Source organism: Xyrauchen texanus, chromosome 18, assembly GCF_025860055.1.
Source record: "Xyrauchen texanus isolate HMW12.3.18 chromosome 18, RBS_HiC_50CHRs, whole genome shotgun sequence".
Taxonomy (NCBI): Eukaryota; Metazoa; Chordata; class Actinopteri; order Cypriniformes; family Catostomidae; genus Xyrauchen; species Xyrauchen texanus.
In genome coordinates this window covers 7,543,766-7,605,891 of record NC_068293.1, presented here as the reverse complement: position 1 = coordinate 7,605,891, position 62,126 = coordinate 7,543,766, and the positions used below count along the sequence as shown (strand labels likewise).

Here is a 62,126-nt window from a genome sequence, read left to right as displayed (position 1 = left end):
ATTCACCACAGGTGGACTCCAATCAAGTTGTAGAAACATCTCAAGGATGATCAGTGGAAACAGGATGCACCTGAGCTTTTGAGTGTCATGGCAAAGGCTGTGAATACTTATGTACATGTGATTTTTTTTTTCTTCTTTTTTTCTTTTTAGTAAATTTGCAAATATTTCAAACAACCTTCTTTCATGTTGTCATTATGGGGTATTGTTTGCAGATTTTTTAGGAAAATAATGAATTTAATCCATTTTGTAATAAGGTTGTAACATAACATAAAATGTGGAAAAGTGAAGCGCTGTGAATACTTTCCGGATGCACTGTAGACATACAGTTCTAGTGCTTAACACATGCAGAGAGCACTAGGTAGAACCAGGAAGTTATTTAATTAATCATGATCATTAAGTTGATTGCTGATGTCAAGATTTACAGTAGAGGTATATTTTGGAGGAATGTTTTGGTCTGTTCTCACCCAAAATCATGAAGACATTTGCTTCAGAACACATTTATTAAACTACTGGAGTCTTATGGTTACAATTAAGCTTTTTGTCTTTTTCAGAACATGAAACTCCTATTCACTTGCATTTTATGGGTGTATTCACATCATACATCCATCAAAATATAAGTCACATGACTTAAAAGCAGTAATGTTTAGATAGTTGGGCAAAGTTCTGATATTCTGATACTTCTACAAAGATTTTATGATGCTCAGTGTTATGTGTATTGTTTTTAATCTATCAATATTTTGCTTCACAGGTGCCAAAGGCTCCATCCAAGTCTTCTCTGTCTGGTTCTGCCAAAGTAAGTATTTTGTTTTCACCTTGCAAAAATACATTGTGCAGTTACATCAGTGTCATTGCTTTGTTAATTCTTAATAAAGTGTGTAAATGTTTGTAGGTAAGCTCTTCCTGTCTGTACACTATCCGTCTGTAATAACATTTAATTTTATTATTTTGTTGTCATTTTTACTTTTATTAGTGTTGCAGTGATGCTAATTATGTAAGTACTTTTTGCTGAGGATTTAGGTCTGTACATACAGATTTGTTATGCATTTCTGTGATGGATGAAATGGCTGAATAAAAACTTAAGTTGAGTTTTAAATAATTTATTTGAAAATAATGTATATTGTAAATCTCTTTTTATGTGATCACAACCACAGGTGGAGTTAGCACATGGCACAGGTATAACCATTCTAAAGCATCAATGGACTTGTTGGTACATGTTCTTTTAATGGCCTCCTTCCCACTGGAGATTCTGATCCACAGCAATTTGAAAGGTAAACAGTTTCGAAGGCCAGGTCATAGTTTAAAAGTTGCTAAATCTAGCAACAAAATTGTGAAGTTTGCATCAATGCTTAAGCCTGCTCTACGCAGCTGCTTGTTGCCGAAGGTTCGCACACAAATTATGTAATTGCAGTGTTGCTGGGTAAAAACTACAGAGTAGTTTAAAAAAAGGCTAATTCTACCTCTCCTTCATTATTTTCTTTAATGTCCAAAACATCCATCAAATCCAGCATACCTATAGTTATTTTTCTTCAGTTCCACTGTTAAGGTGAACAAAAATATTTGGAAATTTAAAACTAGTTTGAAGACAATGGTGCATGCCCTCTGTACCCTATACAAATGTTCATGTATCGTGTATTGTCTTTTGTTGGAGGAATGAGTAAAACTGAATGAGTAAAACTGACTGTGGTGCAGAGAGAAGGAATGCCCTTGACAAGGACACCATGGCAGCAATATATGGTAAGTCAATAGTTGCTGTGCGTCATACTGTTTGAGTAGGTACTACATTTGTATTTGAATTTACTTCACAACCATTAAAAATGTATGTTCTATATGAATTAAATTTTGACTTTTTATTTTTTTTTTTTTTTTAAATACTATGAATTCGGACATACTACCATGTTGGCATACTTTTTTTCGAATACTGTATAGTAGATAAGTATTTGATTTTGGATACAGAGTTGGCGAAAGGAAAATTTACTAGAAAAATTCAGTTAAAGGATTAATTCAACCAAAAAATTAAACAATTTCATAATTTACCCTCATGTTGTTCCAAACCTGTAAGACTTTAGTTCATCTTCAAAAACACAAATGAAGATTTTTTTTATTTTTTATGAATTAACTTTTTGAAGCGTTAAATTGGTAGTTAAATTGGCGTGGACTGTCAATGGAGGGACAGAAATCTCTCAAATTTCATTAAAATATCTTAATTTGTGTTTTGAAGATGAACGAAAGTTTTATGGGTTTGGAATAACACGAGGACGAGTAATTAATGACAGAATTTTCATTTTTGGGTGAACCATCCCTTTAAAAATATAGCTGTGATTTTTGTCTCTTACAGTGGCAGTGAAGAAGTTTCCCAATGTGTCCAGAGGAGCTTTGGGGTTTGCAGTGAATTCTAAGATGGGGAACTGAGATGGCTTGAAAAAAGTAAATTTTTAGAAATTTAAAGTATGTTCGTTGCTTGATTTTTATTCAAATGTGTTACATACATGTTCACATTTTAGACATCATATAAAGATTTTCTTCAAATCTTACATGTGTGTATTTTCTTGTATTGAAATATATGGAGGGCAAAATATATTTTTAAATGCCTTTAAAATATATTTAAAATATATTTTCAAAAATGCCCAAAAAATGTATTTGTAGATGTATTAAGACAAATATTTTAGCAAATATATTTTTTGTATATTTTGAAAAGACTCATTTGCCCAAAAGATAGTTTTGGGCAAATGAGGACAGAAATTAGATTGGTACTGCAAGTCCACCCATATAATATTAATAAAGATTAAAATTACCAACTGGTTACCAACACACAACTATTGATTCACGACGTTGCCACAACGTTGCTACGACAAACAGGCATCGTCACAAAGTTACGTTGTGGCGACGAATCCAGGAATTTCACTTTTCCGGTTGTCACGACGTAACCACTTACGTTGCCACGACGAAAGATTCGTAATGTGATTACGTTGCCGTTATGTAATGGTCACGTAATTTGGCTAGCTGGGAAAGCCAACACTGACCAGCTAAAACTAGCCTAACCAGCCTGACCAGCTAAGACCAGCCTGACCAGCTAAAACCAACACTGACCAGCTAAGACCAGCCTGACCAGCTAAGACCAGACCAGCTAAAACCAACACTGACCAGCTAAAACCAGCCTGACCAGCTAAGACCAGCCTGACCAACTAAGACCAGCCAAAACCAACACTGACCAGCCTGACCAGCTAAAAAAAATGTGTTCAAAACCCCTCTAAAACCAGCCTGATAAACCAGCTATGACCAGGCTGGGAGACCAGCCTGACCATCTTAGGCTGGTTTAAGCTGGATTTTTCAGCAGGGCATGCTCTGCTTCAGTATGTCACAGTACATGTTGGCATTCATGGTTCCCTCAATGAACTGTAGCTCCCCAGTGCCGGCAGCACTCATGCAGCCCCAGACCATGTTACTCCCACCACCATGCTTGACTGTAGGCAAGACACACTTGTCTTTGTACTCCTCACCTGGTTTCCGCCACACACGCTTGACACCATCAGAACCAAATAAGTTTATCTTGGTCTCATCAGACCATAGGGCATGGTTCCAGTAATCTATGTCCTTAGTCTGCTTGTCTTCAGCAAACTGTTTACGGGCTTTCTTGTGCATCATCTTTAGAAGAGGCTTCCTTCTGGGATGACAGCCATGCAGACCAATTTGATGCAGTGTGCGGTGTATGGTCTGAGCACTGACAGGCTGACCCCCCACCCCTTCAACCTCTGCAGCCAAGCTGGCAGCACTCATATGTCTATTTCCCAAAGACAACCTCTGGATATGATGCTGAGCACGTGCACTCAACTTCTTTGGTCGACCATGGCGAGGCCTGTCCTGTTAAATGTATGGTCTTGGCCACCATGCTGCAGCTCAGTGTCAGGGTCTTGGCAATCTTCTTATAGCCTAGGCCATCTTTATGTAGAGAAACAATTCTTTTTTTCTGATCCTCAGAGAGTTCTTTGCCATGAGATGCCATGTTGAACTTCCAGTGACCAGTAGGAGGGAGTGTGAGAGTGATGACACAAAATTTAACACACCTGCTCCCCATTCACACCTGAGACCTTGTAACACTAACGAGTCACATGACACCGGGGAGGGAAAATGGCTAATTGGGCCCAATTTGGACATTTTCACTTAGGGGTGTACTCACTTTTGTTGCCAGCGGTTTAGACATTAATGGCTGTGTGATGAGTTATTTTGAGGGGACAGAAAATGTACACTGTTGTACAAGCTGTACACTCACTACTTTACATTGTAGCAAAGTGTAATTTCTTCAGTGTTGTCACATGAAAAGATATAATCAAATATTTACAAATATATGAGGGGTGTACTCACTTTTGTGAGATACCGTATTGCTTCACATTTTGTTTCAAAGTAAGGCCCTATGAAATGTTTTATTTTTTCCCCCAAATCTTTATTTTTCCATTTAATTTTTTATTTATATTCCATCCTCTGAAGGTTAATTCAACTTCAACATAAAAATGGTGACTAATCAAATTAATTCATAAAAATGTAATTACATAAAACTAGAATATTTTTTGGTCAAAGAAAGTGCCACAGTAACGATCCTCACAGCATAATCTACAACACAACATTGGTCTTCAAAGGTCAAAGGCTGCACAACAGAGCATCACAATGTAAATGAAAACATTGAAAAAAACTTTTATTCAGTACAACACTCTTGCTTGTGAGATATTGCTTAAACATTGTTATTATAATAATTCTTATTGTGAATATACATTTAAATACATATAGTAAATATTCAATTTTACGATACAGTATTAACATATTTCTGTCACAAGTTGAATCAAGTTTTTATTTTGACATGAAGGCTTTTCAGTTTGTGTGAGTTTTTGATGGTTCTGGATAAGCAGTTGTTTACATGGCCCACTTTGATTATTAAAGCGCAAAATTATGCAGTTTAATTATATAAGTGGTCTGCAGGCACTATGCGCTTCATAGTGAATAAGCGCTCTGTTCTGTCATCAATTACAACATGCACAGCATGCATGACATTTTAAATGCAGTCTTTTTTATTTTAGTATTGACATGGTAATGAAATACTGGCACTTACAACATCCCTTCTGAACAATTTTTTGAAAAAAGACATCCGTGTTGGTCTTGATGCAAGTTAAACATGCATTGACATGCATCTTTTCAGTAAATCTGACAGAATCCAGATGATTTAGCCGTTTCTATCCAGCAATCTGGGTTTTATTCAGTGTAAATTAAATGAATTAATACCAGTAAATACAGTGACAGCCCATGCATTTAAGTCTATGTCTTCAGTGCTATTCATGACATTAAGAAAACACCATTTCACAATGAATAAGACACCCTATGACTATGTACTTCACACATTACGTCGCAGCCAACTAATAAAAACAATTGACATTTTTAAAACACATCCACACATGAAAGCCAGTACCTAAAACAATACTGAATGCTCAAGCAAGCCTAATTTTAACTGCAGCATGATTGTTGTGTAAAATGAACGTCTCTGGAACTGACATTTAAAAATCATATTTTTTCATAAGAATCTACCAAGGAGGTCTATAATACTAGGAAAAAGCCATCTAATAATATTTGCGATTTAAATTTTGCTTGCAATACATTTTGTTTCATCGGGGTACACGATTACTTTTCAAAACCTGAACCGACACTGAATGCACAAGTAACCTAATTTAAACTTAGAAAACTCCTGATGTTGCTATAACAATGCAAAAAGTACATACCAATTTACTTGAAATGAAAATCAGCCCTCCTTTCCTGTTTTTCTGTGATTATATAATCACAAGTTCATACAGAACATCTCGGGTTCTTAGCAGCAGTGATGCAGCCGACTCTGTCAGCTTGATTTCGTGCTTTTAGCTTTTGAATACGTACATTACATAAATGCGTGATTGCTTCACTCAAGGCTTGCTAGAAGGCCTCGACCAGGACTGATCCTAAAGACCACATCCACCAAGAACAAATAAATCAATCTGATTGGTTGTTGAATCTAACCATCTGACATTAGATGCCTATTTGTACTGCTGAGGGATACTGTAGAAATTCTGAAGGCCTAACAGGTTGGAGCAAAGACTCACATGTTGCTTCGACTAACAAGACCCGCTTCTGGCATGCAATTTGTGAAACATCCATTAAGGTTTTCTTGTAAGCATCAAGGAATAAATTCTGATTGGCTAAACTTTTAGTTTTTCCCTATTCGTTTGTACAGTAGATGAATTAGGAGTGGAAAGCGATTGCAAATCCATAGGCAAAAAGGTAAATGAGAATGAAAGGATGAAGTTTATTTTATTTATTAAGCGTTTTAGACCAGCAGAGAAGGCTTTGCTGGCACCAAGAATTTGCCACGGAGTAAATATAATCCCCAGCCTTATGGAAATTTGATTTTAAAATGATCAAATAGTTTTCAAGGCCCACTCCTGCTAACCATGTTATCATTTACAGCTGTTATCAAAGGAAAAGTCAATGTAGTAACAAAGAAATCACTTTATATATATATATATATATATATATATATATATATATATATATATATATATATATACATATACAGGTATATATATATATATAGAGAGAGAGAGAGAGAGAGAGAGAGAGAGAGAGCTGCAGCTCTGTTATGCAACACAAACTCAAAAGTCATAAGAAAGCTCTATGTGCACCTGCTGTTGAAGTCATGCAACTGCAATGTGCATGTCCCACAGATGCAGAATGTGTGAAATAGGCATTAGGTTGTGAGGGGCTAGTGATTAGGTTATCTAGGTGCTTGGACGTGTCAGCAGTGAGACCTGTGTCAGCGGCAGGCCACTGTTACTTAGAGAGCCATGATGCACTCTGGGATCACCATGTAAATGTTGCTTCAGGCGCCACCGTCTCCATCGTCTTTGAACTTCATACTGTACCTGTCAAAAGTAGACAATATTGACTAGATAGACAAATATTAGCAGTATATGCCTAGAGGTAGATGTGTCTAAATTTTGTATATACATATGATATATTTCTTCATCCTTATAAAGCCCAATCTGAGATTAATTTTTTATCAAGAAGATTCACTCACTCACCTCTCCATTCAAAAAACAGTACAGCAGTGCCACAATAAAGCCCTGCAAAGGTAAACACAATCTGAAGAAGAATCACATGTCAATTGTGCATGCTTTAATAAGTCCAGACAGGGCAGAAGTAATTACAACAATGTAAAATAAAAGTACTGTTAGTGATATTTCGGATGCCTTTGGTTCCAAACAAACTCAAATGCTTGGTTTGTGCAGAGGTTCATGTTAATGAGTCAGTTCAAATAAATGATTCACAGATTCACTTTAGTTTGGTAATTTCTCAGTTAACGTAAAAGTGTTTTATCAAGTATAAGTATTAAGTATAAATGTATATTATATATATACATTTATATAGTATTTAGTATGTACATTTGTTTTTATTTGTTCAGTGTAATGTTGCCAACCTATTTGTTTAACATCACTCATTGCTTATAATTTTTCAATTTGTACTTTCTAGAAGCCAGTACAGGCCAAGTTAGTCAAATTGCAAATAAAATGATAATTTGACTAGCAAACATTGGTAGCTTTATGGTACATGCTTTATATCTCATGTCTGATCTCGCCTAGGCAATGTAACTTGTTAGCAGGGTGAGAGTGTCAACATGCGCACAGACATTTGAAGGTAACTCTATTGTTCACCTTGAGTTTTGAGGTTTGTTATGCCACAGTCACACAAGAAAGCATGCCAAGTATGTACAACGGGACGCATCAGCCAAGCTTTTGCGTCCGAGTTTGTTTACTTGCTTGAGTATGTTTCTGGCCTTAGTTTGTACATTTTTCTTGACAGTGTGCATGTATTTGTCATCACCTGTGTGGATGCTAATGCAAGCTCTGTGACATTCCATATCTTGAAGGTTAGGACGCTCACTGTATCAGGGAAAAATGCGAAGAGGACATACTGCAGCCCAAACAGAGACACCAGCAGAAATGTAGATTTCGCCAGCTTCCTGCACACAGAGACACCATAAAAAAAAGAAAACAAAAACTCTAACGATATATAAATAGAACTGCAATAATAATGGCTGATACTAAACATTTGAAAGCCCACCAAGGCTATGCATTTTTCTTTTTCTGTCACGTTTCTAGTGGCACAAAAATTACACACTTCACCTTTACACAGACTTGTGCTGGTTACTCTCACCTGTGATGATTAATCACATTTCCACGCATGTCTGGAGCTTTCAATTTTCCAACTAATGTCCGAATAATACTTAGAAAAAACAGCATGTTTACCTGAAAAACAGTTCCCTTGAGATATTAAAAATACTACTGCATAATGTGTTGCATATTTTCAAAATATAATAAACATTTCAACAGTACTTTATTGAATATTAATTCTAAAAAGGTATGCAGAGCAAGATATATGTGAATATTTGAGTGTGTAAATCTGAGAGATTTGGCAACTAGTCTATAAGTGAAAAGTTAAAATGTGGGAGTGTAACTAAGGTTTGCTCACAGTGATAAAAATTATGACTGGAACTCGGAGTATCCACCATATCCAACCATGATCTCTTGTCTCCCAACATCTGAAAACACACACACGCACTTCTTTAAAAATGTTTTAAATAAAGCTAAATATTATTACTATAATCACTAAACTAGCATTCACAGAAAACTTTTCACAGTATTAGAATAATAAAAAAAAACATTATTTAATTTATGTATGGATTGTTTTTCCAAATGAGTTCATCCCAAAATGTCCCAAAAGGGAGGTTTTGTCTGATTTAGCTCAATTCTGGTTACAATATGTACCCAAACTATAGCTAAGTACACACACACACACACACACACACACACACACACACACCATACTTTGTGTTCTCACAACCACGGTAGTTTAAAATAGCCTTGCTTATACAATATAAAAACAATAAACAATCTTTTGTTGTTGGCCAGTGAAGGTTGGTGTAAACAGTCCAGCAAAGTCAGATGTGAAATATCTGCCCTCTCAAGAGCTCAGACTGAACTTAAAAAGAAACAAAACCAACTTAGTCCTCTACCAACTGAGCTGCAGTGTGTGTTCAAAATTTTACATGTGTGTGAACACACCCTTCATTCTGGTGCAGGTATTTGGCCAAACTCCAGCTAATGATAATGAGCAGTGGGACTCCTGTGGGAACAAAAATCAAGCATTACTACATGTATGTTCAGGCAGGTCATGCTAGTCAAGATTGCAATCATCTATCTGCAAATACAATTCAGACACATATTAGAGTGGCTATTTTTATGACCTCCATTCATTCATTCTTCCATTCATTCATTCATTCATGCCAGCTGCACTTAATACCCTTCTCCATTCCCAACTCCACGTCATTTATGACAGCTCTTTGCCTTTAGTTCTCTTAACCCTCCTGTTGTCTTAGTGTCATTTTTGTCCCAGGGACAGGTAAAGAATAAATTATAAATACTGCGTAGTTTTTGGTACCAGAACCGAATGTTGTGATTTTGTCAAGACCATCAAAACAAACAAAATAAAAATATATTTTTTAAGATAAATAATAATTTACTAGTGAAATAACCATATTTAAAAAAAATCTTATTTCCATTGTCTTAATGGGTAAATTTTGACCCTAATGGGAAAAAGCAGATGTGACCTTTCACCTTTGTACTTTTGGGATCTTATGCAGCTTTAAATGTTTTTTTTTTTTTTTACATCAAAGAATCATATTTGACCTAAACATATTTCAAATGTTCTCAAATTTAGCTCCTAGCCTCATACTGTTCTCTAGTTTCCCCACCTGTTTCACGCGCACACACACACAGTATTTTTAACAGTTTTGAGCAGATAATATGTAGTAAATACATTTACTAACATGATTTTATTATGAAAGTGTCCAGTGAGGCTAAAGACCCCCGATGTGAAAAGACCATTGAATTGAACTGCCATTATTTATTTACTCTATCGTGCGTGCGATCATCAATAACTCACGCAGATTAATGGTGTTGAGATGCCTTAATAATGATGACATAACGATAATGAATAAAATTATGAAACAGTAAAAAGGCTTATACATTTTTACATTGTTATTATTAACAATAATCAACATTACCCAAAATCAAACCTTTTTATGCTTCTTGTTTAAACATATTTTGCAGCTTTGAAGATTTATGACAAGAACATGTGAAATGTTCCATTTAAAATGATTCTGACAGTCAAACTAAAAATAAATTGCATAATGACTAAACATCAATAGGGATGTGCACTAAGGGATGTGTGTAACATTTGTTGGAGTTCGGTGTGTAAATTAGCCATTAAATGCCTTAGAATATACGGAAGCGTATTGCATTCACTTGAGAAAAAAAAATCTACTCTGTTTTTCTGAATTAACGACTTAATTATCTCAGAATTACGAGATAATTTTTCATGGAAAAAAGTTTTTGCGCTGTTTCTCTGAATTAACGAGTTAATTATCTCAGAATTATGAGATCATTTTTCATTAAAACAAATATTTTGTTCTGTTTTTCTGAATTATGAGATCCCTCAAAATCCTGCCAGGAGCTCTAATTTAGCTGGATTGCATGGAAGTAAACATGTCCCGCCTTTCAAGTTTAATCCGGTTTTATTTTACTTTGGGTCTGAGACAATTTATAGAGATATATTTTAAACTTGGCCTTCAATACAAAGACATTACTGTCTATGACATTTGTAATACTGTCATGGCTGAGACACGCTTTGATCTTCCAAAGGACACTAATCAAGCAATAGACTTGTACTTGCATTTAACACTAGAACTACCGGAATTCTAGAACTACTAGAATGGCCATAGTGGTCATTCTGACCGTTCATACTAGACTGGACCAAAATGTCATGTCATATTTACATTCGAAACTTCTATTGAGGTTTTAGAATGAAGCTTCTAATGTCTGTCGTCATATTTTATGGCGTCATCACCCTAAAAATGTATTGAATAAAATAGAATAATATGGATTAAATGGAGCCTAAGCTGAACGCAGATAGTCCTACATAATACGATCTTTTTTGTAATATATAATAGTGCTAGACTATATAAATACATAGGCCTATATATATTATATATTAGCTGCTAGACTGCCCCGGAAGGTGCGTGCCTCGCTTTGTGTACAGCAAGTTTTTTCCACCACAGTGAAAAGGGTTTTGAAAGTCTAAACGCCAACAAACATGGATTGAGGTGGAATATTTCGTTAGATAAAAACATGTTGTGAATTTTGGAAATTATTACATCTATCCTTTTTCAAAACATGTTGACTTTTGGACTTTACAACGCTCTGGAGTTATTGGAAATTGGAAACAATCCTATGCAGCCACCACTGGAATCAAAATCCATGAATAAATGAATCTGTTATATTAATAATAAACACCAGGACACGAAATTTTAATTCTAATGAATGTGAAAATTTATTAGTTCATCGACAATCACAGAACTTGCTATTGTAGCTAATTACAGATACAAATTTGATTATTTATATTAAATTATTCTCTTTGTAAAATAAAAACAAATCAATACAATAGCTTATAAAAACATCACCAAAGTGTATTTCAATGCATAGTAAAAACCTTAGACATGTATGAAACACATATAGGCCAAACCCAAAATGGCCAAAGCGGTTAATAAAGAATATGAACATTCGATAAACTGTGGGAAAACTTATTTAGAAAGCAAAATTTGTTTTACTGTGAGCAAAAATATCATGCTGTAAAACTATAATGAAAAGAGTATGCTGTAAAATCATTATGAATGAATTCTCCTAAAAGTGGGCTCACTTGAACAAAAAAGGGGGCCCCCTTTTAGGAGAATAATTTAATATAATCAAATTTGTATCTGTAATCAGCTACAATAGCAAGTTCTGTGGTTGTCGATGAACTAATACATTTTCACATTCATTAGAATTAAAATTTCGTGTCCTGGTGTTTATTATTAATATAACAGATTCATTTATTCATGGATTTTGATTCCAGTGGTGGCTGCATAGGATTGTTTCCAATTTCCAATAACTCCAGAGATAGAGATAATTAACTCGTTAATTCAGAAAAACAGAGCAAAAACTTTTTTCCATGAAAAATTATCTCGTAATTCTGAGATAATTAAGTTGTTAATTCAGAAAAACAGAGCAAAAACTTTATTTTCCATGAAAAATTATCTCGTAATTCTGAGATAATTAAGTCGTTAATTCAGAAAAACAGAGCAAAAACTTTATTTTCCATGAAAAATTATCTCGTAATTCTGAGATAATTAAGTCGTTAATTCAGAAAAACAGAGCAAAAACTTTTTTCCATGAAAAATTATCTCGTAATTCTGAGATAATTAAGTCGTTAATTCAGAAAAACAGAGTAGATTTTTTTTTCTCAAGTGAATGCAATACGCTTCCAATAAGCCTACAATTTGCATGAAATTAATCGTATAATGTAATCACGCCTGCTAAATCACACACATCTGAATGATCATTCGTGATGTTCATGTCTTGAGCTCAAAACGCACTTACAAACACCAAGTGTTTGAAATAACATCCAACTTGGATCTGATGTGGATTCCAATCACAGAATGAAGCAGAATTCATTATTGAGTTATATGTTATGCTCTTACGCATACTAATCACTTTCATACTAAATACACTTTATACTAAAACAAATACAAGAAACCACTTAGACAAATTTCTCATGTGCTGAGAATGTGCTAACATGCTAACCATAAAAATATAAATCATAAAAGTTTAAGAACCACTTCATGGTCAGAATGGCGACCTTTTGAATCACGCTTGCGCCAGAGAATTATTGCACCTCGACCTGTAATTGGCCAAAATGCTCCGTTCGACTTTTCCGAGACCCTCTACTCTTCCCTGTGGAACACGGAAGCTTGATCTCTGACCCACTTTCTGTAGATCTGAATTTCTGAATTTTAGAATATTGAATTTGGTGTTCTGAATTTCTTCTTCATCTTGAAAACGTGAAGCTGTATTTTTTAAAACGGGATATTTACAGTGTAAGAATTCAGAACCAAAAATTTGCTGTTTGAAAATACATATTTATAAAATTGTGCCATAAAAAAAAAAAAAAATTCAATTTGGTTAAATATGAAATGTCCAGGATTGGAGTTTAAAAAATTCAAATTCAAACCTATTTAAAATACAAAGTAATATTACATTTGGCAAAATCACACTTATAATTCAAATTCAAAAGTCTATAATTCAAATTTACACAATTCTAATTCAAATTGTTTTGGCATATTTCTGGCTCCATAAAAAAGAGGGTGCAGTTTCTTAAAACAATAGGAGAGTTTAAATTTGTCTTGTAAATCTGTACTCTTAGGAAATCCAGACTGGCAATCTATTGTAAGCACATCTTCAATGTGTTATTGTGCCTTGGTAAAATGTTTGAATTAATATCAAGTGTCGTTTATTTTACGTCATGCAAATTAATCGATTTGTACCATGCTGTAATGCATTCTGCTGGATCTGTTCAATTACCCTTGTGGGGTTTGATTCGCTGCTCTCACCACTGTGTCCATACATTACTACTTGTATGAGCAATACGTTTGGCCAAAAGAGAGTCATCCCACCCACACCAGCAGATTGCTTTGAATTGTCTATAAAAGTTATACATCTGATGGAAGTGGCCTTGAAATTAGCTTTAATTGTATATTTGAGACTGGTTGCAACAAACCCTTTAAAGCTGCACTACGGAATATTATTTGGTTAAAAAATTAACAAAATGCCATTATTGATTGTGTACATAAACAAACAGTGTTCAAAGCAATGTCCTTACCTTAACCCGAATCATTAACTGTCGGGTTCGATTTGGCATGGAATCAGAGGCTTATGTCATTCATCCTTATGTCATTACGTCATGTCCATAAACACAGAAAAGAAGTACTGGCTGTCATGAGTTCCTGCTGTTCAATTTAGTTCAGTCAGTCACACACACACATAGTTCAGGACAACATTGCTGCAGTCTGGATAAATGTTCAACTATCCATTTGGCAAACTTCTTTACTTGCCATAATGCTTGGATATGTTGTCTGGTAGAGCTGTTGAAGCTTATATTGCCTGTCATACTCATATAAATCGAACAATACTTGTGTGTTAACTGATCACGATGTATCTACATTGCCTGTTGAAATTACTGTAACAAGTTTACTAATATTCATGACCTCTGGGTGTTTTATAACTTTGCTTTAGTTTCCATGTTCCTTATGAGTGCTTCGTTTTTCTAATTTCATTTGCCCCAGTTGCAGTAATGCACAAGCTATCACTATTGTCCTTTAAGCAGATTATCTCTTTACAAGTCTGTTTTAAAGCCACTAGGTATAAGTTAATACAAGGTAGTTCCCCATGAAATGTACTGTATAATCATGTCAAGTTGTTTAAATCAACAGAACTTTCATTATATGTTTCTCTTTTGTAGGCTAACAAGAATTATTTTTTTAAATCTGTGTGAAATGTTAAATTTGAGCAAACTTAGTCTTACATAAGTGGATCCATATATTGGCTTGAAACAAGAACTTGAAATAAGTTCTCTATCCAGTTATGGTGTTGATTTCGATTAATCTCAAGTGTTTTTAATCTGTTCAACAAAAATATTTCTTCTGATTAGTTCATTGATACGTTCATTGTCCATTTTTGCAAATTATGCTTTAGCGCCAGTACATAGCACCAAATGACCGTCTTTTACATTTTGAACAAGGAAAAGGCAGTGTTATTCGTGATCGGAATGAGTCTAATTATCATGTATAAAAATGTGATTGAAAAAGAGACTTCAGCACTTTAAGCATCATAATCATTTCCCCACAAATGAAAACAAAGCATATCTATCATACCATTAACTGCTGAGCATTACTTTTTATCAAGCTATACAAAAAAAAGACAATACTAGTCTAAAAACAATTATTATGAGTTTCAATAAGGTCTGTATGCCACTGTAATAAATTGTTTATCACGCCATTTTATTCATAATACATCTGGCCCATTTTCATGTTGAATGAGATTGTTGAATTTAACAAATGACTTGCCTCCTCCTCTCATTTAGTTGTTCAGCAGAACTTCGTTAATGATGACTGATTCATGCATTTTGTTCGCGAACAAGTGTACTAGTAATTCAGTTCCTTCATGAACGACCGACACAAACTTCAGTGAAGAGGCGTATTCGTTCAGTGGTTGAAACCAATGATATGCTCCTTAACAGCCCGCACTTCAATGCTATTAGCTCACGCTATAGTCAGTCTTTCAGGCATGAAAAGCCACCAAAGCAGTCCAGTGTGGGCCGGTCAAAACTTGTGACAGGCATGGTTCCGCAGGCCAATCTAAACATTTTGGAGGGCTGTATTTTATAACTAAGTTTTCTTTACTTTACTTAAGGGGATTGATGCAAACGGCTGATGATATTTGCATGAGAACTGAAAAACTGATCGATAGCAATGGGTGGTCACACTAGAATTTGTGTTACATTTAATTTCCTGCATATGCATGCAATCAAGAGAGTGTGTAAATGCATAACATTATTTGTCAACATGGAGGAAACTCTAATTTAAGTTGTTTAGTTTAAAAGTTGAAAAGAATATAAATATCAAAGAGACCCTTTATAGTTTGCAATGTTGTGGGGAATTGAAGAAGAGGTTTTTTAACATCTGTCTGCTGCATTTGACACTGTATACCACCAGATTCTCTTGTCAACCCTCACGGCAATGGGCATCACCGGAACTGTTCTCCGCTGGTTTGAGTCTTATCTCACAGGTATTGTAGGTCCTTCAGGGTGTCTTGGAGGGAAGTTGTGTCTAAGTCTCCCCAACTAGCTACTGGGGTACCTCAGGGTTCAGTACTTGGGCCCCTCCTCTTCTCCATATACATGTCATCTCTGGGATCTGTCATTTGGGCACATGGTTTTTCCTATCATGGCCACACTGATGACACACAACTCTACCTCTCATTCCAATGTGATGATCCTATGGTAGCTGCATGGATCTCAGCATGCCTGTTAGGCATCTCGTGTTGGATGAAAGAACATCGCCTCCGACTCAACATCGATAAAACCGAGCTTCTTGTGATTCCAGCAAGCCCAGCAGTTCAGCACAATTTCACAATTCAGTCAACAATCACACCATCCAAGACAGCCACAAATCTTGGGGTTGTGTTTGACGATTGTTTAAACTTCACTGACCATATCGCAAGGACTGCTTGATCGAGCAGATTTGCTCTGTACAACATCAGGAAAATCTTTCCCTTCCTATCTGAGCATGTCACACTTCTCCTCGTACAGGTGCTTGTGCTATCCAGGCTGGACTACTGCAATGTTCTTCTGGCAGGCATTCCTGCATGTACAGTCAAACCTCTGCAATTGATCCAGAATGCAGCGGCGTGACTGGTCTTCAATGAGCACAAATAGTGCACATCACGCCTCTCTTCATCAAACTGCACTGGCTGCCAATAGTTGCTTGCTTTAAGTTCAAGGCATTGATGCTTGCTTCCAGATCATCCACCGGCTCTGCAGGTCTATGCGCCCTCCAGAAGTTTGCGTTCGGAGGGTGAACGGCGCCTCGTAGTGCCATCTCAAAGATGCAAAAAATCACTGTCCAGGACTTACACTTTAACTGTTCCTCGCTGGTGGAATGACCTGTCAAACTCCACCCGAGCAGATGGTTCTCTAACACCTGTCAAAAAAGCATCTAAAGACACTGCTCTTCTGTGAACACTTGACCCAACCCCTTTAGTGCACCATCTTCTTATTTATTTAATAAAATAAAAAAGATAAATAAAAATAAACTCTTCTCTAACTTCTCTACTTCTCTAAACAATTTTGAAATTTGTATTACAGCACTTGTGTTACTACTGCCTCCCTAGGTTGAATTGCTTCTGCTGTTATTCTCATTTGTAAGTCACTTTGGATAAAAGCATCTGCTACAATAATAAATGTAAAGGTAAAACTTTGTATACTTATGTATTATAATTCTTTATTTTTCACACGTTATGGAGCATATGTAGCCTATATTTCTTTGTGGGGGCAGAAATAATTTTGCATGCTTAAAATCTAGTGTGACCGCTCCAAAGCATGAGAAAGTTCAACCAAAGAAGTTTCATCCTTTCAGGTGCTCATACTTTACATCATCAAACAACAAAAATACAGTATATCCAGTAGAGAGAGAGGAACCTACCCCAGCCGAGCAGGATGTACCAGTGCAGGCGTTTCTTCTGTGAACGCAGTGAGAGGTTAATGAGGCAATGTAGATAATGACCCTCCACCAGCAGCCAGCTGTAATTTGCCAGGATGCAGTAATTAGACAGAAACAGCGCCACTTTGCAGCCAGGCTGAGAAAAACACCGGAAATACATCAGTTCAAAGAGGTTATCTGTGTGTTTATACTGTACAGTGGCTCCAATAAGTATTTCAACACTTAGAAATGTATGAACATAATTGCATAAGACAACAAAATACAGTATGTAACCAAGTGGCATTTGTCTTAAAGAAAGATAGCACAAGCACATTTTTCAAGCAAAACATTACTCAAAAATGTTTTAAGATATAAAACAAATATATATAAGAAATTATTTAGACACTTTCTGGTTATCATGTTCATTGTTAAAATGAAAAATCTCTCATTATTCACTAACCCTGATGCCATCTAAGATGTGCATGACTGTCTTTCTTTGGCAGAACGAAAATACAGATTTTTAGAGGAAGATAGAGCTCTATCAGGTCTTTATAATGCAAGTAAATGGGTGCCTGCACTTTGACAGTCCAAAAGTCACATTTAGGCAGCATAAAAGTAATCCATGCGACTTCAGTCAATCAATGTGTCAGAGTGCAACAAAAGGATCCAAATGCAAAAGGTAACTCAAATCAAAGTCTTTAATGGTCAACAACAAAGGAAGTCAAGAACTGGTGGCCACGCCCTCGAGGGCGAACATCAAGCAGCCTGCGAACTCTGAAAATGGAAGCCTCTTCGTCAAGAGGTGGAGGAGGAAGGGTGGGACGGGTGGGAGCGCGAATGATAGGCTTAATATGAGACACATGAAATACAGGGTGTACCCGGCGTAACTGATGAGATAATCTTAGCTTGACAGCTGCCGGACTAAGGACCTTCACAATAGCAAAGGGACCGACAAAACGGGGCATAAGCTTACGTGAGCCCTCGTGTATAGGTAGATCTTGAGTGGAAAGCCACACCTTCTGCCCACATACGTATCTAGGGGCTCTAACCCGACGACGATTCGCAGCTCTACAAGTTCGTGCTCTAGTGCGACATAAAGCCGATCTCACTCTCCTCCAAGTACGCTTGCACCTTTGAATATGGGCCTGTACGGAAGGCACGGAAGTCTCAGAGTCTTGTGATGTAAAAAGTGGAGGTTGGTAACCGAGACAGCTCTCAAATGGGGACAACCCAGTAGCGGACGACGGCAGAGAATTATGGGCGTATTCAGCCCAGGACAACTGATCGCACCAAGAGGCAGGGCGTCCGAGAATCTGATTTGTTCGTTCGGCCTGCCCATTAGTCTGAGGATGGAATCCTGATGACAGACTGGGGGATGCCCCAATCAGTCGGCAGAATTCCCTCCAGAACTGAGAAGCGATCTGAGGCCCTCTGTCAGAAACAATGTCCGAAGGAAGACCATGGATCTTAAATACGTGATCAACCATTACTTGGGCGGTCTCACAAGCGGACGTAGTTTAGGAAGAGGAATGAAATGAGCTGCTTTAGAAAAACGGTCGACCACAGTGAGAATAACCGTGTTGCCGGCGGATGACGGGAGACCGGTAACGAAATCTAAAGCAATGTGCGACCATGGGCGTGACGGAATGGGAAGTGGTCTGAGAAGGCCAGCAGGTGGAGAGTTGCCTGATTTTGTCTGGGCGCAGACAGGACACGACGCTACGAACCGACGAATGTCACGTTCTCTAGTGGGCCACCAAAATCTCTGGCGAATAGCGGCCAAGGTACCCCTAACACCGGGATGCGCGACTAATTTAGAGGCATGACCCCACTGGAGAACGGCTGAACGAGCGGTCTCGGGAACAAATAACGTACCCTCTGGGGCACGAGGCGGTCTGACAACGTGTGAAAGAGCCCTCTTTACGGCCTGTTCGACTCCCCAGACGACAGCTCCGACCACGCAGTGTTGGGGAACAATAACCTCCTTGGTCGAAGCCTCCACTGAAGAACCGAACTGCCGCGAGAGAGCATCGGGTTTAAGGTTCTTGGAACCTGGTCTAAACGAGATCGAGAAGTCAAAACGACCAAAAAATAACGCCCAGCGGGCCTGACGAGCGTTAAGTCTCCTGGCGGAACGGATGTATTCGAGGTTCCGGTGGTCAGTCCAAACAATAAATGGAACACTGGCTCCCTCCAACCAGTGCCGCCATTCCCCCAGAGCTAACCGAATCGCAAAAGCTCCCGATTACCCACGTCATAACTGCACTCAGCCGGCGAAAGACGATGGGAAAAGAAGGCGCACGGATGAACCTTGTCATCAAGAGAAGATCGCTGTGACAAAATAGCCCCCACCCCAACATCGGAGGCATCGACCTCGACTATAAATTGTCTCTCAGGATCCGGAGTGACTAAAATGGGCGCGGAGGTGAACAACCTCTTGAGTCGATCGAATGCATCTTGCGTCACCTCAGACCAAACGAAACGAGACTTGGTCGAGGTGAGAGCAGACAGAGGGGCCGCGACTTGACAAAAACTACGAATAAATCGTCTGTAAAAGTTAGCGAATCCCAAAAACCGCTGGAGAGCAACACGAGAATCCGGAATAGGCCAATCGAGAACCGCCCGCACCTTCTCGGGATCCATGCTGATACCCTCAGCAGAGACCACCGAACCCAGGAACGTGACCGATCGAGAAAGAAATTCACTGTAAAACAGTTAAAGGATGGGAAAGGAGGAGGCAAGAACCGGCTTGACGATATAAATCATAGTTTAATGGAAAACTTAAAAGACAACACAAACACACATGACGGACATGTCCGCTAACGATCTCTCTCTCCCGCACGGCCCTCTGCAGTCAGCCTTTAAACCTCACAGAGGCATAATTAGCCTAATACGGGACCGGATGTGTAGGATCATGACCCGGCCCCGCCCTCCGCCCTGCCACATTCACATTTCTCTGACTTGACAAAAAGGCAGTTCTCGAGTAGTCGTTGTAAGACTCGGCGAACATGTTGGATGTGTACTTCGAGAGAGGGTGAGAAAATGAGGATGTTGTCTAGATAAACGAACACAAAGACATTTAACATGTCTCGCAAGACGTCGTTGACTAACGCCTGGAATACAGTGGGAGCATTGACCAGCCCGAAAGGAAGAACGCGGTATTCAAAGTGACCAATAGGGGTGTTAAAAGCGGTCTTCCATTCGTCTCCCCGCTTAATAAGAACGAGATGGTATGCGTTACGTAGATCCAGCTTTGTGAAGACTTTTGCACCCTGCAAGATTTCGAAAGCCGACGACATAAGGGGCAAGGGGTAACGATTCTTGACCGTTATGTCGTTCAGCCCCCGATAATCAATGCAGGGACGTAACGAGCCATCCTTCTTCTTCACAAAGAAGAACCCAGCACCGGCAGGAGAGGAGGACGGGACAATAATCCCAGCGTCAAGTGACTCGGAGAGGTATCTTTCTAGAGCCTCCCGTTCGGGCGCAGAGAGAGAATATAATCTACCGCGGGGTGGCGTGGTGCCAGGAAGGAGATCAATGCTACAATCGTAAGGGCGGTGAGGCGGTAAGGAAACGGCCCGGGAGCGGCTGAAAACCGCTCGCAAATCGTGGTACACCTCCGGGACTCCTGAAACCTTAAACACAGCAACAGAAGAAACCACAGGAATAGCAGAAACTAAACAATTTACATGACATGAAAGACTCCAAGACAACATGGTATTCCTGACCCAGTCAATATGAGGGTTATGTTGGACTAGCCAGGGATGTCCTAACACAATGGGGGTATAGGAAGACTGAAAAATGAGAAAAGAAATAGTCTCTTGGTGGTTTCCAGAGATAACTAGACTCACCGGACAGGAGACACGGTGAATCTCAGACAAAATACTACCATCTAGGGCAAAGACAGTGGTACTATTGTTCAAGTCCACTAGAGGGATGTTATGTTCCCGAGCCCATTTCTCATCAATAAAATTCCCTTCAGCCCCTGAATCGATTAGTGCGGAACATGAAACAGTAGAACCAGCCCAACGAAGAACCGCGGGCAGGATGGTGCGGGACTTGGATGGAGAGGACGTCACAGTAGCGCTCGCCAGTACTCCTCGGTCTACTGGCGAGCTCTGGCTTTTAACGGACATGAAGCGGCAAAGTGGCCAGCCGCGCCGCAGTAAAGACACAGTCTGTTGGAGATGCGACGTTGTTTCTCTTCAGCCTGGAGGCTGAATGCTACCCAACTGCATGGGCTCAGGGTCTGGTCTGGAAGCAGCGGAAGTAGATGGCTCACTAGGTGTAGCGGAGATTGCTCGAACACGTCGCCGTTGCTCAAAGCACTTGTCAAGACGAATCGCCAGCTCTATCAGTTGGTCGAGCTGGTCAGGTGAACTCAGCGAGCATAAATCTCCTCCTTCAAATCAACATTCAGACCCTCCAGGAAACGAGCAACCAAGGCAGGCTCATTCCACTCGCATGTGGTGGACAGGGTGCGAAATTCAATGGCGAAATCGGCTGCAGTTCTTCTGCCCTGATGAATGGTGGTCAGAAGACGTGAAGCCTCGCGACCAAAAACAGACTGGTCGAAGACCTTAATCATCTCCTCCTTAAAGAGATCAAAACGACTGCAGTAGGGTGTCCCTGCTTCCCAAGCGGAGGTTCCCCACTCACGCGCACGCCCAATCAGTAACGAAATCACAAAGGCGATACGGGCGTAATCACTTGCGTAAGTCTGTGGTTGCAGGGAAAACACCACCTCACACTGAGTCAAAAAGGCTCGACACTCAGTCGACTCACCGGCATAACATGGGGGATTGTTCACACGATGTTCTGGAGGAGAAGGACGACTCTGAACTGCTGGTGACTCCTGGTGCACATGGAGAAGACGAGCAGATAAATCATTCACCTGTGCAACCAAACTCTCCACCGCATGTCTGGCAGCAGATAATTCCTCCTCGTGTCGACCCAGCATAGCTCCTTGAATCCTTACCGCAGAGAAAAACGATTCCTCCTCTGCTGGATCCATCCTTGGTCGGATTATTCTGTCAGAGTGCAACAAAAGGATCCAAATGCAAAAGGTAACTCAAATCAAAGTCTTTAATGGTCAACAACAAAGGAAGTCTGTAGTGGATAACACAGAACTGGAACTCAAATGATGCTCCCCAGGAAGACAGCTACACAGAGGATACTTGTCAGGAGTGGAAACGTGGAGCAGAAAGTTCACTCGAACAGAAGGTACTGGTCCTTGTAGAAAGTAGCTTGAGCAGAGTAAGCCTTGTAGAAACTCACCACAGCAGATAACAGGATACACTAAGACGAGCGCAGCTACACATGACAAGACGTGGTGAGTAACTGCTGACAGATGAGAGAGCATTACACAACGCGTAACACACACAATAATCCGACACATAACAGAGAGAGCAAACACCAGAAGTAGACAGAGTAATCAGACAAGACTAGAAACAGGTGTCACTGCAAATCAGCACGAGCGCTGATTGAGATGATCAACAGGTGATGCCAGAGTGCAAACATGTAAGTGTGTGTGTGCTGGTGTGTGAGTGAGAGAGAAACAACCCAGATCCTGACACAATGAATGTCTTCTGCATCAAATCAATAAGTTTGAGTAAAATCTAAATCATTATCAATAATGAATGAATTAAACGATATTAACTTTTAAAAGGCGCTTCCTGCCAGCAGTTGACGCATCACATACTGTAGCATGATGTAAGTGTGTTGGCGAGTTCACGTGAGAATTCGGAAGCAGCGCTTATTTACAACAGAAGAACGAACGTCAAGTGAGAGTTTGGCCATTTCAAACAGCATCAGAGTCTTGGATGGAAGCGCCAATTTGAAGTAAACAAAAAAAAAAAAACATTTTAATTATTGACTTTATTGACATTTATTAAATAAACCTATCAATTCACTTCAGATGATATTTACTGAATTATCTGGAGTTGTGTGGATTACTTTTATACTGCCTAAATGTGACTTTTGGACCATCAAAGTGCTGGCACCCATGTATTTGCATTATAAGGACCTGACAGAGCTCTATCTTCTTCTAAAAATTTTCATTTATGTTCAGCTGAAGAGAGATAGTCATACACATCTGGGATGGCATCAGGGTAAGTGAATAATGAGAGATTTTTCATTTTTGTGTGAACTATTCCTTTACTGTAAATGAAAAACCATTAAAAAATAAAAGCATCCCAAATAGGCTGATAAACCACAGCCGTGTAACTCCATGTAACAATACTAACATTCGCTGCCTCATGGAAATGTGAATCTGTCCAGGCACAACAAATATCAGGTATACGAATACTATATTCCAGGCAGAGACAGTTTGATTATTTTAGTTTGAGTTTGAGTAATTTTATAAATTGAAGATGTGCTATTTAAGATCATAGCTCACTGTGCACTATGTTCCCTGCATTTGTGAGTAGTGTTTGATGCATTTCTCTTGCAATAAACATTTTTTATTATGTTTTTTTTATTCCTGAGTCCAGACTCCCAACAAATAACTGCAGTGCCATTCTTGAACCACTTGCAGTAATCCGAAAATTAAGTGCACATCCCTAGTGTTTACATGTATGATCTTACACCTATTATGAATATTAAGCTGTTCACTTTTTTTAAACTGCTGTTCACTTTTTTATCTAACTCTGGTTCAGAGTAATTGAACAGGTACAGGATGTCCGGTTAGAACATTACGTCTCACACCAGGGAGTACTTGTGGATGATTTATTGTGCAAATTTCGTGTGTGGTTCTGTAAACATAAAACAATATACAAAATATAAATAAACATAAATGTACAATCACAGATCTATAAACAGTACTAGATCTATAAAGCAGTACTTGAATACTGGTTATAAGAATAAGTAGCATGGTAAAAAGGCATTCAAGAACTAGTCATAAAGCAAATAATGTATATACAAATACAAACTCTATAAAAATAATTATACTACCACACTGCATGCCTAGCGCACATAGTGCTAACAGCACATTCATCTAACTCTCCAGATAAACATGCCCGTACATGTTCCCTGAGACACATTCCAAGTCTACACAATATGATGCAGATATAACATTAAAATATAGCTGCAAGCAGCGATACCGGGGTCAAGCCAATTATTGGCATCATGAGAAGCAAAAGAATCTTTGTGACATGTTTTTGGTTAGAGTCCGATCAACAGTATATGATCCGATCATCAAAAAATTATAAAAAATAACTAAAAATAGCTACTTCTTAGAATTTGTGTCCAGTATGTGGTGCTGTTCTGAAACTGCTTAGGTAGTATCTGGGCATGATGGTTATCATGCAGGAAAGTGTTCAAGAATTAGAAGTCAAAATAGCCATTTTTTATCTCCTGACCAGTAGGAGGCAGTGTGCCAAAATGCTGCAGGTAACCTCAGGGTCTAATGGTGATGACACGTACCAAATTTCCAATCCCTCAAAGCGTTGTGGAGATACAGCATCAAGTTCAATTTTGACTTTGTCGAATTTGTTGAAGTGCCATTCGAAAACGGCATGGTTTATACAAATTCTGTGAATAACTTTTTATTGTGAGTGCCTCTAGATGATGCCGGCCATTTTTTGTGCAAATTGGATAAATAGTCTAGGAGGAGTTTGAAAAAGTATGTTTTCAAAACATTTATAAATGGCAGACAGGAAGTTTGCTCGATCATGACATATTTGGTATCATTGTTCTTGGCATGAACCAAAAAATAGGCAAAAGGAGTCAATAGCTATTAGCATTTTTAGAAATTGCATTATAATTTTTGACCACAAGGTGGCACTGTCCATAAACCTTTTGAGTCCCTTCAAAGCATGGTGCCAAAGACACATAACAAGTTTCATAACGATACGCCAAGTTATTTGTAAAATACAGCATTTCATGAATAAATAAAAAATGAAATACGTATACATTTTTCATATCATTGGACTTGCTATACCCCACTGAATCTAATGAGACCAATTTGATGATTTTATGACAAACTGTTCAGAATGTTGGGTGTAACTGGATCTGGGTCAGCGATGTCTGAAAATGTGTAGCCAATGGGCTTGGCATTAAGTATTACCTCTATTTCAATAAGAACAGTTTGCAATAATTGTAATCCGAGGGTCACTTGCAGGGATGTTTTCAAAGATCGAATTTACTGCTCCCAGCATCCACAAAAATGGGGTGCATTGGGTGGATTGAACGTGAACCTAATCTGCTGGATTGCAAGTTGAGCCTGGAGCTCAGGCTGAAGAGCTGCAAATGCATCACAAATTTCTCTATCCCCACCTTTGAAATTTGTTCCTTGATCTGATAAGATTTTAAAGGGTTTCTCTCACCAAGCAATGAAGCGACGAAGGGCCATCAGGAATGAATCACTGTCCATACTTGCGAGGAGACCAATATGAACTGCGCGGGTGGTCATACATTTGAAAATGATCCCCCATCTTTTCTCATTTCTGCATCCCACCTTTATGAAATAAGGGCCCAAACAATCTATCCCAGTTGAATAGAAAACTGGCTGGTGAATTCTCAACCTGGCAGATGAGAGGTCTGCCATTCTTGGGGGATGCGTTTTGGCCTACCATTTTTGGCATTCAGTGCATTGCCGTTGATGATGTCTGACTGCTGCTCATCGTCTTAATGCCCAATATTTCCTCCTGAGCTCTGCCAATACCCTCTCTGGTCCAGGGTGATGCAAATAATCATCATAGTCTTTGATGATCAGCTTGGTGAGTGGCTGATGTGGGTCAAGGACAATGGGATGAATGGTATCTTCTTCTAGTTCACTGATCTGTCAGAGATGACCACCAACATGTATGAGATTTGTACTGGTATCTTGTTCAGGGGCTAGGCACAGCAGTCGACTGTTGCTTGGCAGAGCTTTACCAGATTTCAAATGGAACACATCTTCAAGACATGACTGGTCTTGGATCTGACAGAGGGCTGTGGGCTCGGCTTCTTTATAATCCTCTGCAGTTGCAATGTATGGAGAGCTCCCGTTGGATGGTTGTATAAGGGCCTTTAGGTAGTCTGTGAAGGTATGAAATTGCTGAGGATCTGGCAGTGACAGAGCAGAGGTTAACAGTCCACAGAAGGTTGACATTTTAAGTTCACTGTCTTGATTTATGCGAGCTAATGGTGGCATCTCTGGCCAACTGTCTGTTGTTTGTCTGAGGAATGCTGGGCCTCGGTTCCATCTGCTCTCTCTGTTGAGATCAGAGGGAGACTTCCCTCTTGTAATGGGATCTGCAGGGTTGTAGCCTGACTTTACATAATGGCAGGTGTCAGATTCAGTTCAGAGTAAGTAATGTATCTCTGCCACTCTGGTACCCACAAACACCTTAAAGCGACAGGAATCTGAAAAAAGCCAGATCAGTACTGTAGTGGACTCAGGCCACAGAGTGACACAATTGAGTGGTAATGTTAGCTCTGCCTTCTGGACTTTAGCAAGTTGTGCCCTGTGAGTGCTGAACACAGCTCAAGACGAGGAATGCTCTGTTGTTTCTTGGGAGCAATATGGGACCTAGCTGTTACATACGCTGCCTCCACTTTACCTTGAGGGTTCTCGGTTATTAAGTAAGCCACAGATCCATAAGCTTTCTCTGAGGCATCACAAAAGATGTGAAGCTGCCTAATACAAGTGGAGCTGTCCAGTTCTTTGCTGCAATAACACCTGGGCAAAGTGATGTGCTGCAGGTCTTCCAACTCGCTCTCCCAGTGTTTCTAAGAGTCTAGTAGGTCTTCTGGCAGCCGTGGGTCATACCACTCCCTCCTTTTGTCCCACAACCTCTGTAATAATACCTTAGCTCAAGTGATGAATGGTACAATGTAGTCAAGCGGATCATATTGGCTAGCAAGTATTTCATAGATGCTTCGCATTGTGGGCACTTGACAGTCTGGTTTGCATCAATGTATGCGAGGGTGTCTGATTGACCATTCCAATGTAGGCCAAGAGTTGATTCCTGGGCCTCTTGGTGACATTCACAGAGCCAGAGGATGCTGCTCTGAGATTGAATATGAGCAGGCAGATGGCTGATAACTGAAGGGTAATTGCTAGCCTACTGTCATAGCTCAAAGCCACCAGATGCTAGAAGGCTGTGGAGTTTGTCAACATGATTCTTGGCCATGTCATGGGAAGCGAAGATCTAAAGACAATTGTCCACATAAAATGACCTCCACTGTCCTCTCCAGGCTGACTGTGATCTAGAACATGCTTCTGTAAAGCGAACAAGGCACAGCATGGACTGCATGTAGTCCCGAAAGGCAGTACCTGCCATTCGTAGACATTGGGAATTCTGTCTCTTTGCATACCTCTCCAGATGTATCTCAGCAGTGGTTTATCCTTTGGCAAGAGGCGTACCTGATGGAACATGCCACTGATGTCACTACTGAAATGCAAAAGAACTGCCAGGAGTGACGGACCAAGTGTTGCACCAGGTATTAGGAGCTCGTTCAGGTTGTTCCCTTGGTATGAGAATGAACATTTAAAGACCACCTTATTCTTCCCATTATGTTGCACTATATGGTGTGGGATATACCAGGCCTCCCTGGTACTGTCCACCTGCTCCTGGCTGAGCTTCAATACATAACCAGCTTGCACTAGCTTGGCCAGCTCCTCTTGGTATGCTGCAGCTAAATTAGGGTCTCTTTCCAGTTGTTTCTCAATTCCCCTCATCTGTGGTAAGACAGCTTCCTTAGGTGCATAGAGATGAGGCATGTTCCTGACATGAAGCAGAGGAGTAGCATACCACTGGACACAAACAATATCCACTCTCACATTGTTCTCCTGGAGGAGACAAATGGACTCTTTTTCTTGGCGTGACCTGGTGATCACCTTTTCACTCTGTCTAGGTAGAACATCCATTTGCCACAATCCCTCCACATTTGCATAAAGGTCATTGATGAGCCACAGTGAGGTGAAGAAGCATTGTTTAGGGGTAAGATGTCTGTTCAGATCTTGAGCTGGACCCCGCAGTGTCCATCCCAGATGTGTCCTCACTGCCGCCGACCCACCAGAGGGCCCAAGTCTGACTGGCTGTATGGGTGTAATGAGGTGGGGGCAATCAGAGCCAATGAGAAGCACAGGATGTACATTGTCCAGCTGTTGTAGATGTAGCCTGGCAAGATGCTTGAATTTCCTTTGCAGGACACTGACTGGGTGTGTATGTACTGCCAAACCAAGTGCCTTGGCTGTGAAAGCATTACGGATCTTGTAGGCTTTACTAGGATTACCAGTTGTGGACACAGTAAAGGTCACAGCTGCCACATGAATGACCTGGGTATCTTGTCTCACCATGCGAAGTACAAGGTCCTCTGGCTCTCCCACAAGTCTTAATTGCCAGAGGTTGGCGGGTGACATACAAAACTGCACTGGAAGAACTGCACTCAAATGGTGAGGTGGCTTGCCTTGGTCATTGATGTCATGCAGTACCAAAAGGTGCTTCTTGTTACACGTTGGGCAGAGAGCCTTCAGTGTGCAGTTGGCTGCTTGAGGTCCACCACCACAATGCCAGCATCGTTTTTTTGTCTGTATCCAGTCTGCCTTCTGGTCTTGCTTCTGGTCACTTCTTTACTCGTTTAGAAGTAAAGGGAGTAGAAGGGCTGTGACTTTTCAGTTCCAAGCAGAATAGTAGTCGGTTTACGAGGCTGCTTAGACCTTTTTCTCACCTCTCTGCTGCATACTGAGGATTTCTGCCTTGGGTGAAAAGAATACTAACTAATGTCTTCCTGTATTTGAAGCTTATATTCCAGCCAATCTGCAAAGTCCAGCAATATGGGAATAGTAACTTGCAGAGGGTGGGTGTACCACTTAAAACTAGACCTGAGGTCACGTGGCAGTTTACTCAGGAGTCGTGACACATGTGATCTACATTTCAGCTCTACACTACCTTTGTGGCCCAGCTGTTGCAACATACTGACAAGCGAGCGCACCTGCAGCCCAAACATCCTGAAGGCTTTTACATCTCCACTGCATATGTTAGGTCTATCCATCAGCTCAGCAATTTGTTGCAGGGCTAATTGGTGAGGTTGACCATACAATTTATAAGAGCTTTCACGTTGTTTGTGAAAGGAAACCTTGCATTGCTGTAAGAGTCTGCAATCAGGAGGGCCTTCTCCAGTTTCAGATGGTCTGTGAGGATTTGAAACTTGAAGTGTTCTGTGGCATCATCTGGCAGGATGTTCTCCAAAGCAATTCTCAGCCTTGACAACTCCCTAGGGTCAGGAGACGTAAATAAGGGGATGGTAGAGGCTGGACCTCTGTAGGTTTTCTCATGGGTAGATGAGGTCTAGATGTTCTAAACTGTATTCTGCATGGGCTGGCCTCCTCCAGTCCTGTGATGGGACTACAAACGGGGGAGAGTTGCCATACCTGATCTGAGGTGAGTCACTATACTTTGTTGTAAAGAGGGCTCTCTCATGTGAGGAGGAAGATATGTTCATGTTTCTCAGATCCTCGATCAGCTCTGGGCTTTCCTCTGGCACAGCTGGGCATAGCTGCCTCTTTGTGGCAGGTGGTGGCAGCCTGGAGTGTGGGGCTGGTTTTTGGGCGAAATGGCTGTGGAGTCTGAATGTGGACTGCTGGAGAGTGAGAGCATGGTGATAGCATCGGTGAAGTGACTGACTCAGATGGAGCTCTCCGCTCAGATTTCAGGCTTTGAAGCTCATGACAAAGTGCAGCATTCTGTTGACACATCTCATGGAATGCTGAGATGATCTCAGGGAGCTGGCTGGCTTGTCGCTGCAATGCAGCATTCTCCTCTCTCAGCTTTTCAGAAGTGCTGTCCAATTGGTCGGTCAATATCCATTCATGTGTAGTTCCTGTATGCGGTCGATTTCTGTCCAATCCAGATGGTCATAGATGCTGCCTTGTGTGTCTGGGCCACGATCACACTGACCCGGCTGGCGATGGAGGCGATTTTGGGATGGCAGGGAGCTTGGTTTCAAACTGCATGAACCAGAACGCGGCGGCTTGCGTCCGATCTTGGACTTGCAAGTTTTCAACCGGGCCTTGCACAAACTTCCGTTCAAAATGCTCATGCAAAGACACATTCTAACTTGCTACCAGTATCAAGATTGGTTCACAGTGGTAGACCTGAAGAACGCGTACATCCACATCTCTATCTTGCCTCGACACTGACCCTTCCTACAGTTCGCATTCGACAGCCAGGTGTACCAGTTTAAGGTCCTCCCCTTCAGCATGTCCCTGTCCCCTTGCGTCTTCGCAAAGGTCGCAGAGGCAGCCCTTGCCCTGCTAAGGGAAGTGGGCATCTGCATACTAAATTACCTCGATGACTGGCTCATCCTAGCCCACTCTCGAAAGTCACTGTGCGCCCACAGTGACCAGGTGCTCAGGCACCTCAGCCGTCTAGGGCTTCAGGTCAGCTGGGAAAAGAGCAAGCTCGCCCCGGTTCAGAGCATCTCTTTTCTCGGCATGGAGTTAGACTCGGTCTCAATGACAGTGTGCCTCACCAATGAGCATGCACAGTCTGTGCTGAAATGCCCCACCTTATTCAAGCCAGGCACAGCGGTTCCTCTAAAACAATTCCAGAGGCTCCTGGGGCATATGGCATCCTCCGCAGTGGTCACGCCACTGGGGTTGATGCATATGAGACAGTTTCAGCACTGGCTTCAACACAACATCAAAGTGAGCGACAGACGGGGAACGTCTAGGTTACTGTTGTAACCTCCATTCCCTGATGGAGGGAATGAGACGTTGTGTCCCCCTGGCCACGACGCTGAACCGTGCCACTGTAATGGCCAAACCTTATTCTCGGCTCCTTAGTGCAAAACCTGAATGAACAGATGTACGATTCCCTCCTTTTATACCCGTATGTCCGGGGGAGGGACATGCAAATTCTGTCTGCCAAATTCTCTTTGGCCTTTTCTCAAGTTCAGAGGTAACCGAGGCCTTCAAGAAAGTCCCCTAGTGTCGCTAATTCGACACAACGTCTCGTTCCCTCCATTAGGGAATGGAGGTTCCAACAGTAACCTAGACGTTCTTGTTCTTCACAGATGTTTTGTTTGTTGTATTCCCATGTCTCTAGTGTTTGTTTTGCATTTCTTTAATTAAATGCTGCATTTAGATCCTGTGCTCTCAAATCATCCCTCCACAACATTACAGTTGTGGTAAAGTCCTATACGGCTTAAGAATAAACCATTCAGCTCACACTGAATTTTGCCCATTACCCCAATTTTGCGTCACATGTAAACACCTTACTGTCTCATCTAATGTGTGCAAGTGTTGTGCACATGACTGTTTACAATTTGAATCAAAAGCAAAGAATAATCGGATTGTTTCAAATTACACATAAACAGTTTTCTTGCGTTGTCTGATTTTTGGTAGTTATCCGCATATTGTTGTGAATATAAAAAAGCTAATTGATACAAGTTTGTTAAAAGCAATTGCAAAACTGGCTCAGTAAAGGAAGTTCTGAGAAAAGGTCTAGCATCACTTGATTGCAAATGCCACATTATATTATATTTTATATGATATGTTAAAGAGTGACTTAGTTGTTCAAATATTTTTGATGGCCAATGTGTACAATATAGTGCATAAGGATAAGTGTGTCTATGTACAAGCAGTGTCGTTTCTCATGATTATTTTGACCCTGGTTTGGGAGCAGCTTACGATTTACCCCCTTCAGCTGGTGGTTCGGCTATGCCAAAAAATGGCCCTGTGTACATGTGCTGTGTTTTTTTATTGTGTGTAATATTGCAAGAGTGAGCATGAGAGTTTGAGGGTGTGTGCTTGTTTACCGGATGAGAGTTGCAGTGGTAGTACTCCTGTGAGTAATGCAGTGCAGCATCTCTAATGAAGATGAAAATGGCTCTTAGAATGAAGGACAAAAAAAGCTGCATGTGGATAAAATTACGAGTACAGTGGAGCTTCCTGGAGATGAAACAGAGAGATATATAGAGAGACAGGATGAGGTCTACAGTATATACCCAAAAAAACAATCAATCAATAAAAATGGCCTCGATTCAATTTGGTATGTGGAATTTTTCTAGTGAATGTCAAAACTGTAAACATTTGTATAATCACCAATCCAGCCTGTACAAACTAACTGCAACATGAGACTTGGAATAGAAATGGAAGAATTCTTTGGCTGATGTCACGAGTACAACAAAACTATGGTTTAGGCTAAGTGGTATGTAACTTTTACAACATTTATACACAAACTCAAAGCAATGTTTTAATTTTAAGTTCTTTTCAGATGATTTGTGCTTGTTATTTCTAACAGAATACGCACTGCAGAGGTTTTTTGAGGCTGAATTTTCTGACTTTTTGGTAGAGCTAGGCACTAAATAACAATTCAGTGAAAATTGGGGGGGGGGGGGGGTCATGTTTCAGGAAACTTTAACACACTATATGAGAGCCCAGGAATAGTGTCTCACCCAGGAAAGTTGTTTTAAGTCAAATCAATTCTTATTTTCTTCAGCAGTAGTTTTATAATTAGTCTTTAATTAAAATATATTAATAAATATTTAGTTTATTAATAGTCATATTTTTGTAACAAGTGAAAACAATAAAACTACACATACATTCAGGCAATTTTCAACTATATAATGAAAGTAGATTTTATCAGAAAATGTATTTTACAGAAATGTAATTTTGAGCCAGGTTGTCATATCTGTTTTATATATTGTAACTTTATACGTTTATTTATTTAAAATTTCTATTGTCATATACAATGGTTTAACATTTTTGCATGTTACCTTTTCCATTTTTGTTGCTTCATTCATTATTTTACCATCTACATATTGCTGAAATACTTTATAAATCATAATATAGCCTAAAAACACTCTAAATACAGATTTGTTGTGGAAAAAGTTTTTTTGGGGGTATTCTTCTCAAATCAGTGGCAATGAACAGCAGGTTCCCAGTAAGACAACCTCAAATATGTGACAACAGGTCCTGCTATAGATTTTGTGACATGCTCTTTTCACACAAGGCTATAATGTGTACAGGTGAAACTCGAAAAATTTGAATATCGTGCAAAAGTTCATTAATTTCAGTAATTCAACTTAAAAGGTGAAACTAATATATTATATAGACTCATTACAAGCAAAGTAAGATATTTCAAGCCTTTATTTGATATAATTTTGATGATTATGGCTTACAGCTTATGAAAACCCCAAATTCAGAATCTCAGAAAATTAGAATATTACATGAAATCAATAAAAAAAAAGGATTTTAAATACAGAAATGTCGGCCCTCTGAAAAGTATAATCATGCATATGTACTCAGTACTTGGTTTGGGCCCCTTTTGCATTAATTACTGCCTCAATGCGGCGTGGCATGGATGCTATCAGCCTGTGGCACTGCTGAGGTGTTATGGAAGACCAAGATGCTTCAATAGCGGCCTTCAGCTCTTCTGCATTGTTTGGTCTCATGTCTCTTATCTTTCTCTTGGCAATGCCCCATAAATTCTCTATGGGGTTCAGGTCAGGCGAGTTTGCTGGCCAATCAAGCACAGTAATAACATGGTCATTGAACCAGGTTTTGGTACTTTTGGCAGTGTGGGCAGGTGCCAAGTCCTGCTGGAAAATGAAGTCAGCATCTCCATAAAGCTTGTCTGCTGAAGGAAGCATGAAGTGCTCTAAAATGTCCCGGTAGATGGCTGCGTTGACTCTGGACTTAATAAAGCACAATGGACCAACACCAGCCAATGACATGGCTCCCCAAACCAACACAGACTGTGGAAACTTCACACTGGACTTCAAGCATCTTGGATTGTGTGCCTCTCCATTCTTCCTCCAGACTCTGGGACCTTGGTTTCCAAATGAGATGCAAAATTTGCTCTCATCAGAAAAGAGGACTTTGGACCACTGAGCAACAGACCAGTTCTTTTTTTCTTTAGCCCAGGTAAGATGTTTGACATTTGAAGCCCATGTCCAGGACCCGTCTGTGTGTGGTGGCTCTTGATGCAGTAACTCCAGCCTCAGTCCACTCCTTGTGAAGCTCCCCACACATTTGAATGGCCTTTTCCTGACAATCCTCTCCAGGCTACAGTCATCCCTGCTGCTTGTGCACCTTTTTCTTCCACACTTTTCCCTTCCACTTAACTTTCTATTAATGTGCTTTGATACAGCACTTTGAGAACATCCAACTTCTTTTGCAATTACCTTTTGAGGCTTTCCCTCCTTGTGGAGGGTGTCAATGATGGTTTTCTGCACAACTGTCAGGTCAGCAGTCTTCCCCATGATTGTGAATTCAACTGAACCAGACTGAGAGACCATTTAAAGGCTCAGGAACCCTTTGCAGGTGTTTAGCTGATTAGAGTGTGACACTTTGAGCCTACAATACTGAACCTTTTCACAATATTCTAATTTTCTGAGATTCTGAATTTGGGGTTTTCATAAGCTGTAAGCCATAATCATCAAAATTATATCAAATAAAGGCTTGAAATATCTTACTTTGCTTGTAATGAGTCTATATAATATATTAGTTTCACCTTTTAAGTTGAATTACTGAAATTAATGAACTTTTGCACGATATTCTAATTTTTCGAGTTTCACCTGTATCTGTATCTTTTCTTTTGGGCAATAATGATGAGAAAGTTTAACATATTTTTTATTAACCTCAAGTCATGTGTCTTTTCTGTGTTTATTTTATTTTTTTTAGATTTGTTTTTTGCTCAGTATTATTACACTCTATGCAAATTAAACACATGTGAACACACACACACACACACACACACACACACACACACACACACACACACACACACAGGTGATCTGTTACCTGAAAACACACAGCACCATGAAAGCAATGCTGAGTGAGACAAGGGAGATGGTGTATCCAACGGAATACATAATCCTCACATAAAAGAAATATTCGTGTGAGACAAGCACCTAGAAGAGAGAGGAATTGCCCATCTGATTTACACAAGTCATAGTTATTGTTATGCAGTTACTCTGTGCCCTGTATTTTATTACTAGTTTATGTCATTAGTTTGTTTATCTGTTGTCCCAATGGGACATTTAATGTTTGTTGATTTTTACAAAAGAATATAAAAATAGATATGAAACACTATTAATATTACCGCATCAGTGGGAAAATGAAAGCTGTCGTTGAGTGAATGGCCGCAGGCCAGCTCATAAGGGGGAAATGTTTCTGTCCAGCCATTCTCAGAGCAGTTTCTCATCACAACTCCTGTAGACGAGACATGAGAGAAAGAGTGAGCAACAAAATGAATGACCTGTACCACATTCTGATGCCCCACCTCAAACTTCTACACACCAATTAGAACAGTACAAGAAAATACAGTCTGATATTGTTTTGCAAAAGGCTCCCAGAATGCTAGGAAAGGCACTGAGGCTGATACCACGTTGAAGTCGGATGAGGGAAAATCCTCCCACATAAAAATCTCAGATCTCCATCCATAAAGGCATTCCACTGCCCAATGCTTATAGTATTACGAATAAAGAAAAAAACTGCAATGGTCCCAATGGCAGCTATTTTTCTATGTCAACTATAAGTATGACATTTATGGGTTAACCTCCCACCAAAAGTGTAAACACTGAGCCTCCCAGGGAATATCAAAACACTGACATTTATATTTTGAGCGGCCCACACAGCCTATAGCATGAGTTTGGGGCTTGTTGTAACCAGGGGAATATGAATGTCCATGGCACTCGTTTTACAGAGGAAATGAAACTTAGCTTTGCCAAAATTCAAAGGAGTCAGAGAATGGAGTAAAACCAGAGTGAACATTTACAAGGTGGAGAACTTTCAGGGAATTTTTGGGGTTCGATTCTTAGTATCGTTAAGCTTACTAGTTACCAAGAACTATCCTACCTCTTGTGCCAAGCTTCTGTTCAATCTGGCGATGTTATCAGATGCGCCTATTCCTCTGCAACACTTTCTGTCTGGTGTGTTTTTGTTATAGTGGTCTTGTTTATTATAACATTAAATGTTTATCACCTTTTATTAAGTATGGCCTATTTGTTTATAAATCGCCACGAACCACCTGCCCCCCAGCACGCTTGATTGCTTCCGTCCGGCTCGACATGAGACTGGCTCGCCTCACGGCCAGTCTGATGTCTCCATTGGTGCCATGGAGCAGGATGATGACGTCGCTGCTGCATCGGAGAGTGTCGCGGAATCTGACGCGGAAGACTTTGCTGGGCTGCCGCATTCGGGCTTGCCCGCCCAGTTCGAGGCTGATGCTCAGATGTCCGATATGCTTGCCCAGACCGCCGTGACCGTGGGGCTGGACTGGAATCCTCCATCCTCCCCTCAACCTTCAGGGCTAGACGATTGGTTCCTCGAGTCAGGGCACCGCTTAAATCTGTGGTCTTTGAGGGCCTCCAGAGAACTCCCTTCGAGCCTCTAGAATCAGTCGAGTTAAGTTGCTGGGCCTCTCCCAGAAGACGGACCTCCTGATTGCACTCGCTTCCATCAAGAGGGTCGGAGACCTGCAAGCGTTGTCTGTCAGCGACACTTGCCTGGAGTTCGGTCCAGCAGATGCTCATGTCAACCTAAGACCTCGACCGGGCTATGTGCCCAAGGTTCCTGCAACCAGGTAGTGAACCTGCAAGCGCTGCCCCAGGAGGAGGCAGACCCAGCCCTATCGTTGCTGTGTCCGGTACATGCTTTGTGTACCTATTTGGACTGCACACATAACTTTAGACACTCTGAACAGCTCTTTTTTTGCTTTGGCGGACAGCGGAAAGGGGATGCTGTCTCCAAAAAGAGGCTTGCCCACTGCGTAGTCGACACCATCGCATTGGCCTATCAGACCCAGGCCGTGCCCGCCCCCTTGCGGGTTCGAGCACACTCTACAAGTGTGGCATCCTCGTGGACACTGGCCAATGCCAAATTGTGTTCGCCAATTTGGCATTGGCCTTTTTCATATTCAGAGGTATTCGAGGCTCCCAAAAGAAGCCCCTTGTGTCACTACAATCGACACAATATCAGGAAACGGGGTTACACTAGTAACCTAGACGTTAATAGTTCAAAAGTACTTCAATATTGACATTTTCTTCACTAAAAGCCATCAAATCACTTTAGAAGCAAACATTTAACTGGAGGAGTTGTATGGATGATGTTTATGGTGATTGTCAGTGATTTTTGGAGCTTTAAAAGTCTGATCACCATCCAGGACCCACTGAGCTAAGATATTTTTCTTCAAAAGTGTTCTGGTGCAGAAAAAAAGCCATACAGACCTGGGATATCATAAGGGTGAGTAAATGACGAGAGAATTAAACATTTTCGGTGAACTATCCCTTTAAACCACTTCAGCTTTACTGTTCATCGCGACAGACGCAGGTTATTGCACATGCTCTAACTGTGCGCTCTCTCTCTTTCTCAAACACACACACATCCTTATTTCTCCAATAACTTGTTAGAAACAGCCCAAGCCATCGTTACTATTTCTAAAGTGACTTTATTGAATTATATATTGCTTTTCTGTGCAATGGTAGCATTTGCTCTACAGGTGTCCGATTATCAAAAAAGAGAGGCAAGGGAGGAGTGTGACAAGGAATAGGGCATAGCCGGGCCGTGATGGAGCATGGAGCATCAGCTGAGGGGCAGCCGGAGACGCCGGTTCAGGAGAGAGAGAGATGCACGCGGCCATGCTGCACGTGTGTGTGTGTTTAATGTTAAGTTTGACATTAAAACTTTGTTTACTGTTCAGCCAGTTCCCACCTCCTCCTTTCCCATCCTGGTGCCGAAACCCGGGAGGGAGGAGGGATGCACTGCCACGGAGTCCTCGCCATGGCCATCTGCCTGGGGAGGGAGGGGTCGTTGCCAGCTGATGAGAGACGGAGAAACCACGGCTGTCTGTCGAGAAGGGGAGGAGCGGTTCCATCCACCAGGGGCCAGAGAACTCGCTGCACACGCTCAACTGAGCACTCTATCTCTTTCTTAAACACACACATCCTTGTTTGTCCAATAACTTTTTAGAAACAGCCCAAGCCATCATTACTTTTTTAAATGATATATTGCTTTTCTGGGCAATGCTAGCATTTGTTCTACAGGTGTACGATTATCAAAAAAGACAGTGTGACGAGGAGGAGTGTGTGGCCAGACCATGATGGAGCACGGCCGGCGCTGAATCTTCTGATCAGCAGGAGAGCGAGATAAGGGGCAGCTTGAGAAACCAGTTTGAGAGAGAGAGACGCACGTGGACGCATTGCATGTGTGTCTGTGTCCTTATGTTTTATGTTGATTTAACTTAATTTATGCGGAGTGATGGTGGCGTAGTGGGCTAAAGCATATAACTGTTAATCAGAAGGTTGCTTGTTCGATCACCACTGCTACCACCATTGTTTCCTTGAGCAAGGCACTTAACTCCTGATTGCTCTGGGGGAATTGTCCCTGTAATAAGTGCACTGTAAGTCACTTTGTATAAAAATGTCTGCCAAATGCATAAATGTAAAAAAAAAAAAAAATATCATTAAAGTTTATGTTTAATGTTCAGCTGGTTCCCAACTCCTCCTTGCCCATCCTTAGATTGTTACAGTGGTGCAGAAACCCGGGAGGGAGGAGTCCTCACTGCTGCTATCCACCAGGGGTTGCAGACAAGAGCCAGAGGAACTGCAGCCGTCTGCTGAGAAGGGGAGGAGCGGTTCCATCTGCCAGGGGCCAGAGGACTCGCTGCCGTCTGCTGGGGAGGACCGAGGTGGTGTCCACCAAAGGGTGGAGGAGCGGTCGAGGACCGGGCGACAGCGCGTCCGGGAGCAGACGAGCAAGTTTTCTCTCTCTCTCTGTGTGTCTCCACTCGCCCTTTCCCTCTTCCCTCATCTTTCCCCCAGGTTCACAGGAGGCGGGGTGGACCACCAGTTGACAGAATGGCCGGAAGGGCAGCATCTCCCCCAGAGATAAACTTTGTTTACTATTCAGCTGGTTCTCCTAGTGGGATCGCCAGAGGGCGGAGGAGCGGTTAAGGACCATTGATAATTAAAGTGTCCAGGAGCCGGCTAGCAAGTTCTTCTCTCTCTCCCTCTCTCTCTCTGTGTGTGTGTGTGTGTGTCTCCGCTCGCCCTTTCCCTCTTCCCTCATCTTTCCCCCAGGTTCACATGAGGTGGGTGGACCACAGGCTGACAGAACGGCTGGAAGAGCAGTGATGGAGCACGGCCGGTGTTGAATCAGCTGATCAGCAGGAGGGAGAGATAAGGGGCAGCTGGAAATGCCAGTTCGAGAAAGAGAGAGACCACACAGCATTGCATGTGTGTCTGTGTCCTTATGTTTTATGTTGTTTTAAGTTCATTTATTTACTTTACTTAAAGTTTATGTTCAGCCATTTCCTGCTTCCTCCTTGCCCATCCTTAGACTGTTACAGAGAGTTTATTTCAAAATATTTTACACACCTCTCAGCAAATGTTTTATAAACAAGTTCTATTATCATGTAATATATCATGTAACATTCAATTAAAAAAAATCATTAAATTTGTACATCTCCCTGTGTACTGACATGTTGGTGTGATGTCATCCACCTGTGGGCTTTCCAACTTTTTGCAGCCCACATTGAGAATCGAGCGAATTCGCCACTTAAATATCGGTCAAAAGGCATCCCCTATGGGATTTGGCATTATCGTCTCAGCTACAACAGGAAAGTTGGCAATGCAACTTCATCTTAGCAAAATCATTTTTTAGGATATCCACACTAGTTTCCAAATTGGAAAATGTCAAATTTCAACTTCAATTAGCATTCTATTGCACTTTTCCAAGAAGGAAATTGGACATTATTACTGACCGAGTTGAATGGAACTCAGCATGGTGCGTACACATCATGTTGGAATTAACGTAATTACTGCAAAAATTGTTTATGTCTTCGTAGAGCATGTCATTACAAGTTGCAAACTCTGAATTCTTAAAGCTTGACAGTCATGATGTTATGAATGCAGACAGCGAAGGCAGACGAGGAGAGCGGATCTAAGTGCAGCTTACTTTATTATTACAAACACAAAAAACACAAACGATACCCCTCAATGGGGAAATAAACACAACACCGAAAACACAGGCAGGGAACACACACCGAGCTAACAACATTCAACGAAAGACAAGGACTGAACCAAAAACGAGGATATAAATACAAGGACAGGATGATTACAAATGAACAAAATGGCAGTGATGACGACAGGTGGATACTGGTAAGTGTAGTTCTTTTAAACAATAGACTAGTGAGACAGTGGAGCTAAACAAAGGACAAAAGTGAAAACTACGGAAAACAAAAGGGACAAAAATGGAAAACAAAGGGGCAACGGTAAAACAAGACAAGGTAACCCTAACATAGCCCCCCCTCAAGGATCGGATTCCAGACAATCAACAGTGACAAAACAAAAAACAAGAAGAACAAATGTTCATTGACTGGGGGGGAAGCTTGTGGTGGGCAGACAGACCAAGGGGAGCAACGAAAGGCAAACAGGCAGTCCAGGGGGCAACGAGGGGCAGACAGACAGTCCAGGGGGCACTGAGGGGCAGACAGGCAGTCCAGGGGCAACGAGGGGCAGACAGGCAGTCCAGGGGGCAACGAGGGGCAGACAGGCAGTCCAGGGGGCAACAAGGGGCAGACAAGAGGTCCAGGGGGGCACAAAGGGCAGGCAGGAAGTCCAAGGGGGCACAGAGGGCAAGGACAGGTTCAGGTGGTCTGGGAGCTGGCCACAGGGCAAGGGTAGGTTCAGGAGGCCTGGGAGCTGACCACAGGGCAGGGACCGGTTCAGGAGGCCTGGGAGCTGGCCACAGGGCAGGGACCGGTTCAGGAGGCCTGGGAGCTGGCCACAGGACAAGGACAGGTTCAGGTGGTCTGGGGCTGGCCACAGGGCAAGGATAGGTCTGGGGGACCGGGGAGGAGGCCACTGGACAGGGGCAGGTTCAGGAGGCCTGGGAGGAGGCCACAGGACAGGGACTGGGTCAGGGGGCCCGGGAGGAGGCCACAGGACAGGGGCCAGGTCAGGAGGCCTGGGAGGAGGTCACAGGATGGGAACTGGGTCAGGGGGCCTGGGTGGAGGCCACAGGAAAGGGGCCGGGTCAGGAGGCCAGGGAGGAGCCCACAGGTCAGGAACAGGGTCAGGGGCCCTGGGAGGAGGCCACAGGACAGGGGCCGGGTCAGGAGGCCTGGGAGGAGGCCACAGGACAGGGGCCGGGTAAGGAGGCCTGGGGGGAGGCCACAGGACGGGAACTGGGTCAGGGGGCCTGGGAGGAGGCCACAGGATAGGGGCCGGGTCAGGAGGCCTGGGAGGAGGCCACAGGACAGGGGCCGGGTCAGGAGGCCTGGAAGGCTCTGAGGACGGAGCTGAGGAAGGCTCAGGATACGGAACTGAGGAAGGCTCAGGAGGAGGAGCCGAGGAAGGCTCTGGAGTCTCTGGGGCCTGTGCCGTAGGAGGCTCTGGAGGCGGAGCCGTAGGAGGCTCGGGAGGTTCTGGAGGCGGAGCCGTAGGAGGCTCGGGAGGCGGAGCCGTAGGAGACTCGGGAGGCGGAGCCGTGGGAAGTTCTGGAGGCTCAGGAGGTGGAGCCGTGGGAGGCTAAGGAGGCTTTGGGGGCGGAGCCGTAGGAGGCTCTGGAGGCGGAGCCGTAGGAGGCTCGGGAGGCAGAGCCGTAGGAGGATCGGGAGGCTCTGGGGGCGGAGCCGTAGGAGGCTCTGGAGGTGGAGCCGTAGGAGGCTCGTGAGGTTCTGGAGGCAGAGCTGAGGGAGGCTCAAGAGGCAGAGCCGTAGGACGCTCTAGAGGCGGAGCCCTAGAAGGCTCGGGAGTCTCTGGGAGCAGAGCCGTAGGAGGCTCGGGAGGCGGAGCCCTAGAAGGCTCTGGAGTCTCTGGGAGCAGAGCCGTAGGAGGCTTGAGAGGCGGAGCCCTAGAAAGCTCTGGAGTCTCTGGGAGCAGAGCCGTAGGAGGCTCGGGAGGCAGAGCCGTAGGAGGCTCTGGAGGTGGAGCCGTAGGAGACTCGGGGAGAAGGGCCGTGGAAGACTCGAGAGGCTCTGGAGGCAGAGCCCTGGAAGGCTCGAGAGGCTTGGGAGGCGGAGCCCTGGAAGGCTCGAGAGGCTTGAGGGGCGGAGCCCGAGAAGACTTGAGAGACTTGAGAGGCGGAGCCCTTGAAGGCTCGAGAGGCGGAGTTCTGAAAGGCTCGTGAAACTTGAGAGGCAGAGCCCTGGGAGGCTCGGGAAGCTCGAGAGGCGGAGCCCTGGAAGGCTCAAGAGGCTTGAGAGGCGGAGCCCTGAAAGGCTTGAGAGGCTTGAGAGGCGGAACCCTAGGAGGCTCGAGAGGTTAAGCTCTGGAAAGCTTGACAGGCGGAGCTCTGGAAAGCTCGGGAGGCTCAGAAGGCAGAGCTCTAGGAAGCTCGGGAGGAGCTCTGGAAAGCTCGGGAGGCTCGGAAGGCGGAGCTCTAGGAAGCTCGGAAGGCGGAGCTCTGGAAAGCTCGGGAGGCTCGGAAGGCGGAGCTCTAGGAAGCTTGGGAGGTGGAGCTCTGGAAAGCTCGGGAGGTGGAGCTCTGGAAAGCTTGGAAAGCTCGGAAGGCAGAGCTCTGGAAAGCTCAGAGGGCGGAGCTCTGGAAAGCTCGGGAAGCTCGGGAGGCAGAGCTCTGGAAAGTTCGGAGGGCGGAGCTCTGGTAAGCTCGGGAAGCCCGGAAGGCGGAGCTCTGGAAGGCTCAGAGGGCGGAGCTCTGGAAAGCTCGGAAGGTGGAGCTCTGGAAAGCTCGGAGGGCGGAGCTCTGGAAAGCTCAGAAGGCGGAGCTCTGGAAAGCTCAGAAGGTGGAGCTCTGGAAAGCTCGGGAGGCTCGGGAGGAGCTGACTCTTGGACAGGCACGACCACTGGCGCTGGCTCTTGGACGGTCAAGACCACAGGCGTTGGCTCAGGGATGGTCGAGGCTACAGGCGCTGGCCCAGGGGCGGTCAAGGCTACAGGCGCCGGCTCAGGGGCGGTCGAGGCTACAGTCGCTGGCTCACTGACGTCGGAGACTACAGGCGCTGGCTCACTGACGTCGGAGGCTACAGGCGCTGGCTCACTGACATCTGAGACGACAGGCGCTGGCTCACTGACGTCGGAGGCTACAAGCGCTGGCTCACTGACGTCGGAGGCTACTGGCGCTGGCTCACTGACATCGGAGGCTACTGGCTCGCTGGCCGTGGCAGGCGTGGGCTCTGGCTCGCTGGCCGTGGCAGGTGTGGGCTCTGGCTCGTTGGCCGTGGCAGGCGTGGGCTCTGGCTCGCTGGCCGTGGCAGGCGTGGGCTCTGGCTCGCTGGCCGTGGCAGGCGGAGACTGGGGAGCAGAAGCCTTTCCTCTTCTCCTCCTCCGCCGGGCGGACGAAGCTGGCAACGCTGGCTCGTTGGCCGTGGCAGGCACGGAAAGCCCAGAGGCGGAAACCGGGATCGAGAGAGGTGGTTCCCCGGCAGCGAGTTCTCCCAAGAGTAAACTCATATATTCCCTCCACGTGAGGTCTCCGGAGTTCGGCAATTCCCTCAGCTGGTATGTTGGTAGCCCAAGCTGGTAGATGGTCTTTAGGGATGCGTCGTCGAAGCCGGTGTGGATGGCAACAGCGGAAAAGAAGTGGGAGAACTCGCAGATGGTCAACTCCACCTGGGTCAGTTCCATAAGGTAAGCTGCTAGATCCATTTGTGGTCTTTCGTTCTGTTACGAATGCAGACAGCGAAGGCAGACGAGGAGAGCGGATCTAAGTGCAGCTTACTTTATTATTACAAACGCAAAAAACACAAAGGAAAACCCTCAATGGGGAAATAAACACAACACCGAAAACACAGGCAGGGAACACACACCGAGCTAACAACATTCAACGAAAGACAAGGACTGAACCAAAAACGAGGCTATAAATACACAAGGACAGGATGATTACAAATGAACAAAATGGCAGTGATGACGACAGGTGGATACTGGGAAGTGTAGTTCTTTTAAACAAGAGACTAGTGAGACAGTGGAGCTAAACAAAGGACAAAAGTGAAAACTACGGAAAACAAAAGGGACAAAAATGGAAAACAAAGGGGCAACGGTAAAACAAGACAAGGTAACCCTAACACATGACTCATGACGTCATGTAAAATTAACCAATATGGCAACAGTGTCAACAGTTAAAAGGAGGTAAACATATTTTAGCTTGACATGCCATTTTATTATGCAATTGTTACCTGGAGTGTTTTCTTTTTTCTTAAACATTTAGCATCAACGTAGAGGTAAATTAAAGAAATAATGAAGTGATACATTTAGTGGCTCCCTTTATTCGATAAACGGGACACAGAGAGTTTCAGACGGGTGCTTTTTTCTTAATTTTGCTCCGTTGAGCGCCATTGAGCATCACTTCAGAATATCACTGTAGCACCTTGAAACTACATAAAGAAACAAAATCTTACAAAATAAGTACACAAATAAAAATACACATAAAAAGGGATTAAATCAAATCAATGCATATTCACAATGTCACAGAATGTAAATAAATGATCACATTAGATGATTTAGACCAGTGGTTCTCAAACTGTGCTACCAGTGAGGAGTACCCTCAGGTGGTACGCAGCATGACCCAGGATATTTACATAAAAATCTTTTTTAAATAATTGTATTAAAATGTTTTCTATGTTTTATTTCTAATGTATGATTACAATTCTAATATATCTTTAAAATAGCCCACCTTTTCCTTTTTTTACATCGGCAGTGCAGGATGTGAATAGGTAACGTTCTTGTTGCCTGTGGCCGTGCTGATGTCTCGGTGTGCACACCACAATATTATACCCATGCAGAAAACAGAACAGCATAAAAGGATGCAACTGAGGCAAGATATCATTCCTTTTATTTTACACATTCTCAGACTTCCTTAAAGTCTAAAATAGTGCTTTTGACTCAAAGACACTGGGTTGTATTTGGCAGTGTTTTGTTTTTGATTTCACTGAAAGATTGCTCGGATGAGGGACAGAGAAATGAAGTGCGCATCTGACAGCTGTGCGACGAACATTTCCGCTATGTCACCTATGGTATGGCCAAGTCCGCCTATGACTGGAGGAAAGGAAAATACTTAGTTTGACCAGTTTTAAAGTTAATGACTGGTAAGGGCATGATTCAGAATAAAATTAACCTCAGATAGCTTACTGCAGCCGCTGTTCCCTTTACAAAAAGCTTCACTAGGATGCTGCGCTGAGAAAAGCGCTTTGGGAATAATCCTACATTGTGACCAGCTGTGAATATGTGTGTAACACGTCAATGAACATTGACCGGAATTTATAGCCTCGGCTGGTGAGATAATTGGATGCACCTGTGGCCAGGCTATAAATAGATGCGTCACCAGCATGTCGTCAGATCTATTTTCTTCAGAGCCATTCTGTATGTGTGTGTCTCACAAGCCTGTCAAAACTTTCTTTCCTCTGTTAGGAGTTAGAATTGGTTAGGCAGTGTACAGTGAACCTTTTCTCCTTTCTCTTCTTTCTTAAAAAAAAAAAAGAGAGAGAGAATGGCTGAAAGTAGGAGCAAACAATGCGTGTTCCTTTGTTTACGCTCTATGGCCGAGAGGGACACGCATCAGTAAAATGCTTCGCGCTCGCCTTGCTTGCTTCCGGGAGTCAGCGCCCACACTTCATTTGTGGGGCTCTCTCATGGATCTGGTTGAGGAGCGAGAGACAGATGCGTCCCTTTCCCTCGCTCTCTCCCCAGATCCAGCTGATCCTTCTCGTAAGCCTGAAGCGCGCCTCGGCGCCTCTTCGTTTCACGAGGGGGACGCTGAATCTCTGTACGTGCCACAATAAAGCGGCTAACAACAGACCCCCCAACCGCTCCAAATAAGAAGACAAATTTGTGTCTGGTGGCCAAAATATATAAATAAAAGAAAGGAAGGGAACGCTATATCAGTCCCTTCCTTTTTCTCTATGACCTCCATAACAAGTATTCTCATTCATGGAGGGATTCTTATACTTCCCATGTCTTCGTGCCCTCGACGTTGACATATTCAACTATCGTGGGTGCTGAAGCCCGGGGGTATTCGGTGATGCCGCCGATAGAAGAGACACTTGCGGGTTATCTCTCGCCTGGCTTGGCATCATCGCTAAAGAGACCCACTCTACCCACAAAGCTGTGCAGGACCATCTCCCTGTGTGTGGGGAAGGCTTATCAGGCAGCAGGTCAGGCTGGTGCTACCCTGCACACTATGGCAGTGTTGCGTACTAGGCTAATCTGTTGAAGGACATGAGTGTGGGCACCACGTCGACGAAGAGGCTTTCTCTGAGCTTCGTCGAGCCATGGACCTGTCTCTCTGCACGACCAAGCAGACGGCCCGCACCATTGACCGGTCTATGTCTGCTTTGGTCAGCACGGAGAGACACTTATGGCTTAACCTATCAGGCATCTGAGACAAGGACAAAAACTTTCCTTCCCGATGCCCCGCTTTCCCCTTCTGGTTTATTTGGTGACGCTATGAATATAGTTATCACCAGGTTCCAGGAGGCAAAAAAAGTCACGAGGAAGTTTAAGTCACGAGGAAGTTTTAGGGCAATTCCTTCCTCGCCACACTCAAGGGAGGGGCCTCCGGCCACCCAGTTCCGCCCCGGTCCTTCTAGAAGGGAGGCTCTGAAGCAGAGCGTGGCGAGTAGTGCTCCCCCTCGCAGAGACTGGGGACAGGCTCGTCGCCCTCGACAGCCCCCAAAGCAAGACCTCAGGGAAGTAATTTCTAGAAGGAAAAATCCCTGACGGTCTTGTGCCTAGCCCTGTGGGGGTAGCTCCCCTCGGGATGGGGCGCGTGTATCATTCACTTCGCCCCTCCTGGTACCCCCACGAATCCTCTCCTTTCCCGCTGCCTCTGGTGTTTCAGGAGGCAGAGGCTTCCAAGCACAAGCCCAACATCACGTTTGGCTGGTCACCATCGATCTCATGGATGCATATCTTCATATAGAAATTCCGCCACAGCACAGGAAGTTCCTGAGGTTCGCTTTTGGGGACAAAGCCTTCCAGTATCGTGTTCTTCCATCCTTCCAGGGATGCAGCACTGGCTCCTTTGCGACTCTGGGGCATCCGCATTCTGAATTACACAGACGACTGGCTAATCCTAGCGCAGTTCCAAGAACTGGCAGTTCAGCACAGGGATATCGTCTTAGCTCATCTGGTTTCTCCGGGTCTAGACTTAACGTCAGAGAGCGTTCTCTCTCCCACCAGGGGAATCACTTATCTGGGGGTTATGTGGAATTTGATCACGATGCAGGCACAATTGTCTCCCGCACGAATCATTTCCATTCAGAACACCCTGAGCAAGGTCAGGCTAGGTCAAAGTTGCACTGCTCGTCAGTATCAACGAATACTAGGTCTACATGAGACCGTTACAGCTGTGGCTAAAAGCCAGGGGGTTTCATCCAAGGGCCGGTCCCCTAAGGCAAATAAGGGTTACGCACCGCGGGCTTCGTTCCCTTTCTATGTGGTTCAGACCCCGGTTTCTTACCTTGGGTCCCACTCTAGGTGTGTCTCGTCCTCGCAGGTTGCTAACGACAGACGCCTCCCTGACTGGCTGGGTAGCGGTCTTAAGTGGTCGTCCAGCTCAAGGGGAATGGAAGGGTCGTCAGCTCAATTGTCAAAGTAACTGTCTCGAGTTGATCGCTGTATTTCTGGCCCTGAAATACTTCCTCCAGAGGCTGCCATGTCTTGGTGCGGGTGGGCAATACAGCGGTAGTCTCTTACATAAACCATCAAGGAGGTCCACGTTAACGTCAGCTAATATTTCTGGCAGGTCGGATACTCCTTGGGGCCCAGGGCAAGCCCCTGTCACTCAGAGCAGTTTATATCCCTGGATGCCCGTATGTGGGAGCAGATTTACTGTCCAGACAGAAAATACAGACGGGGGGGTGGAAACTCCACCCCTAGGTAGTGGAACAAATCTGGATGAGATTTTACAGGGCAGAAGAAGATCTCTTCGCCTCTATGAACAGCACAATGTCTCCTCTACTTCTCCCTGAGTCACCCAGCCCCCCTGGGTCTGGACGCGATGGCACATACATGGCCCTGAATGCATCTGCATGCGTTTTTCCCCAGTTTCTCTGCTCCCGGAAGTCTTGGCCATAGTTTGCCAGCAAGGGTCTTGCCTCTTACTGATAGCGCCGTGCTGGCCGAACACGGTATGGGTCTCGGGGTTAATATCTCTCCTCGACGGCTCGCCTTGGGCGATTCCGAACAGGAAGGACCTTCTTTCTCAGGGACAGGGGACAATATTTCATCCCCACCCCGAATTGTGGAACCTTTCACGCTTGGCCCCTGAAGGGTACCAACTGAGGTACACAGGGCTTTCTCCTGAGGTTATCGAGACCATTTTAAGTGCTAGGGCTCCCTCCACTTGGAACAAACCCAGTTGAGATTTTACAGGGCAGAAGAGGACCTCTTCGCCTCTATGAATAGCACAATATCTCCTCTACTTCTCCCTGAGTCACCCAGCCCGGGGCTGGACGCGGTGGCGCATACATGGCCCAGAATGCGCCTGTATGCGTTTCCCTCTACTAAAAGTTAATATGCAGATCCAGTTAACTGCCAGATTGCTTCAGTTCTGGACTTTCTGCAGGAACAACTGTCAGCAAGCACATGCCCCGCCACTCTCAGGGTCTATGTGGCCGACATTTTGGCTTGCCACGCCTTGATGGACAGGGTGCCCTTTGAGAGGCATCCCCTGCTAGGACCATGACCTCTTCATAGGACTTAGCAATAGTCCTTGAGGGTCTGGTTGAGACCCCCTTTGAACCTCTAGAGTCAACGTCTGACAGACTTCTGACTCTCAAGATGGTTTTTCTTATGGCGATTACCTCCCTAAAGAGAATTGGGGACCTACAGGCTCTGTCTGTTTTGCCAGCCTGTTTAGAGTTTGCGCCAGGAATGACCAATGTAATTTTGCACCCTCATCCTGACTACCTGCCTAAGGTGCCTTTCGCGACCCTACATCAGGTCACTCTCTAAGCCTTCTGCTCCCCGCCGTTTGCAACGCCGGAGCAGCAAGGACTTCACAGACTGTGTCCAGTCTGTGCCCTTTAGATTTATGTCCACCGCACTAGCCAGTGGCATAAGTCAGGGCAACTATTCGTTTGCCATGGGAGCCGCATCCGGGGGTGGCCACCTCCAAACAGACTATGTCGCATTGGGTGAGAGAAGCTATTGCCCTGGCCTGGTCAAGCTTCGCCAGTAGGTATCAGGGCTCACTCCACCAGAGGGGTCACCTCCTCTAAAGCCTTGGCTAGAGAGGTCCCTCTGCAGCAAGTTTGTGATGCGGCAGGCTGGTCCTCCCTGCATACATTCATAAAATGTTATAGTTTGGATGTTCATGCTACTCCGGGCTCTTATCTCCTTGAGTCAACATCTAAAGCTCATGTCTGAGACCTCTCGTGTTCTTGTAAGCACACTTCACAACCGTAGGTGTCCGGACAGCCTCAGTGCGGCGGCGTGGGTATTTTCGTTCCCAAAGCACTTTTCTCAGCGCAGCATCCTAGTGAAGCTTTTTGTAAAGGGAACGTCTCGGGTTACGTGGTGTAACCCTTGAAATCCCTTCTTTGACGCACTGGGATGTCCCAGGACTGCTCTTCAGAAAAAAATATCTGACGACACGCTGGTGACACATCTATTTATAGCCTGGCCACAGGTGCATCCAATGATCTCACCAGCTGAGTCTATAAATTCCGGTCAATGTTCATTGATGTGTTACACACATATTCACAACTGGTCACAATGTAGGATTGTTCCCAAAGCACTTTTCTCAGCGCTGCATCTCGTTCCGCTTTTTTCAGGGAACAAGGGTTACACCATGTAACCCGAGACGTTTTCATAGATCACATGCACATTATCACATACATTTAAGGATGATGCTAGCTGCATCATTTTAGGGGGGCTGAGATAAAAAAAAACAGGGTCAAGCAATGCCTAAACTCCAAATGTCTAAATATATACAGTAGTTTGTTTGAACTGGATTGCAAAACTTCAAAATGTTAATATTGTTTGTTTGATTAAAAAAAAACACTCTTGCTGATTGTGTAAACAATAGAAATATTGATATTAACATTAAATATTACATTAGATATTGATAGTCAAATATGGCATTGTGTATTTTGCTCACAATCCGTAAGACTACACAAAAAATATATATTTGCTGAATGATGAATAAATATTTGAGTGAACATTGGTGGTGACTAGGTGGTACTTGAACGTTCTGATTTCATCAAAGGTGGTACTTGGCCTTAAAAATTTGAGAAGCACTGATTTAGACCATTTCAAAAATGTGCATAGATCACTCACACAAAAAACTTCAAACCACAATTAAATAAATTAAGAAACACAATACAAATTGAGAATACATACCTCGCTCTGCTTGCCAAAGTGTGCTAAGTTACATTCTACATATTTGAAGCATTTTTCAGGGGATTCTGAAATCAGGAACATATGGAGCTGCTTCATTTTGCTATGATGTCATTCATTTGCATTCCCCCTTTTTAGCATAGGTACATAATAAATATTTGACTGTAATCAAAAATAAAGTTATTTTGCTTTCCCAAGGTCTGAGGACATGAACAGCTCCGAGAAGAACATGCCAGTTGCCAACTTGTAAATACAGTAATACCGACACAACCTGAACACAGAATTAGCTCAGAATATGTACTGACGCTTGCCCACCCACTGTGCTCCCATCATCTGATTTGCTCTGGATTAATCAAGGTGTTCTTTAATTAACAAAAGACTTGAGGAAATATTTGCACCTAACCTTTGACCCTTAGGATCTTTGGGCATGGCTGTGACACGGTTTCTCCGACCTCAGCATGAGGCCAACAGTTCAGATGATCCCAAAATCCACTGCAACCTGTTTGGAGGGATGCAAATGGAGGTTAGACAGAATTACATGATATTTATTACAGTGTCAAAATAAACTGTTACCATATCTAAATCCAATGGCTTTAAAATTTACAGGTTTTACAGTTTGCCTTTTGTCTTCATTCCAACGTTTCCCAATATTGCATAATCTTTCTATCACCACCAGTTGAAGTACAAATTTATGTCTACATTATCTCATTAAACATTAGTAAATGGCAATTTACAAAACCATGAATAAGAGAGTTGAAAGTCAACAAATTTTATTTCAGTAATGTGACATATTTCCAAATTAAACATGATATTAAATTAAAATAAAGTAGGACAAGACTTGATTTTATATATCTGGAGATGACTGAATGGTGAGAAGTGGGCTTTCTGTACCAGAATGTAGCCTGCTTGAATGTGAATTTACAGTGGATTGTGAAGGACTACTTCCCACTAATGAGGAGATTTTTTTGCCCAGGACATGGAAGCTGAAGGTTCTTTTACAAATATTACATTTTCATTTATGGACTTGACATACATAAGATTAGATAGGATTTGAATAAAACAACATTAAACAAAAAATTGAGGTTGAAAAAAGGTTCAAGTCAAAAATATGTTTTATCATCACTGAAACAACATGAATGCATGTTGGCCTGGGTAGCTCAGTGGTAAAGATCACTAGTTCGAATCCCAGGGCATGCTGAGTGACTCCCGCCAGGTCTCCTAAGCAACCAAATTGGCCTGGTTGCTAGGGAAGGTAGAGTCACATGGTGTGACCTCCTCGTGGTTACTATAATGTGGTTCGTTCTTGGTGGGGCTTGGTGAGTTGAGCGTGGATGCCGTGGTGGATGGGGTGAAGCCTCCACATGCGCTACGTCTCCATGGCAACGTGCTCAACATGTTTGACGGTCTCAGATGCGGAGGCAGCTGGGATTCGTACTCCGCCACCCGGCTTAAGGCGAATCACTATGCGACCCTTCGGACTTAAAAGCACATTGGGAATTGGGCATGCAAAATTGGGAGAAAAAGGGGAAAATAATTTTTAATTAAAATAATAATTTATTTGCTATTAGTTCTGTAACCTTTATTAAATTAATGTTAATTGGCATTACATTACTGGGTAAAACTTACAACAATGTTGCATTCATTTAAATGAATTAATGCATTAGGTTTTGTGATACAATGTACATGAAATAACAATGAACAATGATTTTTATTGCATTTATTATTACACTGCCTGTCCAAAAATTTTGCCTTTTGGATTTAAGGCCGTGTTATGATCTGGGGTTGCTGCTGTGTTATGCAGCAATAAAATAAAGTCAGCTGACTACCTGAATGTACTGAATGACTAGGTTATCCCATCAATGGATTTTTTCAGAAATTAAAAATTCCTCCAATGTTTCCTCAATTGTTGCCAAGATTCATCTGGCTCAATTTGTGAAAGAGTGGTCAGGGAGAATGAGGAATAATTTTCACACATGAACTGGCCACCACAGAGTCCTGAACTTAACCCCATTTAAAGTCTTTGGGATGTGTTGGAGAAGACTTTACAGAGTGGTTCGACTCTCCTGTCGTCAATACATGATCTCGACCAAAAATGTTTGTAACTCTGGAAGGAAATAAATGTTGTTACGTTGCATAAGTTTTCCTAAACAATGCTACAATGAATGTGTGCAATAATCAATGCTAAAGGCGGTCCAATGAAATATTAGTGAATGCAACTTTTTTTGGGGCCAGGCAGTATATTATTATTATTTATTTTTTATCATTAGTTGTATTATTATTAATTTACAATTATACTATTGTATGTTGTTATGTCAGTTCATAATGCAATAGTTCATAATGCTAAAACTAAAGTTAATGCAACTTCTAACAACTTATTAATAATAAAGTTTGTAAAAGTGTTGTTCATTGTTATTTCATGTTAACAATTGTGAATAATTTTTAAGAATACAACCTTATTGTCAAATGTTACCAATTACTGCATTAAATATTGGCAAGATTTTAGAAGGTCTGCATTACCCGTAACAGTAGCCTAAAATAATACTTAAATAACATTAACATTAACCACTAGAATGATTGCCCTAAGTGGTGTTGTTTCAAAGGCAGAGCAAGTCTCATTTTGATGTAAGATTCTAAATTTCATTCAATTCACTTCTTTAGGAGCACATTTTTTAATCTGAAGAAAATTACAGAATGCACCTTTAACTAATGACAGAACAGCAGAGTCCCAAGACCCACATTCGGTCCATCGAGCAGCTGCGGCTAACCTTTGCAATGATGCCAAACTTTCTTTGTATTGCTTAATAAAGTCGATTTATGATGTCCTACATGTCTATAAAACATACAGTATACTCCACGTATGCCAGCCTTTGAATCTGAGATGTGAAGTGTAAATTTCCATGAATGTAACAGAATAAATCAACAGAACAGCCCTTAGAGCAACAAGAGAAAGCGCTGACAGAGCATTTGATGGATAGGAATGCCTAGGATGCATTTTGAGGGTGTGGAAAAGCCATGTCAGTTTGAAATCAAGCAGATGTACAGCGATTTAAGAAAGCCCAACTGGGCCCGTCTCTCTGCAGTTCTCAATGACCCATAGATACCTACGCCAGTGTGTGTATAATGTTATCGGATATTGGTTGCATGACAGCTTGCCACTTTCACAAACCCTTGCGTTCTTCCTCCATGTCCTTGCGATGCACCATCCCCATACTATTGAGAGCAGAGAATTACTCTATTTGTCAATCTTGTTTATTTACCCTTCTTTTTGCATTCTTAATTTTATTGTTTTTAGTTTTGGTCACATTCTGTTTATCTCTCTGCTCTCTGCTCTCTCTCTCTCTCTCTCTCTCTCTCTCTCTCTCTCTCTCTCTGATGAATGGCACAGTCTGTCTCTCTGCTTTTGCCCGTTATGCTGTCTCCCTCTCTCAGTTTGATGAATGGCAGGAAAAGTGTTGCATGTTTGTAAATGTTTCTCTCAGTACTCTCTCGTATGATATATGTAGAAACAGAGTAATGATAGAGCAGATATGGTGAGTGGAAAAAAAGAGTGGAGTGTATGGGAGGAGAGGGTGTGAGGAGCAAAGGAGATCTGTACAGCGTTTCCATGTTAATGTGATCTGCTTGTGTTGACAGCCCTGTATTGAATGTTTCCTGTGGATGTAAAGGACTGATGACTTTTTAAGACAGAATTTCTGCTTACTGCACGAGAAACCTTCATCCCTTTTCACACTGACAGTGATTTTATTGCTGGAGGTTTTAGAGTTGTCGTGTTGATGATTGCTAATAGGCGTTCTGCTGAATGCCCTAATGTTATTGGTGGGCTTCATAGCCTATCACAGTATCAGGGTACATTGCTGATATAAATAAGATTTAATTCCAGAGAGTATTTTCACATTTTGTTATGTTTCAGCCTTATGCTAAAATGCTTTAAAAAAAATCCCATCAATCTACACTCCATACCCCATAATGGCAAAACAAAGAACTGATTTTTGATAACTTTGCAAATTTACAAAAAATAAATAAAAACTTAAATATCACATTGACACAAGTATTCAGACCTTTAACTCAGTAATTAATTCAAGCAGCTTTGACAGCAATTACAGCCTCAAGTCTTTTTGGGTATGATGCGACATGCTTTGCACACCTGGATTTGGCGATTTTCTGCCATTCTTCTCTGTCAGGTTGGATGGGGACTGTCTGTGGACAGACATTTTCAGGTCTCTCCAGAGATGTTCAATTGTGTTCAAGTCCGGGCTCTGGCTGGGCATTTCAAGTTGTCCCTAGGCCACTCTTGCGTTGTCTTGACTGCGTGCTTAGGATCAATGTCCTGTTGGAAGGTGAACCTTCGGCCCAGCCTGAGTTCCTGAGTGCTCTGGACCAGGTTTTCATTAAGGATATCTCTGTATTATGCTGAATTCAGTCCCTGCCGCTGAAAAACACCTCCACAGCATGATGCTACCACCACCATGCTTCATGGTTTGGATGATATTGAGCAGGTGATGACCGGTGCCTAGATTCCTCCAGACATGATGCTAAGAATTGAGGCCAAACAGTTCAATCTTCATTTCATCAGACCAGAGAATCTTGTTTCTCACAGTCTGAGAGTCCTTTAAGTGCTTTTTTGCAAATTACAAGCAGGCTTTCATGTGTCTTGCACTTAGGAGAGCCTCCGTCTGGCCACTCTACCATAAAACCCAGATCAGTGGAGTGTTGCAGTGCTGTTTGTCCTTCTGCAAGTTTCTCCCATCTCCACACATGATCTCTGGAGCTCAACCAGAGTGACCATCGGGTTCTTACCGTCTCTTACAAAGGCCCTTCTCCCCCGATTGTTCAGTTTGGCCAGGTGGCCAGCTCTAGGAAGAGTCCTGGTTGTTCCAATCTTCTTCCATTTAAGAATTATGGAGGCCACTGTGCTCTTGGGCACTTTCAATGGAGCCAAACAAATTTGTAGCCTTCCTCAGATCTGTGCCTTAACACAATCCTGTCTCTGAGCATGCAGGCAGTTCCTTTGACCTAATGGCTTGGTTTTTGCTCTGATATGCATTTTCAGCTGTGAGACCTTAAATAGACAGTTGTGTGTCTTTCCAAATCATGTCCAATCAATGGAATTTGCCAAAGGTGGACTATAATCAAAGTGTAGAAACATCTTAAAGATGATCATGAGGATTTGGATGCACCTGAGCTAAATTTCAAGTGTCATACCAAAGGGTCTGAATACTTATGTCAATGTGATTGTGATGAGGATGAGGGCATGGCCGGGCCATAAGGATGGATGCCTGGCACTGAGTTACTCAGTTTTTTTTTTTTTTAAATCTCATTTTAGCACAGCTGATTGACAGGTAAGGGGTGTCTCTGTTTGTTTGTTTGACTGGCCAATCCAGCCCGACACAGCAACATTGACTCTGGACTGTCAATGAGGCTGTCTAATGGTAGACAGGGGGAGTGTTCTATAAACCTGTTTGAATCATTATTTTTGCAATCCTGTTTGGCAAGACTAGTGGGGCACAAATTACACACTTCAGCTTTACAAAAGCATTATAGTATGTATCCTGAGTGGGCATTAGGCCGGCAATTGTGTGTGAACTCACTGCGCTGGAGGGCATTATATGTATAATCCGATAAGGGTGTGATTTATGTTTGAGTGTTGTGATCATGGAAGCCATTCTCCAAACTTCCCCATGATATCACATTACACCTCTTAGGAGCACACATAAACACTAATCATTGTGTTTGTCCACAAGGTTGCACACACACACATACAAGCACAAGTATAAGGTCATTAGGTGCCCAGATGTGTACAAGGCAGGCTTGCGGAAACCATTCTAGGCATATCGAAAATAACTGCCCTCTATATGAACTCAATTTTCTCATTAGGAAAGTGTGTGTGTGTGTGTGTGTTTGTGAGAGAGAGAGAGAGAGAGAGAGAGAGAGAGAGAGAGAGAGAGAGAGACAGAGAGAATAATGGCTTGCCAGAATATGTGGGAACAGTCTCTGTCAGGTTCTCTTGGTGGATGATACTGTAGCAGTTTTCCTCCTCTTTGAGAAGCACAAAGTCTGGATCACATTCTGGAGGTATGGCACAAACCTGAACACACACACACACACACACATGTTGATGCAGCTATCCTTATGAGGACTCTCCACAGACATAATGATTTTTAAACTTTGCAAACTATAGATTCTATCCCCTAACTTACCCACACACACACATTGGTATCAAACACAAGACTAACACAGACTGAAAATATGAAAATATTACAAAATATTTAATTTATACTGAAAATAAACTATATTGTTACCTTTAATAATATACTACTGGCATCTCATGACTGTATACAGAAGATCGGGGCTAGTTGTCACATGGAGAAGTTGTCACAAGGGCTGTACACAGATCAGCCACAACATTAAATCCACCTGCCTAATATTGTGTAGGTCCAACCTGCATCTCAGAATAGCAATCTGAGATGATATTCTTCTTACCACAATTGTACAGAGTGGTTATCTGAGTTACTGTAGACTTTGTCAGTTCAAACCAGTCTGGCCATTCTCTGTTGACCTCTCTCATTAACAAGGCATTTCCATCCACAGAACTGCCACTCACTGGATGTTTTTTTTATTTTTTGCACCATTCTGAGTAAATTCAAGAAACTGGTGTGAAAATCCTAGAATATCAGCAGTTACAGAAATACTCAAACCAGCCCATCTGGCTAATATCATCTCAGAATGCTATTCTTGGTGCTGTTTTGGCATCACCAGGGAGTCCTACACAATATTAGGCATGCAGTTTTAATGTTGTGGCTGATCAGTGTATGTCAGTGTCTCCGTAATCTTTTGAGTCCAGTTGGAGAAACATGATACACTGGGATACATTAAGGCATTCTAAAAAGTATTATGATGGAAGATTTTAACTGAAAGGTTGAGCTGTGTAACCTACTCAGCAAAGGGGTATTCATCATAAATATAATTAAGGGGCAAGTTGTCACATTTTACTGGTTCTAGATATCCAATGTGACTTATATGTTCTGATTTTACACAATTTACTCATTATAATTTCAGGTTGCCAAGCAATTGTTTGATATTTTTGTAAGTTACGTTTACTTTTTTTTTGTTGTTGCTGTATTATTAATTATTTTGTGTTTCATAATTGTTTAACTGTTTCCATTTTGCTGAAGAAAAAAAACCCATACTAGAATGTTTAAATTCATTTTCCCCTTGTGACAACTTACCACATTTTGTCCCTGCTTAAAGAAAAACAAAACAATAGAAAGTCTAATAGTTTCCACTGCAATTTCTATTGCAAACCATCAGCTGATTACAATTCAAATGACACTAGACACAACATCCCACCGTTTGAAGCCAACACATAACCAGTAGGATAGTAGCCTACTAGAGACCCACATGGACCATTAGTTTTCCTTAAAACCTATACAATTCCCATTATAAATATTAAAATCATTAGGATTTATCTGAGGGTTTTTATACTGAAACATTTAAAACATAGCCTACATTAAACTGTCGCATATCGCTTTTTCCTGGGGAAAAACGGTTAAACTGTTCAACTGCTTTTTGTAGCCAAGACTTTAATGTATTTTGAAATCAGAAAATGACTTTCAAAAATGAATCTCCCCTGAGAAATAATCATTGAAAAAAACGCTCCGGTCTCCCCTACAGAAAACAGGACCCATATTAAACCCACAGGATAAAAGTGCAAAAGTTTAAGTCGAATTACAAATATGAAACGATTAATAACAATAAATAAACATTGTTGCAATAAATAGATTTGCATCATACGGAACTTTAATATATTCAATATTTCACCTGTGTAACATATGCTGCGCGTGTGAACTCACGTGATAAAAGATGTGGAGCAAAGCCGCGAAAGCAACTTGGTGTAAATGGGCAGAAATCCTCATTTAAAATCTGCGGGATTTGACGGTAGAACTGGATAAAACCAAGATTTCTTTCTCCTCTTAACGGAAACACTTCAAGAGCTCGGTCTGTCTGAAGGAAAGTTTCATCTCCTCTCGCGAATTCCTTGACGCACGAGCGCAATGAGCATAAGTGTGCGAGCGACGCGTTCAGTCTTGAACAAATCCAGTTTGAGAATAAAGACAGTATGCTCTCATCTCATCTAAACATCTGTCTGACTGCAATTAAACAGCTGTCCAACTGCGCCTCTTCTCCACCACACTCTCTTATTTACTCAGAATCTGGTGGTTACATGCTGGCGCTGCACTTGTCTGAATATTTTTTTATTTTTAGAAAATAATATAATCCGATTTAATTTTTACAGACCACCACATTGGGAAACTCGAAGAATAAATAATAAATAAATAACACACACAGGCCTTTATTCACAGTTATTAAAAATAATAATAAACAATAATCATTAATCACAATGACCTGACCATTGAGTCTATAAATATTTATTAATTTATTTTTACCCAAAGTTAAGCAGCGTTTCACACTTAAATTTTTCTAATTTTAAAAATTAGGCCTAGCAAATAACTTTTACTCATCCAAGCCACTTTTGATTGCTTAATTTAGTTTCAAAAAGTTTCGGACGACTTAAACGGATAGTTCAACCAGAAATTAAAATCCTCTCATCATGTACGCACCCTCATGATATCCCAGATGTGTATGACTTTCGAACGAATATTTTTAGATGAATATTTCAGTTCTGGTCCATTCAATGCAAGTGAATGGTGATCAAAATTTTGAAGTCCCAAAAAGCACTTAAAGGAAACATAAATGTAATCCATAAAACTTCAGTGTTTAAATCCATATCTTCTGAAGTGATCCAAACAGTTTTGGGTGAGAACAAATCAAAATATAACACCTTTTCCCACTATAAATCATAACATCAGCAGTCTTCCTGGAGTCTTCCAGTCTTCCTAGCACCATCTAGCTCTCTGCACATGCATCAAGCACTGGGAAATTTAATCAAGCTTGAAATCATGATTGTCTCCAGAGATTGCAATGGAAAGATGCACAGTGAAAAAGGAGGTATATTTTGGTCTGTTCTCACCCACAACCAATTGGATCACCTCAAAAGACATTGATTACACTACTGAAGATGTATGGATTACGTGTATGCTGCCTTTGTGTGATTTTTGGAGCTTCAAAGATTTAGTCACATTCACTTGCATTTTATGGACCTACAGAGCTGAGATATTCTTCTTAAAATCTATGTTTGTGTTCAGCAGAAGAAAGAAAGTCATACAAATCTGGGATGAAATGAGGGTGAGAAAATGATGAGAGAATTTTCATTTTGGGGTGAACTATTTCTTTAAGACAACCAGAGTACAGTACGTTTATTTGGTGGAATTACCACTGATGGAATATAAGTTATTAAACAGGTTACATGCTGTACTTGTCCTATCAATGTTCTTAATGTTGTAAATATGAAAATAGGAACATTAAACCAAACTACCCAGGATTATTTACCAACTCAGTGTAAAGTATGAACAGTATAGAACAAGACAATAACCCAGGATTTCAATAAAAGCTGCAAAATTGATACGCTCATATGCGTTTTACCCTACACGTTTAAATTTACAATGATTAAAGCACGTACACACATAGACATCAAAGGGGTCTTGAGCACCTGCCCTTTTTCTTCCTCTCGAGAAAATGTCCTTTTTTCTGGGGTGTTTCTTTTCAGCCCCTCCCAGCTCCTATCCCAGTTGTGTTTTTCTTGGCTTGTGTGGAGGAGAGTGGTGATGAACAAAAGACTAAGCTACCAGTGCCTCGACTTTACAGCTAATTAGCCAAAAGACAAATATAGTTAACTTGTGTCTTGCTAACATGCATGACTCATGAGCTACTAACTAAAGTAATAAGTTAGCTACAGTTTAGCTAAGGCAATATATCTTGGCCATACAGGCTAATGTACTGTACTTCATGGAGACACTACAGGTGAATACAGTCAAATCTGTGTCTGTTTTGTGAAATTTGTGATTATCACAATCACCACATTGATATGCAAATTAGGGGTTAATAAATTAAAATGCACTAATTTGCATACATTTGACAAGGCACTGCAGGTGAATAGTATAAACAAAATAACTAAAGCATATCACCACATAACTTCCCCAGTTAATAACTTACATCAAGAGTCTTTTCCCCTGAAATGGTATGTTAAAATATGCAGATTAGCTTGTTAATTTAGAAGAAATCTACAGATGCAAACAGACAAAGGGTAGTTGGCTTAAAACAAACACCATCTAAATGTGTATTTTGGAAGTTTTCTTTCCATTAGAGTAAAAGAAGACATGGAAGCAACATAGACCAAAATCTCAAAATTGACCATTACATGAAAAAAGTGTCCTGCCTTAAACCTAACTTCATAATTTTGATCGTAGGCTAATAACTATCTAATAACTATCCTCATCTAATAACTATCCATTCTATTAGTTTGTTGTATGCTGATAGATCTTTACATGATACAGAGAGCCCTCCCCCAAATGTGAAACTAAGTCCTTGTCACCATCAGTTATTGTGTGTGTGTGTGTGTGTGTGTGTGTGTGTGTGTGTGTGTGTGTGTGTGTGTGTGTGTGTACACATGGTAAGTGTAATTATAATAGTAATAATAATAATAATAATGTATTTGATCAATACATTAATGTATTCAGGCAATTCTGTATTCTGTTGCTTGGCTGCACAATGGCAAAAAAAGAAAGGATACCGAAAAGGAAGGAGAAGGAGCGCTAGGAAACAGCCAAGAGTAGCAAATCGCTAAATGCATGAACCACTGATTAAAATAAATTGTTATGGAAGTCAGAGTTGTGTTAATATATTTAACATTTTGTTTAAAAAAAATTTTTTAAATAAACAATTATGAGAAGTGCCCTTTTTTCCACTTGCCCCCCAAAATGTCTATGCACGTCCCTGAAACACGATAAGGTGTGAGCACCGAGCACTGTAAATTACAAAAAAATTAAATTATTCAATTCAAATTACTTCTCTAAAATTTTTATCAGATTACTGACTTTACATATTCCCTGATCTAAAAAGTAATCAAACTGCTTATTACTTTTACTCTACTTTCTAAAACACTTTTCACATAAAAGTTTTTCTTTTTCTTGTCAACAAATTCAAAATAACGTCCATACAGTTTCCCTTGTTCATTGTCACAAGGAAGTCATAAACCACTTGTTTCTCCCTTACAATGACAAAGCAAACAGATGTGCAGTACATATAAACATAATTCATGCTTTAAACATATTCTGCATCAATAATATTATTTTAGAAATATGAGTAACCCAAGTAATGTTCTTAAAGTAATTAACTTAATGGAAAGTCTGTAACTGGAATCTGATGACAAGAATTTAAAATGCAATGAGTTAAATTAAATTAGTTTTTGTACCAGAAAAGTAATTAGATAACAGTACAAAAGAAGTAGAAATTTGTGATCAGAGTACTCCCAACACTGGGTGAGTTTGCAGCATGATGTTCTCCTGTTCAACACCGCTCAGCACTTCATTTCCTGTATGTGATGAGTTTCATGAAAGCGCTCAATATCCACACATACAATTCAAGTACTGCTCGAAGACAATATGCAATAACTTATATGGTGAGAGCTTAAACAACCACATCCTGTAAATGAATGATTAAACAATCTCGCTCTTTCTCTCCTAATACTGTATTTAAAAAGTGGTGAGTTACAAATATATCTTCCCCATTTAAGCAGATT

General features: G+C 42.0%; 1 protein-coding gene across 1 annotated transcript; it reads right to left on the bottom strand.

Annotated features, from left to right (window-relative positions):
- Window positions 1-6,788: 6,788 nt before the first annotated feature.
- On the bottom strand, window positions 6,789-58,344 carry LOC127659260 (secretin receptor). Its single transcript, XM_052148999.1, has 13 exons — window positions 58,296-58,344; window positions 56,402-56,533; window positions 50,835-50,930; window positions 35,236-35,345; window positions 34,935-35,044; window positions 31,946-32,078; window positions 17,201-17,354; window positions 9,132-9,192; window positions 8,539-8,608; window positions 8,224-8,315; window positions 7,891-8,029; window positions 7,092-7,133; window positions 6,789-6,932 (listed from the first exon to the last, which is right to left on the bottom strand). Exons 1-13 carry the CDS (start codon window positions 58,342-58,344, stop codon window positions 6,789-6,791), a joined length of 1,332 nt encoding a protein of 443 aa, XP_052004959.1.
- Between the last annotated feature and the right edge of the window lie 3,782 nt (window positions 58,345-62,126).

Coding starts and splice junctions, on each gene's coding strand:
- LOC127659260 (XM_052148999.1), bottom strand. CDS start 58,344: ATGAGGATTTCTGCCCATTTACACCAAGTTGCTTTCGCGGCTTTGCTC. Junction 7,134..7,890: donor TTGCATTAGCATCCACACAG/GTGATGACAAAT, acceptor TTACCTTTGCAG/GGCTTTATTGTGGCACTGCT. Junction 6,933..7,091: donor ACTGTTTTTTGAATGGAGAG/GTGAGTGAGTGA, acceptor TACTTTTGACAG/GTACAGTATGAAGTTCAAAG.